The sequence below is a fragment of the Mya arenaria genome, chromosome 3, assembly GCF_026914265.1.
Source record: "Mya arenaria isolate MELC-2E11 chromosome 3, ASM2691426v1".
Lineage (NCBI taxonomy): Eukaryota > Metazoa > Mollusca > Bivalvia > Myida > Myidae > Mya > Mya arenaria.
This window is the reverse complement of record NC_069124.1, coordinates 47933618-48003085: the sequence shown is the minus strand read 5'-3', so window position 1 is coordinate 48003085 and position 69468 is coordinate 47933618. Positions and strand designations below refer to the sequence as shown.

General features: G+C 36.5%; 7 protein-coding genes across 11 annotated transcripts in view; all 7 read left to right on the top strand.

Moving 5' to 3' along the window:
- The first annotated feature begins 13059 nt into the window (after positions 1-13059).
- On the top strand, positions 13060-19381 carry LOC128229324 (uncharacterized). Of its 2 annotated transcripts, XM_052941190.1 has the most exons (9): positions 13060-13494; positions 14839-15140; positions 16397-16595; positions 16957-17061; positions 17227-17262; positions 17380-17430; positions 17523-17633; positions 17720-17803; positions 18078-19381. In XM_052941190.1, the coding sequence occupies exons 1-9, from the start codon at positions 13258-13260 to the stop codon at positions 18372-18374; spliced, it is 1422 nt and encodes a 473-aa protein (XP_052797150.1). In that variant the 5' UTR covers positions 13060-13257; the 3' UTR covers positions 18375-19381. The 2 variants fall into 2 exon arrangements, with proteins under 2 accessions (XP_052797150.1, XP_052797151.1); XM_052941191.1 differs by lacking the exon at positions 17227-17262.
- A 3530-nt stretch (positions 19382-22911) lies between these two features.
- LOC128229331 (uncharacterized) lies at positions 22912-26773 on the top strand. Of its 3 annotated transcripts, none has more exons than XM_052941201.1 (9): positions 22912-23191; positions 23490-23724; positions 23833-24191; positions 24317-24515; positions 24683-24784; positions 24916-24951; positions 25078-25209; positions 25371-25453; positions 25925-26773. In XM_052941201.1, the coding sequence occupies exons 2-9, from the start codon at positions 23497-23499 to the stop codon at positions 25932-25934; spliced, it is 1149 nt and encodes a 382-aa protein (XP_052797161.1). In that variant the 5' UTR covers positions 22912-23191; positions 23490-23496; the 3' UTR covers positions 25935-26773. The 3 variants fall into 3 exon arrangements, with proteins under 3 accessions (XP_052797161.1, XP_052797160.1, XP_052797159.1); XM_052941200.1 differs by having other exon boundaries at positions 22912-23261; positions 23495-23724; XM_052941199.1 differs by having other exon boundaries at positions 22913-23261; positions 25925-26772.
- Positions 26774-31899: 5126 nt separating this feature from the next.
- LOC128229327 (uncharacterized) lies at positions 31900-35166 on the top strand. Its single transcript, XM_052941195.1, has 7 exons — positions 31900-31968; positions 32542-32844; positions 32955-33243; positions 33435-33682; positions 33927-34022; positions 34528-34685; positions 34865-35166. Exons 1-7 carry the CDS (start codon positions 31932-31934, stop codon positions 34997-34999), a joined length of 1266 nt encoding a protein of 421 aa, XP_052797155.1. The 5' UTR covers positions 31900-31931; the 3' UTR covers positions 35000-35166.
- Positions 35167-41563: 6397 nt separating this feature from the next.
- Positions 41564-45804, top strand: LOC128229325 (uncharacterized). Its single transcript, XM_052941192.1, has 7 exons — positions 41564-41846; positions 42410-42871; positions 42986-43105; positions 43228-43266; positions 43553-43672; positions 43884-43970; positions 44166-45804. The coding sequence occupies exons 1-7, from the start codon at positions 41628-41630 to the stop codon at positions 44436-44438; spliced, it is 1320 nt and encodes a 439-aa protein (XP_052797152.1). The 5' UTR covers positions 41564-41627; the 3' UTR covers positions 44439-45804.
- A 945-nt stretch (positions 45805-46749) lies between these two features.
- Positions 46750-52929, top strand: LOC128229326 (uncharacterized). Of its 2 annotated transcripts, none has more exons than XM_052941194.1 (8): positions 46750-47332; positions 49671-49951; positions 50145-50346; positions 50839-50928; positions 51121-51150; positions 51413-51484; positions 51827-51910; positions 52291-52929. In XM_052941194.1, exons 1-8 carry the CDS (start codon positions 47114-47116, stop codon positions 52564-52566), a joined length of 1254 nt encoding a protein of 417 aa, XP_052797154.1. In that variant the 5' UTR covers positions 46750-47113; the 3' UTR covers positions 52567-52929. The 2 variants fall into 2 exon arrangements, with proteins under 2 accessions (XP_052797154.1, XP_052797153.1); XM_052941193.1 differs by having other exon boundaries at positions 46751-47332; positions 51374-51484.
- A 2278-nt stretch (positions 52930-55207) lies between these two features.
- Positions 55208-63007, top strand: LOC128229321 (uncharacterized). The gene is made up of 9 exons (XM_052941183.1): positions 55208-55252; positions 55471-55835; positions 58414-58913; positions 59106-59307; positions 59679-59768; positions 59958-59987; positions 60211-60321; positions 60662-60745; positions 61133-63007. Exons 2-9 carry the CDS (start codon positions 55623-55625, stop codon positions 61406-61408), a joined length of 1506 nt encoding a protein of 501 aa, XP_052797143.1. The 5' UTR covers positions 55208-55252; positions 55471-55622; the 3' UTR covers positions 61409-63007.
- A 4176-nt stretch (positions 63008-67183) lies between these two features.
- The window catches only part of LOC128229318 (uncharacterized), an 8201-nt gene continuing 5916 nt past the window's right edge, over positions 67184-69468 (top strand). Inside the window, exon 1 of the mRNA XM_052941171.1 lies at positions 67184-67610. Coding sequence (XP_052797131.1) covers positions 67392-67610 — 219 coding nt within the window. The 5' untranslated portion in view covers positions 67184-67391. The remainder of the gene's footprint in view (positions 67611-69468) is intronic.

The window sequence follows — 69468 nt, the reverse complement described above, 5'->3', positions numbered from 1 at the left end:
ACTCACCAACAAAATTTACCACAAATAATACAAATGTTTTGATATACCAAAAGGATGAATAACTATTGACAACAAAGGTTCTTATGTAAGATACCGAGTTTAATTTAAAGATGCAGAAACAATGGTTTATCTACCTTATGAGACTATAGTATATCACAGTTAATCTTTTAGCATTCACCAATCATTAATGTATTTGCGTTTTCACCTATTAAATACACAGTTACAATCTTATCATCAGTATTTAATATTTTCCATACATGCATTATTTAGTAAGAAGTTAAAGGTTAATAAATCAAAATTAATTTTTGTTATACATGTGTATATATTGATTTTGAATTAGAGTATCACTCTACTTATACGACTTGCATTTTATGTGTTGAAATGTTTGAATCGTGGGTCGCATTGACTCATTCAAATTTATATGTTGTACATATTGATTCTGAATATAAGTGTGTGTTTTTCTTCTTTTTCTAAAGAGCGGATTTTCTGACAAACAGCGATATTATTAATCTTTCATTTTTCTCACACCAAGTTTATTTGTCGTTAGATGAATTTTATATAACCGACCCTCATATTTTCTCTCATTGTTTTCTTCAGAAGTGACAAAAAATAACACTTTCTTTAATGCGAACAATGCAACATATGTTATACATCCCAGTCAACTCCAGGAAAATAATAACGTTAATCTGAAATGAATACACCATTGAGTATTTGAATAAAGGGAGGGAGCGCAAGCTTGTGCTATAATTATTCCGAATGATAAAATACAGAAGGGAAAATGTTCCTTTGCCCGCTCCTGTTTTATTAGAATAAATGATTTTTTTTTGTATTTGCTCCAGTTTCTTCTGTTTCAAATACCTATAACATTTTTTTTTATTAATATTAAAGTTTATAATGACAAATATTTTTTTAAGTATGTCAGTACAATTTTAAAAAAATGGGAGCATTTCTGCTGCAAGTAATTGCGCATATCTTAGCTTAAATGTCTATTTGAATGTTCTTAAAGTAATAAAGGTTCTAGTGTGAATGAACTCGTCAATTAATGAATACAACCGCATTCACAACGCCATTCTGCATTGAAGGGACACTCAATGTGTAGCGCCCAAAAAGCGGTTGCTAGCAGTTAGTCTTCGGCACTTCAAAGATGTTCTGTTTTCGTGCCTACCTTCTGAGCCTTATTTTAAGCTACGCTTTATTTGGCCGGTTAAAGTGAAAGCAATGCAAACTGTACATGAATTGATGCTTTGCGGGTTATTGAAGTATTTTCATCATAGTGATACGACAAAGGTTACGCCTAATCACTGATTATATTGATGTGGAATGTCAACTTGATATGGAATCCACCTGTCGGATTTGGGAGCACTAATGTATCATATGTCATTATCATTCAATGAATCAACTACTAGAAAATTCATTTGCAAACAGTAGTATGGACGTGTCTTATGGCATGCCATATTTCAGCTATAACCTTCGTCAGTCCTACCATAACAGTGTTATCTACAACCGCCTAACCATTCGTGATAAGATAAAGTAAAACACCTTGCAGTATTAATGAACACAGACAATTAAAGACTACATGTATATCATTTATGCTTAACGTTTAATATTCCTATGATTTATAGATGTTGAGACAATTGCGAGTACTCATAAATAGTTTAAACCCCAAGTGAATTCCTGTTTCGATAACCCTTTGAAGGTCATATTGGGTAAGCCTTGCCAGCCATAATGAGTTAACCATGCAAGCCCTGTGGCGTTAGCACATGTAAGCCCTGTGAAGTTACCCAGTGTAAGCCCTGTAAAGCTACCCTATGTAAGCCCTGTAGAGTTATCCAATGATAGCCTTGTTGGGTTACCCAATGTAAGCTCTGTGCAGTTAGCCGATGGTAGCCTTGTGGAGTTAGCCAATGTCTACATAGCGCAGAAAGCCAATGTCAGCTCTGTGGAAGTAGTCAATCTTACCCTCTGTAATGCCTTGTGGAGTTAGAAAAAGGCAGACCTGTAAAGTAAGACAAGGTCAGCCCTATAAAGAAAGCCAATGTCAACTATGGATAATTACCCATTGTCGGCCCGGTGGCGTAAGCGTATGTCAGCCCTGCGGCGTAAGCGTACGAAAGCCCTGTGGACTTAGCCAATGAAGCCCCTGTGAACTTAGCCAATGTAGGCCCTGTGGGCGTAGCCAATGTAGACCCTGTGGACTTAGCCAATGTAGGCCCTGTGGGCGTAGCCAATGTAGACCCTGTGGACTTAGCCAATGTAAGCCCTGTGGACTTAGCCAATGTAGGCCCTGTGGACTTAGCCAATGTAGGCCCTGTGGACTTAGCCAATGTAGGTCCTGTGTACTTAGCCAATGAAGGCCCTGTGGACTTAGCCAATGTAGGCCCTGTGGACTTAGCTCATGTAGGCCCTGCGGACTTAGCCAATGTAGACCCTGTGGACTTAGCCAATGTAAGCCCTGTGGACTTAGCCAATGTAGGCCCTGTGGGCGTAGCCAATGTAGACCCTGCGGACTTAGCCAATGTAGGCCCTGTGGACTTAGCCAATGTAGACCCTGTGGACTTAGCCAATGTAGGCCCTGTGGACTTAGCCAATGTAGGCCCTGTGGACTTAGCCAATGTAAGCCCTGTGGACTTAGCCAATGTAAGCCCTGTGGACTTAGCCAATGTAGGCCCTGTGGACTTAGCCAATGTAGGCCTTGTGGACTTAGCCAATGTAGGCCCTGTGGACTAAGCCAATGTAAGCCCTGTGGACTTAGCCAATGTAGGCCCTGTGGACTTAGCCAATGTAGGCCCTGTGGACTTAGCCAATGTAGGCCCTGTGGACTTAGCCAATGTAAGCCCTGTGGACTTAGCCAATGTAAGCCCTGTGGACTTAGCCAATGTAGGCCCTGTGGACTTAGCCAATGTAAGCCCTGTGTGCCTAGCCAATGTAGGCCCTGTGGACTTAGCCAATATAAGCCCTGTGGACCTAGCCAATATAAGCCCTGTGGACTTAGCCAATGTAAGCCCTGTGGACTTAGCCAATGTAAGCCCTGTAGACTTAGCCAATATAGGCACTGTGGACTTAGCCAATGTAAGCCCTGTGGACTTAGCCAATGTAGGCCCTGTGGACTTAGCCAATGTAGGCCCTGTGGACTTAGCCAATGTAGGCCCTGTGGACTTAGCCAATGTAGGCCCTGCGGACTAAGCCAATTGAGTCGCTGTGGACCTAGCCAATGTAGGCCCTGTGGACTTAGCCAATGTAGGCCCTGTGGACTTAGCCAATGTAAGCCCTGTGGACTTTGCCAATGTAAGCCCTGTGGACTTAGCCAATGTAGGCCCTGTGGACTTAGCCAATGTAGGCCCTGTGGACTTAGCCAATGTAGACCCTGCGGACTTAGCCAAATGTAGGCCTTGTGGACTTAGCCAATGTAGGCCCTATGGACTAAGCCAATGTAGGCCCTGTGGACTAAGCCAATGTAAGCCCTGTGGACTTAGCCAATGTAGGCCCTGTGGACTTATCCAATGTAGACCCTGTGGACTTAGCCAATGTAGGCCCTGTGGACTTAGCCAATGTAGGCCCTGTGGACTTAGCCAATGTAGACCCTGTGGACTTAGCCAATGTAAGCCTTGTGGACTTAGCCAATGTAGGCCCTGCGGACTTAGCCAATTGAGGCGCTGTGGACCTAGCCAATGTAGGCCCTGTGGACTTAGCCAATGTAGGCCCTGTGGACTTTTCCAATGTAGGCCCTGTGGACTTAGCCAATGTAGACCCTGTGGACTTAGCCAATGTAAGCCCTGTGGACTTAGCCAATGTAGGCCCTGTGGACTAAGCCAATGTAAGCCCTGTGGACTTAGCCAATGTAGGCCCTGTGGACTTAGCCAATGTAGACCCTGTGGACTTAGCCAATGTAAGCCCTGTGGGCTTAGCCAATGTAGGCCCTGCGGACTTAGCCAATTGAGGCGCTGTGGACCTAGCCAATGTAGGCCCTGTGGACTTAGCCAATGTAGGCCCTGTGGACTTTTCCAATGTAGGCCCTGTGGACTTAGCCAATGTAGACCCTGTGGACTTAGCCAATGTAAGCCCTGTGGACTTAGCCAATGTAGGCCCTGTGGACTAAGCCAATGTAAGCCCTGTGGACTTAGCCAATGTAGGCCCTGTGGACTTAGCCAATGTAGACCCTGTGGACTTAGCCAATGTAAGCCCTGTGGGCTTAGCCAATGTAGGCCCTGCGGACTTAGCCAATTGAGGCGCTGTGGACCTAGCCAATGTAGGCCCTGTGGACTTAGCCAATGTAGGCCCTGTGGACTTAGCCAATGTAGGCCCTGTGGACTTAGCCAATGTAGACCCTGTGGACTTAGCCAATGTAAGCCCTGTGGACTTAGCCAATGTAGGCCCTGTGGACTAAGCCAATGTAAGCCCTGTGGACTTAGCCAATGTAGGCCCTGTGGACTTAGCCAATGTAGACCCTGTGGACTTAGCCAATGTAAGCCCTGTGGGCTTAGCCAATGTAGGCCCTGTGGACTTAGCCAATGTAGGCCCTGTGGACTTAGCCAATGTAGACCCTGTGGACTTAGCCAATGTAAGCCCTGTGGACTTAGCCAATGTAGGCCCTGTGGACTAAGCCAATGTAAGCCCTGTGGACTTAGCCAATGTAGGCCCTGTGGACTTAGCCAATGTAGACCCTGTGGACTTAGCCAATGTAAGCCCTATGGACTTAGCCAATGTAGGCCCTGCGGACTTAGCCAATGTAGGCCCTGTGGACTTAGCCAATGTAGGCCCTGTGGACTTAGCCAATGTAGGTCCTGTGTACTTAGCCAATGAAGGCCCTGTGGACTTAGCCAATGTAGGCCCTGTGGACTTAGCTCATGTAGGCCCTGCGGACTTAGCCAATGTAGACCCTGTGGACTTAGCCAATTGAGGCGCTGTGGACCTAGCCAATGTAGGCCCTGTGGACTTAGCCAATGTAGACACTGTGGACTTAGCCAATGTAGGCCCTGTGGACCTAGCCAATGTAGACACTGTGGACCTAGCCAATGTAGACACTGTGGACTTAGCCAATGTAGGCCCTGTGGACTTAGCCAATGTAAGCACTGTGGACTTAGCCAATGTAGGCACTGTGGACTTAGCCAATGTAGGCCCTGTGGACTTAGCCAATGTAAGCCCTGTGGACTTAGCCAATGTAAGCCCTGTGGACTTAGCCAATGTAGGCCCTGTGGACTTAGCCAATGTAGACCCTGTGGACTTAGTCAATGTAAGCCCTGTGGACTTAGCCAATGTAGGCCCTGTGGACTTAGCCAATGTAGGCCCTGTGGACTTAGCCAATGTAAGCCCTGTGGACCTAGCCAATGTAGGCCCTGTGGACTTAGCCAATGTAGACCCTGTGGACTTAGCCAATGTAGACCCTGTGGACTTAGCCAATGTAGACCCTGTGGACTTAGCCAATGTAGACACTGTGGACTTAGCCAATGTAGGCCCTGTGGACTTAGCCAATGTAGACCCTGTGGATTTAGCCAATGTAGGCCTGTGGACTTAGCCAATGTAGACCCTGTGGACTTAGCCAATGTAGGCCCTGTGGACTTAGCCAATGTTAGCCCTGCCGACTTAGCCAATGTAAGCCCTGTGGACTTATCCAATGTAAGCCCTGTGGACTTAGCCAAAGTAAGCCCTGTGGACTTAGCCAATGTAAGCCCTGTGGACTTATCCAATGTAAGCCCTGTGGACTTAGCCAATGTAAGCCCTGTGGACTTAGCCAATGTAAGCCCTGTGGACTTAGCCAATGTAGGCCCTGTGGACTTAGCCAATGTAAGCCCTGTGGACTTAGCCAAAGTAAGCCCTATGGACTTAGCCAATGTAAGCCCTGTGGACTTAGCCAATGTAAGCCCTGTGGACTTAGCCAATGTAAGCCCTGTGGACTTAGCCAATGTAAGCCCTGTGGACTTAGCCAATGTAAGCCCTGTGGACTTAGCCAAAGTAAGCCCTGTGGACTTAGCCAATGTAAGCCCTGTGGACTTAGCCAATGTTAGCCCTGTGGACTTAGCCAATGTAAGCCCTGTGGACTTAGCCAATGTAAGCCCTGTGGACTTAGCCAATATAGGCCCTGTGGACTTAGCCAATGTAGGCCCTGTGGACTTAGCCAATGTAGGCCCTGTGGACTTAGCCAATGTAGACCCTGCGGACTTAGCCAATGTAGGCACTGCGGACTTAGCCAATGTAGGCCCTGTGGACTTAGCCAATGTAGGCCCTGTGGACTTAGCCAATGTAGGCCCTGTGGACTTAGCCAATGTAGGCCCTGTGGACTTAGCCAATGTAAGCCCTGTGGACTTAGCCAATGTAAGCCCTGTGGACTTAGCCAATGTAGGCCCTGTGGGCGTAGCCAATGTAGACCCTGCGGACTTAGCCAATGTAGGCCCTGTGGACTTAGCCAATGTAGACCCTGTGGACTTAGCCAATGTAGGCCCTGTGGACTTAGCCAATGTAGGCCCTGTGGACTTAGCCAATGTAAGCCCTGTGGACTTACCCAATGTAAGCCCTGTGGACTTAGCCAATGTAGGCCCTGTGGACTTAGCCAATGTAGGCCTTGTGGACTTAGCCAATGTAGGCCCTGTGGACTAAGCCAATGTAAGCCCTGTGGACTTAGCCAATGTAGGCCCTGTGGACTTAGCCAATGTAGGCCCTGTGGACTTAGCCAATGTAGGCCCAGTGGACTTAGCCAATGTAAGCCCTGTGGACTTAGCCAATGTAAGCCCTGTGGACTTAGCCAATGTAGGCCCTGTGGACTTAGCCAATGTAAGCCCTGTGTACCTAGCCAATGTAGGCCCTGTGGACTTAGCCAATATAAGCCCTGTGGACCTAGCCAATGTAAGCCCTGTGGACTTAGCCAATGTAAGCCCTGTGGACTTAGCCAATGTAAGCCCTGTAGACTTAGCCAATATAGGCACTGTGGACTTAGCCAATGTAAGCCCTGTGGACTTAGCCAATGTAGGCCCTGTGGACTTAGCCAATGTAGGCCCTGTGGACTTAGCCAATGTAGGCCCTGTGGACTTAGCCAATGTAGGCCCTGCGGACTAAGCCAATTGAGGCGCTGTGGACCTAGCCAATGTAGGCCCTGTGGACTTAGCCAATGTAGGCCCTGTGGACTTAGCCAATGTAAGCCCTGTGGACTTAGCCAATGTAAGCCCTGTGGACTTAGCCAATGTAGGCCCTGTGGACTTAGCCAATGTAGGCCCTGTGGACTTAGCCAATGTAGACCCTGCGGACTTAGCCAAATGTAGGCCCTGTGGACTTAGCCAATGTAGGCCCTGTGGACTAAGCCAATGTAGGCCCTGTGGACTAAGCCAATGTAAGCCCTGTGGACTTAGCCAATGTAGGCCCTGTGGACTTATCCAATGTAGACCCTGTGGACTTAGCCAATGTAGGCCCTGTGGACTTAGCCAATGTAGGCCCTGTGGACTTAGCCAATGTAGACCCTGTGGACTTAGCCAATGTAAGCCTTGTGGACTTAGCCAATGTAGGCCCTGCGGACTTAGCCAATTGAGGCGCTGTGGACCTAGCCAATGTAGGCCCTGTGGACTTAGCCAATGTAGGCCCTGTGGACTTTGCCAATGTAGGCCCTGTGGACTTAGCCAATGTAGACCCTGTGGACTTAGCCAATGTAAGCCCTGTGGACTTAGCCAATGTAGGCCCTGTGGACTAAGCCAATGTAAGCCCTGTGGACTTAGCCAATGTAGGCCCTGTGGACTTAGCCAATGTAGACCCTGTGGACTTAGCCAATGTAAGCCCTGTGGGCTTAGCCAATGTAGGCCCTGCGGACTTAGCCAATTGAGGCGCTGTGGACCTAGCCAATGTAGGCCCTGTGGACTTAGCCAATGTAGGCCCTGTGGACTTAGCCAATATAGGCCCTGTGGACTTAGCCAATGTAGACCCTGTGGACTTAGCCAATGTAAGCCCTGTGGACTTAGCCAATGTAGGCCCTGTGGACTAAGCCAATGTAAGCCCTGTGGACTTAGCCAATGTAGGCCCTGTGGACTTAGCCAATGTAGACCCTGTGGACTTAGCCAATGTAAGCCCTATGGACTTAGCCAATGTAGGCCCTGCGGACTTAGCCAATGTAGGCCCTGTGGACTTAGCCAATGTTAGCCCTGTGGACTTAGCCAATTGAGGCGCTGTGGACCTAGCCAATGTAGGCCCTGTGGACTTAGCCAATGTAGGCCCTGTGGACTAAGCCAATGTAAGCCCTTTGGACTTAGCCAATGTAGCCCCTGTGGACTTAGCCAAAGAAGGTCCTGTGGACTTAGCCAATGTAGGCCTTGTGGACATAGCCAATGTAGGCCCTGCGGACTTAGCCAATGTAGGCCCTGCGGACTTAGCCAAAGGTAGGCCCTGTGGACTTAGCCAATGTAGGCCCTGTGGACTTAGCCAATGTAGGCCCTGTGGATTTAGCCAATGAAGGTGCTGTGGACTTAGCCAATGTAAGCCCTGTTGACTTAGCCAATGTAGTCCCTGTGGACTTAGCCAATGTAGGCCTTGTGGACTTAGCCAATGTAGGCCCTGTGGACTTAGCCAATGTAAGCACTGTGGACTTAGCCAATGTAGGCCCTGTGGACTTAGCCAATGTAGTCCCTGTGGGCTTAGCCAATGTAGGCCCTGTGGACTTAGCCAATGTAGGACCTGTGGACTTAGCCATTATTAGCCCTGTGGAATAAGCAAATGTTAACCATGTGGACTAAGCGTACGTCAGCCTTGTTGAGTTACCAAATGTTAGCCATGTGAAGTTAGCGTATGTCAGCCCTGAGGAGTAAGTTAATGTCAACCCTGTGTAGTTAACAAATTAAAATTTCGTTGAATTTCAAAATGCAAGCCCTGTTAAGTTACATTATATAAGCTCTGTGGAGTTAACTAATGTAAGCCCTGTTAAGTTGCCCAATGTAAGCCATGTGGAATAGACAATGTAAGCCCTATATCATGTAGGTTCAATTGTATTTTTTAATCCTCTATGGTTTGAGCAACTTACTAGCGAGGGCTTTCGATGATTGTTGACTGGTCGAGTTAATTCAACTGCAGCACGCCATGTGCACATCGGAGCCACAGCTGATTTTTCGATAGTAGAAATTCCCCAACGCATCTTCCGCTGTGGGGCCTAGCACCAAAATTTTTTTTTTTCCTTAACGAAACCTTTATTAAACCTGACAAAAACAGTGTATATATCGCTTATGTAATATATTTTTCAGGTGGTATATGGAGATTTATCAGTGAAATATGTTTTTTTGTGTGTGCTACCTTTTATTGTTCCCCGTACATTTATGGTATGGGTGGTTCGGGGCACACCACAGGAACATACCTCACAAAACATTTCATAAATATAGGGAATTTTCTACATACTAGTGTATTAAATTTCAGTTATATCAATAATGATATCATCTAAAACAAAACATCATCTATAATTTGAATTATTATATTACATCGTTGTCTTTTTATTTCTATTTTAGATGTTAAAACAAATATGACATAACTAAAAGGGTGAACACACATCTAAGTATATATATGTAAACAAAGCAAAGAGGTGAAAAAAAAGTAAAGAAAATATAAACAGTATGTTCTTGTACAAAGTGTATTAGTTTTTACTGTTTTTAAAACGTATGTGGTCTAGATAAACAATTTTACAACTGACCAATTTATAAGTTCTGTATCATTAATATTTGATTTTTCATAAATATTCCAAGCAAATTTTAAACTACTCTTCAAACCAATAAAGGACGGTCTTATTTTTCTCCTTTTACAGAGATAAATGTATTTTCAATTTCATAACTAAGTATATTATATTTTATTGAATTTTTACAAGTGGTTTCCAACAAAAATGTTAACAGTGATCTTTCCAATTGGAGTTAACTTCCTTCTTTTCCAATAACTGATACATATCTTCACCTTTTCTAGTTTGCTTGTAAAATTTAATTCTAACATTTTGCTAAGATCTACATCAAAAATTAAACCTAATAATTTAAACTGTGTAGCTCCCCAGATCAATTTATATTTTGTTTTAATTGACCTTGTGCTATATTTTAGGGAACCAATCCGTATTAAATGTGTCTTATCAAAGTTAATTTTCAAGCCAGAATATAGAGAAAAATCATGTAATAAATTTAAGGTAGCATTCAATGATAAATCTGATCTATCAAGTAACAGAGATGTATCATCTGCAAATTGAGATATTTTGTATTCAACACCGTCCACTGAGATGCCCTTGATAGATTTACAATTTCTTATTTTTATTGATAAAATTTCAGCACACAAAATAAAAATATATGGGCTTATCGGGTCTACCTGTCTACACCCTCTCCCAATTTTAAAGAAATTTGACATAAAACCATTCATTTGAACAGCAGTTTCAGTATTATTCAGAAACAAAGAAATCCACTGTATAAACAGTGTTCCAAAATTAAAGAAAGAAAAAGTTTTTTTAATAAAACTAAAAGACAAAGTATCGAACGCTTTCTCAAAATCTATCATCATTAACAGACCAGGTATATTATTGTCCTCAGTGAATTTCATCAAGTCATATAGTAGCCTAGTATTTTCACCAATATGTCTTCCTTTTATAAAACCAGTTTGGTCTTTTGCAACTAAAAAATCTAATACAGTCTTTAATCTGTTTGCAATGGAACCAGATGTAATTTTATAAACTGTATTGAGCAAGGTAATAGGTCTAAGGTTTTTAAGAAACTTCCTTGGTGTATTATCTTTTGGAATACATGTAATGATACCTTGTTTTTGTGTAATAGACATTGATACATTTTCTAAAGCAAAATTTACAGCTCTAACTACAAAATATCCAATACGAGACCAAAAAGCCTTAAAAAAATTTGCAGTGAATCCATCCGAACCCGGGCTTTTATCAATTTTCATATTTTTTAAGGTAGAAGAGGTTTCTTCAAAAGTTATAAGACCTTTTAAAGACTGTGCCTGATCAATTGACAGTTTAGGAACAAAACATTCATTCAAGTCATTTTCAATATTATAGTCAACTTCTGAAGTACTCTTAGAGTATAATTTTTCATAAAACAAGGATGTTTCTTTTAAAATATCATTTTGCTCATATACAAAACAACCATCTTCCTTCTCAATAAAAGGAATGCATTTACTAATAGAGTAATTCTTTTCAAGCCGACAAAAAAAACCTGTTGGCTTTTCACCATTATCAATAAATTCTGCTCTTGATCGGATAATATGTCCTCTTATTTTCTCTGATCTTAATGTACTTAATTCATTTTGTAAAGCATCTAATCTATCCTTATTTTCATCATTCAAATTATTTTCTATATTTCCAATTTTTGTTAAAATATCATTTTCCTGAGTATTTTTACTTTTAGCTTTATAACTTGAATAGGAAATACTTTTACCCCTAATTTCCATTAACAATGTTTCTAAAAAAAGCTGATCATTAATCACAAATTGAATTTCATTATTATTGATTTCGGACAATTTATCCAAGCAATATACAGGTAAACAGTACTGTTGTTTGATTTCATCAATCTTTTGGTTAATACTATTTAAATATTCTATATCACTTAACAACGAATTATTAAATTCCAGAGGCCTTCCCATGCTTAACTTCTTGTAGTTTTAAATCAAGACTAACTATAGAATGATCAGATCTGTAACTTATATGTATATCACAATTTCTAATATTTGGCAATAAAGCATCAGAAACAAGAAAAAAATCCAGTCTGGCCTGCTGTAGAGGGGTAGGTCGTCTCCATGTAAACTGACTAATATCTCCTTTCTAGCACCAGAAAATAGAGGTTATGGGTAAAACTAGTCTTTTGTTTCTCCCTTGTAGATTTTAATACGTATACAAATACACATCGGATAATGAAGTTCTAAACAGGAAATATGTGTTGTTTTAAATGAAAATATCTGAGCAAAAAATCAAAATCTGATCGTCTAAAACTTGCTCAACTTCCTATAAATTAATATTAAAGGCATAATCTTGATACTTGATATTAATGCAGTGTTCTCGTTCTGTATGTTTTAGTGTTTCCATGACACATGTTTAGCTTTGTTATTCACAAAAGATTACATTTTTACAAATTTTAGATCTTCACTTACTATACTTGATAGACTAGGCTCGATTTAGTTATCGTGTGGTGCCAATGAATGTACTTTTTATGGTGCCAATGCATATACTTGTGGTGACAATGCACCGTCTGGGTGACCATGCATTCGATTGTTACTAAGTAGGATAGTATGATAAAATACTTGATTAAAATAACTTAATTAAGAACTGACGTGGTTGGCGTTATTGTTGATTTTTTAAAAGTATTCACCATCACACTGCATTTGCGTCATTTAACGTTAATTTTGTGTTTGTTAAACAATAACGAACATGTTATGTAAACAAATCTTTAAATGCGAAATACTGCATGTCAAGGGGTTTACGGTATCATGAAGAAATTAAATTCACTCAATTAAAGCCAGATGTCCGCCGAAAGATGTGTATAAATGTATGACGCATTCTTTGCAGTATTCATTCTGAAGTATTTAGTTGAAACCCACTTTGCTAAAATATGAATAATGAAATAGTAATTGCGCAATACTCAATAGCATGTGTCGCGTAACGCTCGTAGCTAGTCAGAGTTACCTGGCAAGGTTCGGAAGGCCGAGGTGGTTCGTTCTCTTGCGCAAATCCGTTTAAGCGAGGCACGAAACGGGGTATAAAGTAGCTGTTGACATAAACTTTATCATTACAGTTGTTTTAAATATAAAGCGTTCAGTGTGTGTACAGTTCTTGGTCAAAAGCAAACGTTTATTTTTAAGACGCACACATGTTATGCCCAGTGGCGTAGCTACATTGAGGCCTTGTATGCCTAGGTTTACAACTTCTTTGAAACAAATGAGATATAAAAGTATCCCCAAAATGCAATAAAACCTTATAGCTACACAAACACTTGAAACAAAAGTTTCTGTTTTTTTAATCATCTACGGTATCGCAAACACCGTCATAAAAGTATAATGTATTCTCCACAAGTATAATGTATAGGCCCCACTCCGATGAGGAAGTAAATTACGAATGGTAATTTCCATTTAAGGAACTGTATCGGATATTACTTCCTTGTTATTTTGACAATTGTACGTGTGATCAGATTAAATAAAATTCAGATTCATAATCAGACGCTCAGATTTATTTGCATATATGTCTGAAACAAAATGAAATGAAAATTTATTGGAGATCGTTAAATGACAATATATTTACACATATATATTTAATTTTCATGACATATCAAAATGGGTGTAAGCTCGTCATTTCTGGAGTTTCCGAGTAGACCTTCCGTCGAGGAACGTTCATTATGGTACCAAAATGCCGAGGCGTATCCTATTGAACGTATTTTAAATGACCTTGATACTAAAATCAAAGAATGGAATGATATAATTGATAACTTAAAGAAAGGTCAAATGAGTGGAGAAACGAAAGTGTGGATGTTTTCACAGATGATTCAAACTTCAGATTTTCTAATCAGTATGGTAAGCACATTGTTTCTTTATGTTGTTGTTAAAATGTTGATACATGCGTATATACGATTCCTAAAATATTATGAGTGTATGCGATTACGAGTGTATTATCCGTATACACGATAACGAGTACATACTGGCGATTACGAGTATATTATGGGTATAAACGATTACGAGTATATTGTGGGAATACACGATAACGAGTATATACTGGCGATTACGAGTATATTATGAGTATAAATGATAACGAGTATATACTGGGTATGAGCGATAACGATTGTATTATGAGTATAAATGATAACGAGTATATACTGGGTATGAGCGATAACGAGTGTATTATGAGTATAAATGATAACGAGTATATACTGGGTATGAGCGATAATAAGTGTATTATGAGTATAATCATTAACGAGCATTTACTGGGTATAAGCGATTACGAGTATATTATGGGAATGAACGATTACGGGTATATTGTGGTAATACACGATAACGAGTATATACTGGATATGAGCGATAACGAGTGTATTATGAGTATAAACGATAACGAGCATATACTGGGTATGAGCGATAACGAGTGTATTATAGGTATAAACGATAACGTAATATTATGGGAATACACGATAACGAGTATATTATGGGTAGAAACGACTACGTTATATTATGGGAATACACGAGTATACTTGGAATGAGCGATAACGAGTGTATAATGAGTATAAATGATAACGAGTATATACTGGGTATAAGCGATAACGAGTGTATTATGAGTATACATGATAAAGAGTATATACCGGGTATGAGCGATAACGAGTGTATTATGAGTATAAATGATAACGAGTTTATACTGGGTATGAGCGATAACGAGTGTATTATGAGTATAAATGATAACGAGTATATACTGGGTATGAGCGATAACGAGTGTATTATGAGTATAAATGATAACTAGTATATACTGGATATGAGCGATAACGAGTGTATTATGAGTATAAACGATAACGAGTTTATAACGGGAATACACGATGACGATTATATTATGGGTATAAACGATAACGAATATATTTTGAGCATAAACGTAAAGAGTATACTGGGTGTATATACGCTTTTGAGTAAATTATGGGTATAAACGATTACGAATATATTATATAGATATAGGAGAAATCTTCCGTTGTCGCACGTTATAGGATGCAGTACAATTGCATTACAAATCCCATACGATGTAAATGTTTGCATAAATAAAAATATATATGAGTACACCAATGAGCAACATATCTAATAATTTGTTTTTAGATGGGTCTGGTTAGAAAAACAATACAAACATTGAATACGAAACAATAGTTATCATAATTTCTGTTTTCGTAGGTCCCGCCGGAATATTACACTTCATTCAGAAAACAAGGAGCAGATCAAGATCAACGTATACCATATGAGCACCGACACCAACAGGTACCTCGCCACCAGGAAGGTCATCAGAGTGCACATGAGGGTGAAAGAAGAATAAGGCGAGACAATGCACCACAGCGGCCCCAAACTGCATCTCCAGGTGGCAGGAACAACGAGCTGGAAAAACTAAAGAGAGAAAATAAGGAACTGCAGACAAGTTTGAAAGACGTTCAACTGGTTGGAGAAGACCTACAGAGGGAGAAAGAACTTCTCCTTACCAGGTACTTCAGAACCGACGTTTCAATCCATGGCAAGTAACACGCCTTAATCAATCTTTAAACGTACGGATATGATCAGGAATATAACCTGTGGTGCCAACTATTTTTTCGAAAGAGGAACTTAAACATCTAGTCAAAACACTAGCGGGTAAACTTGTGATCCTTTGATGTCAATGTGGTAGATAATTGTTGCGTGCAAGTTCCATACAACTAAATAAACCCAGTTTGGGTAAATTTTGCGAAAACATTCTAAGGCACAAAACCAAAGTACAACGTCTGACGTTGCGCACACAAGACGCACCCACACCCCGTCACAAGACGTACCCACACCCCGTCACAAGACGCACCAATAGCCCTTCACAAGACGCACCCACACGCAGTCACAAGACGCACCAACATCCCGTCACAAGACGCACGCACACGCTGTCACAAGATGTACAAACACGCAGTCACAAGACGCACCCACACGCAGTCACAAGACGCACCCACACACCGTCACAAGACGAACCCACACGCAGTCACAAGACGTGCCCAAACCCCGTCACAAGACGTACCCACACGCAGTCACAAGACGCACCAACATCCCGTCACAAGACGCATCTACACCCCGTCACAAGACGTACCCACACCCCGTCACAAGACGCACCAACATCCCTTCACAAGACGTTCCCACACGCAGTCACAAGACGCACCAACATCCCGTCACAAGACGCACCCACACGCAGTCACAAGACGTACCAACACGCAGTCACAAGACGCACCCACACGCAGTCACAAGACGCACCCACACACCGTCACAAGACGAACCCACACGCAGTCACAAGACGCACCCACACGCAGTCACAAGACGCACCAACACCCCGTCACAAGACGCACCCACACTCAGTCACAAGACGTACCAATATCCCTTCAAAAGACGCACCCACACGCAGTCACGAGGCGCACCTACACCCTGTCACAAGACGCACCCACACCCCGTCACAAGCCGCTACAATATCCCTTCTCAAGACGCACCCACACACCGTCACACGACGCATCCACACGCAGTCACAAGACGCACCCACACACCGTCACAAGACTCACCAACACGCATTCACAAGACGCACCCACACACCGTCACAAGGCGCACCATCGCAATGAGCCACTGCAGTTAACTTGAGTCAAAAAGAGAAAATATAAACTATAAAAATGAGACTATGTGAGTTCCACTGAAATTAGTTATTTCCATTTTTATACCGTTATTGAATGTCTGTTTTCAGGTTAAGTAGATTTGCAGGCGAGAAACTAACAGCAGACAATCCAAACATAGCTGACCTCAGTGATCCTTGTCGGCCTACCAGACTCGGGGAACAATACAGCGAGATATATGACAACGAATGGACCAACGCGTTTGAAGGCCTTCTCGACTGTGGTTATTCTCAAAGTGAAGCTATTGATACACTTAAGGACACGCTCATGGTTAGTTGACTGTACTGAAGTCATTTTAATCTAAACAATATGTTATATACTAAGTACGTAAATATTCAAATATAAACATAATTATATTAAATGACTCAAAACGCGGACGGAATCCATGCAAATCTAGACATTCCCCGGCGAGATAATATTTACAAAATGTATGTTATCTCAAGAAACTGGAAAACTAAAAAGGAATAATACGATACTTCACTGAATAGTGCCATGTTTGTTCAGATACAAATTGAAATAACCTACAATGACTTTTGAAGTGCATGTTTGCGATATAAATTGAATATTTCAATATGATATGTACAATACCCGTTGAAAAATGGCTGTCTTAAATCTGTTTTTTACATTCCAGAATATTGATACGTTTTGCAATCAAAAGGCTGACATGGTTTTGAAAAAAGCTGAAGACTCTGTAAATCTTTTGTTTGAAGATTACACCAAATCAGTAAACTTCAAGGTGAAAAGAGAATGTTAATATGTTCAATGAGTAAATTCTTACTTCATAAATTTTAGGTTTTTTTGTTTTTGTTACAGAACTGTGTATTTCTCAGTGCCACATACATCGTTGTGTTTCAGAAATGAAATTTAAAACTATTGTGTTGCATTTTTTTTCTAATTTAAGATTGGTATACCTGAAATAACAATACGGAGTGGGCGGGTAAGAACACTTTGCTGACTCGATTTCAATTTGGTTTGAAGAATGCATATAAACAAAATATTTTCACGTTAAATAACCATTTCACGCACATATATTTCGATATTTTTATGATTCTAGGTCAACTTAAACGAACAATCAATAGATGTGTCAGCTAAAAAGAAGCACATGGTAAGTCTTTAAAAAACTTCAATCGATGTATGGTTTACTGGAATTGTCCTTCTATTGTTCGTAATAATTGTAAATCGAAGAGTATGCATTAGTTTTCAGATGTGCTTAATAGCGCTACAATGGGAGCCATGGGCCTGCAGAAAAGGTGGCTACCAAAAGGTGGCAATCAACCAGCATCGCTTTCTGCCATGCAGACAAAACTTGTAAGTGATTTCTTTCATTGTCTATTTAATGTATCGTAAATTGTATGTATATCTATGTTTATCATTATTTTTTGTCTACACTTCAGGACATAAAACCAGTAAATATTGAAGATAAGCTGAAGAAACTGAGAAAAGAAGTTTCATCTTCGATTGTTCCAATCGTACAACGGGTATTCCAAACAAACATTTTCTAAAATTTAGTGTTGATTATTTTTATGGGGATTATTAATAAGTAATGTTTAATACACACAATTATGTTCTTTAAATTCAAACCTGAGACTTGAAACTTGTTTATTTGCTTAAACGCCTATGTATACATATAAATACATATTTAATGGCGATGTAAAGTAATGAATTAGAAGATAATAAAATTGATTGTATAACTTGGTCATATGGAATCCAAATTTAAACTGATAATATTTTAAATGTAATTCTGTTTTTAAGGCATACATCGAGGCTTTTTGGAACAGAGAGTGTATACCAGTCCTCAAACCATTCGTGAAAGCCTGCCTGCATCTTTGTTGGAAAATGGTCGTCCAGAGTCCACCTATGCGCTTTAAACTGGTCACCAAAGGTCAACGTTTTGATGCCAATTTATTTAAGGAGTACACACTTTCTGGAACTACGGTTGATTTCGTCGTTTGGCCTGCGCTACTTTTGCATGATGGTGGCCCTCTTATTGCAAAAGGTATTGCGCAACCTGTGGGGAGGAACAAGATTGGGTCATCAGAACAAAACTAGATATACTCGTCTCTTCATTCTAGCGATGTTTTTTTTTCTGTGAATACACGGGAGGGGTCTCCGAATAATGCTTTTACAATTACATTGTATTGATTGATGTGAGTATTCCAATTGTCCGAGTGCATTTCGGAATCAAAATCAAATTGAATATGTGTTCAATTTTCATATGTAGATTCAGATGAACATCTGTGACAATGTTTTGGTTAAATCATAATGTGGTGTGATCATTTGACAAAATGTTGAGTCAAACTTTCAAGCAATGCCATATATATAATATCACAGTATAGGGAATGCAGTTTAAAGTGTCAAATTTGTGTATTTGCGCCTTTATTTACTATATTATTTCTTTGTTACTACGACACCTCTTCATGCTTCTTCATTTTCAAGTGATTGATATGTTGTTACGTGTTGTTTTTATTGTTTACTAGTGATATCATGTTTTAGTCAAATATTCTGTCTCTGTTGTTTTGAGATCTATAAGAGTCTGTCTGCGCCCATTGGTTGCCTTATGAGTTAACCCTGCTGTACGTCACATTGTCTATTTTAGGCCCAAAATGGACACGAGTTTTAAGTGACTGCAAATACCTGTCACATTATTACTTCCAAAAGTGTTTTTTTTAAATTTTAGTAATAGTCTTGCTGGTCTAAAAATGTATTTCTCTTATAAATACCGTTCATTACATATTATGAAATGCACTTTATTGGAATGGCCTTTGTTAAAATGAAGTATCTGGTTGGGTTACCTATCTATTGGTAACCCCACGGTCGTTTTAAAGACGTTTTGTGTTACTAAGAGTTGCCTATTCCTTCCGGTACAGGTTTTCATACCATTGATACATTTTATTTGTATTCTTTTTAACTGAATTTGTTTTATTTGGTACTATTGTTATCACTTGACATATTAGTGCATACATCGGATGTAATATAGAGAGGGCTAAGTTTAGAAAGTTATATTTATTGTGTTTTGGTCATATGCAAATAAACAGAAATAAAATACATAATTTAACTAAAAACGAAGTTTCGTTTTGTTTCTGTTTTGCTTTTAGATTTATTGCGCATATAAAGCAGATCGAATCATATAATAAGAACACATATGGAGTAATTAAATATGATAAAATATTTTACCGCGTGAACGTTGCAATGCCAGGTTTTGGCGAACACTCGGTGAAATATATTACGAAACAATTATCATCTATTTATTGCACCAGAATATCAGATCACATTTATCTTGAAAGCTATTAAAGAAAAACAGTAACGTACGCCATGATATAAAGCTTGCTATCCAAAATAATGATACATCATAATTATGCGATAAATTTAGTGTTAAGAAACAAATATTTAAAAAATCTCATTGTAGCAAACAAGTTTTAATAGCATGTAAAAGCTGATATCCACAGATTGCCCATTAACATATTCCTGCCTCTGGGTTAATAAAACAAACTTCCAAAATAAGTCTTGGGACGTTCAAGTGTTATTGATAAGATAGTAAGTAGCTCAGTGAACTTCCTTATTTCAAATGATATTTAAAGTAAGAGAGTTGTATTCATTGCAGAAAAGAAAATAATAAAAGATGCGTCAACAAGATGTTTAATGTTGTAGTAAAGACTCATCTTTCTTTCATGAACACATATAAATCATTTAAACTATTTATATATTAGCAAAAAAGCGTGTATCAGAAACAAATCATAATGCAAATCCAAAATTATCATGCGACTGGAAGTTCGCATTGTACCGAATGAGTCTCGGACGGTGTGACTGGAAGTTCGCATTGTACCGAATGAGTCTCGGACGGTGTGACTGGAAGTTCGCATTGTACCGAATGAGTCTCGGACGGTGTGACTGGAAGTTCGCATTGTACCGAATGAGTCTCGGACGGTGTGACTGGAAGTTCGCATTGTACCGAATGAGTCTCGGACGGTGTGACTGGAAGTTCGCATTGTACCGAATGAGTCTCGGACGGTGAGGGCAATCTAGTCATCAAAAGAGTTTCGTTCGAAGCGCGCTATTAATATCCGCAACCAATATAAAAAACGTGTACAAGGATTGTGCATAACATTTAGATTTACCTTCCGCCATTCGTCTTATTGAGCTAATTGGAATGGAGCCGTATTTGCAAAAAACTGCTTGAGACATTTCTTAATTTTAGTCAATTTTTCAAAATGTTCTAAGTCATATTGTAAGAAAATTGTATTTTGAAAATAAAAGTTTGAATATTCAATTGAATCAACGAAATCAAAGGCTTTCATATATGATTAGGTTATCATTTATTATTACTTTGGAGATACTTAACTTAAGAAATGGTTTTAAGATGTTTTATGGATACCGACCATGGTGAACAAAGATTACAAGATTTGTTTTGATGGATGGCATCAATACGGCGTGATAAAATAGTAGATATATAATTATGCATCTAGATCAACAGTGACTGCTGGTGTGTACTTCACAGAAATATACTACGTCAAGAGAATTCGAAAGACATTGTTGATAATATTGTTAAACATTTAAGGGATAAGAGTGGTCTAATGCTATAGGAGTCCGCCCCTCACCTTAGTGATTGTGGTTTAGATCCGTACCTGGGATTCCTATTTATGGCCTCTCATAAAGAATATCGGTCTGGATTCTGCCCTCGCGTGTGATAAGCTATTAACTTCCGCCACAACTGAGCTAAAATATATATCAGTATAAGTCGCTGCTTGTTTAATTCGAACCTTATATAAACATCTTAACAAGGAATACGTAAAACGGGCAACTAGGTCTACAGGCAATTATTGGAAGTCTTAAGCGGATGTGCGATCTGTTTGTTGAGCATTTGCCTTGCATGTCCACATATTCAACATATCTATGAAAGTAACATTAGACGTTTGCATCCATGAGCTCACATGTTCAAATTATCGGCTTTTAGACTACGCCCAAAGCAGGACTTACGTATTGAGAAAACGCGTGTTATAAATCATTTGAATCATATAAGGCCAAAAAAATACCTGTGTTTCTGGTAACATGGCAAAACATGGTCGGTAGGTCGGGTTTTTTTTGTTTTTTTTTACACTTTCCATATCATGCAAGTTTCTGTTGCATCAGATCAATTATGTTATATAATCTTGTTTTTTGCTCTTTTTTTGCTTTTCAATATGAAGTGTTTAAAACCTTAAATGCTTATATAGAAGATAACTATAACACCATTCTCCAATGATGAACATGGCATTCTTATATAAAGCCTAATAAAAAAAAAAAAAAGCCTACTTACCCTACCTATTTTTGAAAAGGATGTAACCCTAACCAAACAATTTTTTTTTAGGCCTTGAGGAAAATTTTCTTGTCAACTATGAGCTCCTTAACTAGGCCTTCAAGTGGAGGTAGGTTAATAAAAGAACAAGTAAACGCGGATATGGATTTATTTTACGTATCTTATTTTCGTACATTACTACAAACAAAGTTTCATTCATATTTATAGTGAATTCAAACATTTCGGTCATTGTTTTAAGATTCCCAGACGACGATTATTGATTATTATTTTTTCGATCGTATGGTATTCTCGTACTAGCCTAAGCGAAATCCAGGCAATCAAATAGGATCATACTGTATTCGACTGACCGAATTAGATACAAACCATAGCCACGCGCCTTTGATCTTATCACCGCTCGTGCTCTGACGTCACAAATCAAATTGTACCGTTTGATCTGCAACCGACACATTCCAATAAATGTAAAAGTGTTATTAACTTTCGCAGGTTTTTGTTTGGATTTCAGTTGATGGGACTTAAATAAGGCGAAATAAATAACCATTTGATAATTGCAGATAAATTAATATAACGATTAATGAAATGTGTATAGGAACCTGGCAGTAAGCCTGCATCAATTCGCAAAGCCTAATCGGAAGAGGCCTGCATGGTATACGCAAAGCCTAATCGTAAAAAAAGTAAGTTTTATTTTGGACATGGATATGGATATTAAAATAACACCACGAACTATAATTCAAAATATTTTCATTATAAAGACAGCAAAATATGTCTCCGGGGATCAACCGCCCTCCGCCATTTTGTTTTCGCGTCTCGGTAATACATAATCAGGAATAAAAGTATATTCTCCGGGGACATTGAAAGACAAACAACTAAAATATAACGATATATTTAAAGAAATAATTTTTTTAGGATATATATTTTTTTTTTTTACTTTTATGTCTAAAAAAAGATTAGTGTCGGCGAGGAAAAAATAGGGTCGGTCGGGTTACCGGAAACACAGGTATTTTTTTGGGGACTAAATATTTGATGTTCGGTGGTGGATATATCAATAAAAACGTTCCAGCCATGTTTGTTATTTTTTTATATTTTACCATTATAACATATTATCTGAAGAAAAAAGTTAAATGTGCTTGGTAATATTCGTCTTAATATTTCCATGAAAAATATCAGTCTGATTTGTATATATGTTTTATCATAAACTGTATTTAACTACAAAAATATTTCATCACAAAGTGTATACTAGTATACATTTTGGGGATATGTATCGGCTCTAATTTAAAGATATCACACTCGAAAGATAATGAAAACACCCGGAAGAAGTTTATGGTTATACGAGTAGTCTCTAAGCGTTTAAATTCAATGAATTTAAGACTACTAATAATTTGTATAATTACGTACCATTTGAAGAATTGTGATATTGTTTCATTAACATAACACTTAAAATAACGGAAATGAGTAACAGTGACAGGAATACAATAGGGCTTTACAATAGCTTATTCGTAGAAGTTGTTAAGAGTTAAGAATACTTTACCTTCGAGAAAGTGGGAGCGACAAGGAAGTTTTAAAGTCTATTGAGCTGGTATGATGATTCTAATTTTGAGGAAATACATTTCTTAATTTCGTTGTTATCTTGCACAAGCCTATTCAAGGTAAGTCGAATTATAAAACAGTATCATACATGTATATATATATATATATATATATATATATATATATATATATATATATATATATATATATATATATATATATATATATATATATTGTTATATTTTTCTTATCGAGTCATTTAAATGCTGTTAATTTAAACACGTTTAAGAATCTAAATTTCAAACGTAAAAGCAATTATAAATTGTAAATGTATTGTAATATTTTAGTACAGAAATGGCAGAGGTTGCGGCAGAAAAGCTAAATAGGGACTCAAACAGATCCTCTCCTTACCAATACTTTGATACGATGCCAACTGAAGAGGTCCTAGATCAGTTAGAGCTGGAAACGAAGGAGTGGAAAGAGTATTTAACGAAATTAAGAAGCCTGGAGAAGATTGACGGTCGAACAAAGTTTGAACTTTTCCGGAAAATAGATCAAACATCCGTATCGTTTTCAAAGATGGTAAATATCTGGATACCTTTCTGGACATTGGATATCTGGACTATATTTATTACATTTTAAGTTTAACAGACTTAGATCTACACTCAATGTAATCGGTATATGTTTCAGATTCCACCCGCTGTGCAATCAAAAATCGGATCAAGGGAGGCTACAGCTCAAGAACCTGCACCAGTCATAGATACAACGGTTCCAGCTAGTGAACATTTGGAGCTGCGTCCTGCATCACCTATTGTTGTGGATGAGGAGAAACTTGATTTACAGGAAGATTTACAGGAAAATGCGAAGAAAATAAACGAACAAAACAAAACTCTTGAAGATAAAGTAAAAGAACTTGAATACGCCATTGAGACTCAAAAGAACGAGGAACACGTGTTGACAGAACAGATTTCAAAGCTGAAACAAGAATTGGACACCACTAAATATTCAATGCAAGAAGTTAGTAAACAAAAGGAGGATATGATGCTCAGGTAGATTATATAAAATGCTTTTATGTTCAACAACTGCGCTTACCCGAAGGATCTTCTTGAAAATAATAAATAAGCTATTTTTTATGTCCATCATTATTTTGCTTAATCAATTTTGATATTTTCAGACTAAGCAAACTTGCTGGGGACAAGCTAACGAAAAATAACCCAGACATTACCGATCTAAGCGACCCGAACCGTCCACTGAAACTTGCTGATAAATACAACGAATTGTACGATAATGAATGGACCAACGCTTTTGAGGTCTTGGTAGACAGTGGTTACACAGAAATGGAAGTTATAGAGACGCTCCAACTAACGCTTCTAGTATTTAAATGTTTTTTTTTCCTTTCATTTCTTATAAATATGACATTCATCGATTGACAAAGAAACTGAGGCACAACCCCAACAGTCAAGCTACTTCCGTTATTTTGTTAAATGTTTTCATTTTCTGGGAACGATAAAACTATCAATTTTATTTTTACTGTATACAGAATGCATATGAGTTCTGCGAAATGAAAGCAACCTTGGTACTGAAAGACACGGAGAGGGCAATGAATCTGCTGCTCGAGGTTGAATATCCACAGGATGAAAAGGTATGGAGAAATACATCAACGTTTACATAATATCACGTTTTAAATACCGAATTGATATTGCGTTCGTGAATGTGGTTGCCTTTTGTCCCTTTAAATATTTCCTTTTCAAAATAAATTTCGTTTGCTTTCAGACCGTTCCTGTAATGGCAACAATGCCGAAGAAACGGGTGCGTAGTTTTGCTTCACATACAATATTAATATGTGCTTTTCAAAACGTTCTCTATGAAACACATTTGTGTTAAATGCATGGACAATCAAAAACATGTACACCTAAAACTATTTGTTCTTTAAAGCTTGCCAAAGAATTAGCCCAGTATATGAGACAAAATTCTTCTTTGGAAGACTATAAGTTACAGCAGAAGTGGCAGGCGAAGCGTACAAGTTTTTCCGACCCAAATACAGATGATTCGACAGCTGTGGATCAAGTATGATTATTCATCATCGCTTTAACATAATATCAAATGGTTAAAAATATGTTTTAAAGTTTTAATCTTCTGCAATTGTATTTTAATATCGCTTTGCCTTTATGAGCATCTTATGTGTGAAATTAACAAAACATAAACATGCCATTGCATCATCATTTAAGGAAGCTAAATCAGTGCATGTTGATGACCAGATGAAGAACCTCCGTAAAGACGTATCCGTTTCCATGATACTGTTGTCCAAAGAGTAAGTTTACACGTATGCAAAAAAATCATCGTATACTCGTTGTATCTTTCTTCATTCAATATACGTGTTCGGCCTTTAAAGCTGCACTCTCACAGATATACCATTTTTACAACTTTAATATTTTTGTCTCGGAAAGAGCAATTTTTGCATAAATATCTGCAAACCAATAATGTAAGATTGCTGACAAAAAATCAGATCGTAGATTATCATACTCCCATTCGAAAATTAATGTTTTATGGTAACGGTTTATGAAAAATACATCATTTTTTTAACTTAAATATAAAAATCTGCGATCTAATTTTTGTAAGCAGTCTTATATAACTGGTTTCCATGGATTTTCGCAGAAATAGGCTCGTTCCAAGACAATCAATAAACAAGTTGTCAAAGCGTTTAATCTGTGAGAGTGCAGCTTTAAGTGGTAATTATTGAGTTACGCATCGCTTATTCCGCAAACTCTCTTTTTACACGTAGGCTTACATGAAAGCCCGCTGGAGCAAGAAGTGTCTGAACGATCTACAGCCATTCATTCGTGGATGCATAGACCTGTGTTGGATGATGGTAGTGCAAAGCCCTCCTATGTGTTTCAAACTTCCAGACAAAGACGAGCGTTTTGACACAAATTGCTACAAGCAGTATACAAAGACAGGCCATCTGGTGGACTTTGTTGTTTGGCCAGCACTACTCTTGCACGAAGGCGGATCCCTAGTAGGAAAAGGTGTTGCTCAGGCGAAGAAAGAATGACCTGAATAGCTCACAGTTTGTACATGGTTCATGTGCAGTTCTTTGCATGTTGATACTGATTTCAAATTATATATACAACGAACGTTCTGCGTATGTTTTATTATCTTGATACTCCACTCATTCTTGACGATTATAAATAATCCAGATTGAAATAACTGAAACACTAGATGATATAAATCTGATGTACAATACATGATTGTCTTAAGCTTATTTTATCTCATTCATTTGTAGAAGACTTAATAATATTATACTTAAGTGGTGATTGAGGAAGGTTTTGATGAACATTTCATTGATTCGAATATGTACAAGATAATTTTTTGTATTTGTAAAAATATGTAAGCTGCATTGTTATTGTTTCGCCTATGTATCGCTTTCAGTGTTATAAAGGAATGCCCCTGTAAAACTAAAATTGCAATATTTCTTATCTTTCAATATGCACATTAACATTTGGACGGTGAAGACATGTGTCTGAACCTTTGAACATATTTAAGACCATAAAAAAACGTAACTACCGTCAGGGATATCAACATGAAGCTTATTTTATTCTAACTCACAAAGTTAATTTCATATAGTTGTGACTTTAAACGGTGTCATTTTCTTCAAAACAACTACAGTTTATGGCCGATTTTCAAAAGAAGTTAAGTCCAAATAAAAAAATAATCTAAAAACCAAGAAAAAATCGACGTCATTGTAAATGTTTTTACTTAATCAGAAACGTCTTTTAAATGGAGTAAACAAATACTGAAATATTAATATATATCAAAATTATATAAACTGTTTTTATAACGAAATAATATTAAGGATGACCATTAACTTGTCATCATCCTTAAATGTCAACATTGGAAGTTACATCGTACATTAGAAGCAAACCGATATTTGATTCAGAATTTAAAAAGGAAACTTTTACTAGGGAACTACTTTTGGAAAACGTGTTTCAATTAAGAACACCGTAAATTAACGTTCTCCACCAACATCTCATGATCTGTTAAATTGATAACCCGAGATTATTTGAAATTTGAGCTATGCAACCAGAATTAATGCCGAAAGTCAAGAACCAAGTATTGTGTCAGAAGATATTTTCAAATTTACGACGATGTTGGAAAAATAACTTATATTAATCTTGATAAAACCATGTCATTTTCACTCAACGATGCATGAAAAAACGGTTTTAAACGGAAAGCTCAACAAAAATAATAAATGTTTTCGCCCCACCAATGAAAAACACTAGATCCAAAGGAGGCAACTGAATTTAAATTTTATATTTGAACGAAATGAGTTGTCGCTGCTCTTTTTGATAAATTGTGTTGATGATAACTCTACTTAAATTATTGTAGTGAAGTGGATGATTATAACCATCAGACATTCAATTAGTTGATTCACACTACAGTTCTTTATTAATCCACGAGGAAAATAATAACTGCTATCTTCTTCACTTTTAACCACATTCTAGTTCAATCCGGAAACACCCAATGTAGGCAAAAAAGAAAGGAAGTGAAGTCGGGGTGTATACTGACAGGCGATAACATATCGAACGAGTTCAAAGTTAAAATTCTATAAATTCATGTATTATATCTACGGTTTAGGATTATAAGAATAAAATAAGACAAAGGCTTGATTGTTCATGCGTATACAAGGAGGTTTCATCGTGGCTCATTTGTACTGATATCGACGCTCTGGCGGGATCAAGTACTAAGATAGTTTTACACATTTATGTACAGATGCCACTTGACTCGACTAATGACCACAAGCAGTTGACGACGTTCAGCAGTTGAACGACAGCTTTCAGCAAGTTCGATAGGCCAGTAATTCTATTCGGTTGATTTTCGTACAAGGAAGGAAGAATAGCCACGTGGCAAAGAGCCGGCCCACCACGTGGCAGGGTCTCGTCAGAACCTGATAGAGCCTTAAGGAATCTGCAGAGGCGATAAAAGTAGGCCCGGGAAATATATAAATATAAGGGAAGATACTGATTTAGCCCTATAGTTAAATCACGCGCAATATCGCTCTCTTGTGAATGTCTTCAGAATAACAAAAATCGCAATTTATTATTACATCTCAACATTCAAATAGTATAGGCTTTACACTTTCTATATAAATTATCATTACATCAACACACTGCAACTAAATACATGTTGTTATAAAGCACAGTATCATTAAATTATGTCACAATAAACATTGATTAATATATTTATGTTTAAATTAAACACTATTAATTGCAACTACAAAGATATTATGCATTAAAGATGGGGCTGTAAGGTTATTCCATCTTTTTTCGATTTCACATCAAATAAATGGGATGTTTGTAGCACCAGACAATATTTTACGAATAAGATTAACATAACGGCATCATTGTTCTCTAAATGTAATATTACCTTCTCCGGAATAGACAATACACCACCTTATCACGATAAGTATTTTAAGCGTCATAAAATAAACTAGAACTTACAACTTAAACATTGAAATTGTTTTAGATTTCCGCACTTGAACTAGATACGCCATTGTTATTCTTTAAATCTCATTTGAACGAAAACTTACAATCAAACTTTCCATCAAATATCATAGTGGAATTTCGGTATATGTTTCACCATCATTTCACAGTACACGACGAACAGAACTAACACGCACGCAATCATATGACGCTAATATTTTAAGCAAATTATATCTCACCACTAGCTACCTAAAAAGGTCATTTTAACTCGCTATTTTAAAACATTAATTTCTGAAGAAATACGTATGCCAGGAACAAAAGCTTCGCAATTGTTTTATGCATGCACAAATTTATCTTTACAAATATGATATTAGAGCGAAGTCGACAGTTTTGTTATTTTGGAAGTTTTTTTTTCTCATGACCAGGCGAATTATCATAATAAAAATATAATAATTTATAATAAATTTGTATTAACGTAACACTTATCTGTATTACATTGTAGTTCGTATGATTGGTACAAGTTAGTTAGGATGATATACACATTAAGATGCCTCGATCCACCATTTAAAGACGGAAAACCTAACTTTGAGGACTCAAATACATAGATAAATACTATACCATCGGATATTTATCTTGTTTTTACCGTTAGTAAATGTATTAAACATTCTGCCCACATCAATATTGCAAAACACGAGTCGATGATTAAACTCATTGCTCACCAATTGTGTTCTTTTCTTAATTTAAGAAGTCATATAGTCCAATGGGAACTTTCTTATTGAATTTTGATTTATCAGTCAGACCACATTGAACATAAGTCGAAGGCTGAGTTCTGCTGAGTGAGAGGTCAGTGGAATGCTGTGAGATCAGATGCGGTCAATATTTCGCGCTTTAAAATAACATTGAAATATTCAAATAATACAAGAACCCGCCAAACTAAAGGCGAAAACACACCAAGTTGAGAGCAAAAACAAGAAATATTAATACATCGACAGGTACAATAACATTAAAAAATGAAGACGGCCGCAGATGCTAAATTGCAATTCAGTTTCTCAATCGAAAGACGAAATGTTAAACATAAGCTTTGATAAACGGAACAAAAACCAATTATCTTAATTAGCTTTAATATCATAGAAATTGACATAACATGTAAGCGGAGCTGACCTACATAACTGGCTAGAGAAGTACAAACTAATTTCGTCTAACCTTATCTTAGATATGAATTTCGCTATTAAATTTAAAGGATCAGTCCGTGAATTTTTCAGCAAACATAACTAAACCTATGGTGGTTGTTTAGTGCCATTCCGTGTTTTCTCCTTTGCGGGGTAAAAATAGTAAAATACTAAATGTAAAATTCACGAATTTCTGTCACCCATTTCGGGGCAAAAGAATAACAAAATTATACAAAACCCGTTAAACATGCCAAATTGACGACTAATACACGTAATAAAAATCTGATGGGTTTTGTCGAAGAGATGAGGATTTTTTGTTTTTCTCACTTGGCACTAAAGTCGCTTTTCGTCGTATTTTCGCTCTTTCAGGAAGTGGGGGGAACACTTGAACATACCAAACCCGCCACAGGTTACCCGTTTCTTGTCGCGAAGAATACGAAACATGAAAACCCATCAACAATACGAAAATGTGAGGGAGAAAAACCGATATCTTATATTTTCGTGTTTTCGCCCTCGATTTGCTGACTTATCGCCTTCAACTTTGCGGGTGGTCATAACTTCCTACTTTCGCCAAAAAAGCAAATCTAATATGGAAGAAATGAATTATCATATAAACCCGTGAACTTTTTTCCCAACTGAATCCAATGTTTTATATATTCATTTCATACGGAATTAGTATTTCCTAAACAAGAATATGAAGTAATTGTTCAACTTATTTGACTTCGTTACTGTCAGTCTAATCGACTTTACGATTGTATTCATGAAGATCTTTGTGCTCCTATATAGAGGAAATGTTAATGATTTGACTAGATAAACCTGTTTATAATGCATATAGGACAGGGTGTAAGAAGAATATCCATGGGCTTCAGCCTTAGTAAGAGAACCAGACTTGAAAGGTTATGGGTCATAGTATACATATAGAATATATCACTGGTTTAAGATGACTTGATTCAATAACGTATGAAAGTGTACACCGAAGACTGTTTTTTTTGGTGAATCGAACCTGCCTGCCCTGGGTCTTCAATCATGTCTTACCGTTAGACAACTCAACTACGCGTCCGCCACCCGCACAGTCAGCTCTGTTATTTACATATATATATGTGATCGCTGTTGATAAGACTTTTCTTTTTATAGAACGCAATTTAGTCTATTTTCAATATAATATTGCAAATTTGGAGTGGCATTTTAATCAGTTATTATTGGAGTGGTAAAATCTACCATATGTTGTTATTCATACTCAGGTCATTCGGGAGCATTGCATTTGACTAGATATACAATCGCGTGTAATGTATGCAGATTTTAGAGTTAATTTCAACCACATCAGGCAATATACCCATGCGTACACAGGCATAGAAATATGTTCTAAAATGTTTTAGTCAAATGTCATGTACAAGCACAAAATGCTAGGTTTGTGAAATTATAAAACCGGATTTATCTTTATTTTGAATTTCTCATTTCAGGTAAATTATGCAATGAAGAGCTATCATACTTCTTAACTTAATATGTTTCTTGTTCAAAACATTTTGTTTTATTTCACCCAAATTGATCCACGTTTTTCTTAAGACAGTCAATATAATATATCCGTTCTTGTAAACCACATTCTGACAACAACACAATACCAATAGAATACGATAACATAAAGACTTGAACACATCTAGATCTAAGCCTGATAAGTCTGTGTCATATAAAAAAAAATATTTAGATACATTGAATACAAAAGCGGAGTCAACGATTCTCTTTGACGAACCCATAACAAACATGTTTAACGACTTCATACAATATAGTCCACTGAAGAATTACAAATCAAATACATCGAACAAAAAAATCTAGCAATTTACCTTTTATTCCAAACTCCATAACATTATACCATATTATTTCCCTTACAACTTTATCAAACACGTTAATAAAGTCCCTAATTGCAGTAGACAACTTGTTGTTTCTATTCAATAAGTTATCAATAGCACTTTGCAAAAACATACCGAAACACCCGTTGGTTTAGTTTATTCTTCCATCCATAGATCTCTCATACAGAAAACTGATCCAAACGTAATGACAGAATGTCCCTTTAATACAGTATATTTATATTAATAGTGCATATGCTTAATATTGTGATTATTAAACCACGTTGCAGCCACTCAACATGTTTCATATACTAGATACAATACGGATTAAGCTGGGTAAGAACTAGATTAATGACCATAAGGATCGCATATGAAATTCATTATATCGCTAACTTTAATTTTGTAGGTGCCTTATTTGTCATGGGATCGGATATTTGATTTTCAGATATCAAGTTTTAAATTCAGTTACCTGCGCTCTCTGCAATCTGTCTGCCTGCCAAAATTGTATAATACGAAACACTTTATGAACAACAAAGAGTCATTTATTTTTTGCTAAACGTACATATTGCAACACAAATGAGGAAATAATTGGATACGATGTTACTCTCGATTAAACATTATGAAGCCATAAGTTGTTTAAAAAACCGTTATATGAAACCAAAGAATAATCTAACAAATGGTAAAAAAGGCACACAATCAGATAGCTGCTAATAAAATCTCTTTCATATACTAGGCTGAGCCAATCATAAACAGAAACAAATTAAAGAATCCAGAGAGTACTCAATGAATCTTCACAATTGTTTCCGTGAAATAAAGAATAAAGGTTATAAATGTAGCACATCGAAGTTGAATGTCAAATCTTTTTTATAACATCAAAATGCGTTTGTTCTTCATTGATTAACAATAAAGCCCTGATGTTGCTACTTGTGAACTGGTTGGTCGCCGCGCAAGCATTCATCACTAGCAACAATGACGAGTACCAAGTATGGCTGACGACAGGCGACGGTTCTAAAAAGCTTCGAAGAGAAGCTCCCTGTCTCCGGACGCCCAACGGCCACGGGTACAGCGTCTGGGTGGATCGAACAAAGCGTCGGCAATCCATGGAGGGCTTTGGCGCATCTTTGACTAATGCGGCCGCCTATGTAATCTATCACAGTCCGAATCGACATTTGATTATGAGGGATCTTTTTGGAAACAGCTTGGATGACCTCGGTAGGTCCATGTTGCATTTCGAATTATTGTTATTCATTGGAATGATTTTCTTGTAGTATTAGGTTCCGATTATTGTGCCGTGTAAAGTTATTCTACTCAAGTTATTGCAGGAGTAAGCTTTCTGCGACTAGTGATGGGGGCATCAGATTTCCAAGGGGTCAATCCATACACTTACGACGATCTGACAAACAACCACGACACCGACTTTGACTTGAATCACTTCAGCATAGACAAAGATCGCGCCTTTGTGTTACCCATTGTAAAAGAGGCTAGATCTATTAATCACAATCTCCGTATTCTCGCTACGCCTTGGACGGCGCCCGCATGGATGAAAACCTCCCACAATATGTTTGGTGGTGAATTGAACGGCGGCGGGCAATACCTAGAAGCATATGCCAAGTAATTTGTTACTGTTCTAACTTTTATCAAACTGCTATTGCTTTTGTTTTATTATCCAATTTGATGTTTGAATCATCAACGGTTTATGTTTGTTTCATGTCGAATTAAACACTACACCTTATATACTAGGCAGATTCTGTTAATACATGTTGTCAATTTTCATCAAAGTTGTCTATGTTTTCGTTTGATAGATATTTCGTCAGATTTATCCAAGCGTACCAAGCTGAGGGTATACACATCGACTACCTTGGCATTCAAAACGAACCCCTGCTTTCTAGAAACGATTACCCAACTATGGTTATCAACGTTGACCTCATGAAGACTTTCATACGTGATCACGTAGGACCCCAGTTTCGGAAAGGCAATATCAATACCAAGCTGATAGTTTATGATCATAACTGGTCTGACAGTTGGTATCCCGAACAGCTTCTCAGCGATAGTAAGATTCGTACAAAATCAATTAAATGTTTTTAAGGTGTTTAACTTCCATCTATAACGCTGCAACTGTATACAATTTGAGCCGCGTACTGTAAAGGAAGTGTGTTGGAATAAAAGTAAATACGGATAAGAACGATTCAAATTTTGTACGCAAATCGTTAGATTTGACTAACCAAACTTAATTCAAATAGACTTATTTGAACAATCAGCTATTAATTAACGAGTTGTTATATTCATTATATAAGGCAGTGTGAAACAATATGTATCTGGTGTGGCATGGCATGGCTATGACGGTAACCATGATGTTCCAGGAGGCTTCCACAACAAACACCCAGACGTCGGTACGGCCTTTAGTTTCAGTCTGTATTTGTTGATATAAAGGGCATGTCTGCCGAAAGGCGAAGGGGATATAATAATAGTATTTTTTGACTTATTGTCCTTTATTAATTTCCATAAAAAAATAATCAGACTACTCACCTAAACACAATAAAGGGGTCAGTTAATGGTTAAATAATTGTAGTATCTATGTCAAAAAGAAATGGATTTAAATTCAAATGATCATGACCTTGACCTTTCAACTACTGACTTCAAAACAATTGGGTTCATTTATTGATTAATTGAAAGAAACCACAGACAAATCATCGCCTATCGACCGAACTAGAAACATATCAACTGATAAATAATACGATGTATAGACATTTGCAAAGCTTTTTTCGAGCCAGTAAGATAAGTTTAAAGATTGTTTTAAGTCCATAGAAGTGCTATATCTTACTGGTAACATGTAGCTGTGTAATGGAAATACCACTTTAACCGGTATTCAGGATATTACACATTTAAAACATACAGGAATATATTTCACGGAGATATCGGGTGGAGGATGGGACACCAATTTTGCCAGCATTCTGACTTGGGATTCCAGAATTATTTTTATTGGTCAGACACTGAACTGGGCAAAGGCTGTTGGCCTCTGGAATCTTGCTCTGGACGAAAACCACGGGCCGAGGGTAAGCCAGGTCTCATTTTATTTAATTTGATAATGAAACACCAAGGATAGAAATATGTTTATTTGTGACAATGTTCTCTACTACTTAATTGAAATAAAACGTATTTAATTTTACTATTTAAATGTTATTGAATACTGAATGTATTGGCGGATGTAATGATTGTCGGGGTGTAATCACAGTTAGTAGCGGGTGGTATACTAAGAACGTTGAATACTACGCTATGGGTCATCTCAGTCGTTTCGTTCGCCCCGGAGCCGTACGCCTTTAGACCAACACCTTTGGCTGGGATGAATTGCAATCGGTCGCCTTTGTAAATACGGACGGTTCAACGGTGATCGTTGTGCAGAACCCTAGCACATCCAATTCAGCAAGTTTTTCGCTAGACTTGGATGCGAAGCATTACCAGTATGATAACCTCCCACCACAGTCCGTAGTTACATTTGTTAAATAGAAACATTTTCCATATATTTATGTATGTGAACATGAGAATAAAAATAAGTTATAAATGTTTCTTAATTGTTGAGAGTATCCATTTTGAAAAACCGGCATACTATAGGCACTTCCTGAACACTGCAATATTTCGTATTACTTTTGTTGAAATATCCTCAGTACGTTTAACAAAGTAAACTTATTATAAACCTATTGACTGAATAATTGTTCAAATCGGTGACCAATACTATTTATGAAAACGACTTTCAAAATAATTCAGTCCTATCTGTGAAGTATGTGAAAAAAGGCCATAAGCAAAAATGATGTTACGCAAGATATCATTTTTTACAAATGTCGTTTTCGCCTGTGGCATGGATTTGCAAGATAGCAACATCAGGAACATTTTTAAAAGAAATGAACACAGCCAATAATAGGGCTTTTATACATTTGAGCAACTTAATGAGATTCTTGTTTTTTTCTGACCTATAACGAGTACTTTAAATTTATGCTGGTGCAATCGCTTTAAGTGCTCAAGGATGAAAGGAAAAAACTTAGTCCGAATTACTGACGATTATCTCACGACGTGAACACGAAAAACAGCGATTTAATTGCGACTACTAACTTCGGCAATGACCCGGATAATTGTACGACAATGGGCGATCAACTACGACTACTGGATGTCCAAAACCGTACAGGTATCCCAACGCTGCAGTAATTGAGCCGTTCTAAGTCGTAACGCCGGCGTTACATATCGTGATGTGAATCTCGTTGCATTCGTTTATATTTGTTGACATTCGTACCCAAATAATCGAGGCCATTTTCGTGACTTTTGCTTCTGTTAATCTCACGAATCGGATATAGATCGGTAGCCTATTAATGAAATCATGATGAAACTCAGCAAATTACGGTCTCATTATCTAACGGGATTTGCATAAGTCTCAGTCTCGCTACTTCTGCCAATGTCGTGGTAAATCTCGCAGGCAACTTCGTAAAGTGTCGTGTATTGTTGGACTAGTCAAGATAATTTTCGTTGTAAATCAGCGGTAAAAAAAGCGTTGAAAATCTAACAAAATGGTCTAAATGCATAGCAAAATGTAAACAGTTCATTTTCAAAACTGTTTTCTAATATACTGCGACAAATCATCAAGTCTTTAGTAAGCATCTCTATTGTTTGCGAGTAGATTGATAACAAATATATGTTCGAAATGTCAACATCATAATTTCAAAACAAAAATCCTATTGAAGTCTTAGATCAGTTTTTTATCATTGAACATACGCATTTTTATATGGTCTAAAATTCTTTCTTATTGCGTTTCAGTATTCTTGTCTTATGTTAGTAGTCACTCACACTACCATGACGAGAAATACACAAATGTTCATCAGACAATAATATTTCTTGATTTACTTTGCGTACATTATACGAACTTCAATAATGGAATTTCCGGTACTTCTGACCGGATGTTATATCAGCATATAGTTTATACCTGTTTTAATGTATTATAAAGACTATTCTATGAAAGCATGAGTATAAGAAATACTAATTATCGTCGGTTTATCTCCGGAATATCACTTCTCGTTTCTCGCGAAAATAAACATTGATATGGATTTTACTATTTATTACGCAGAAAGTTGTGAAACAGCGCAACTCATCTGCTGATTATAAGCAACATAAAGGAGCATTTCTTCCATGGTCGGTTTAAAATATTATATTTAACTCAACACTAATAATCTTGACCTCGAATCATAGATTCCAGAAATGGAACAGGTCATCTAGTGGTCAGGGTATTCTTTTAAAAAAAGGTTTGCTAATCCGCTGTCAAACTGTTGTCGCGATTTTCCACCTTGGATATATGACTTACTGGCGTACACAAATGTATCGGTTATCCTCATATGAATTACAGCCTTATGTTTATGTTTCACATGCCTCGATCCAAACCTTTCTTATGGTTTAGTTCTGACTCAATTTTGAAACATGGTTTGTCTAGACTGACCTCCTGATAACAAAAATGATGTCGTCTTCTAGTCAATGCGAACTACCAGTAAAGTGTCAAGGCCAAAAGCCGAACTGATTAGTTATTATGGTGCTATTCTAGCGCAAACTATTAGTGTTGTTGCTTTGTCCTAGATCAAGCCTTTTTAATGAAAGTGTGTTAAAAAGTCAATTGCTTATGCCGTCTAATCCAAAATATAAGAGGGGCCATTGTGGAAAAATTCAAGCAATAAGTGATGATTCTTTGACCTGTGCTAAAACGTTGTTGTCCATGTCATCTGTACACAAATACACGATGGGCCATCAACCATTCAAGATAAACATCACAAAGAAATTATCCTCGGTCAAACGATTTATTAGTATTGTAGACAACACCCGGTCTACTAACCGACTGATAGACAGACCTATATTTGCCAGATTTTGCAAAGTGGGCATTACATTCTCATTACACAATATTTAGCTTTTTTAAGTACATAAGTGAATGGCTTAACAAGCGAAATAGTCCACCCATCATATCTACCAGCCTTTTGACGGGAGATAAATAACGACCATCTTATATAACCTACTATTTAATACAATACATATTGTACATATAAATATAACGCTGCTTATGGCTGATGCTCAAAGCAGACTGTAGACGGCCAACGCCAAGGAAAACAATTCCAATCTGAAAATAAGTAAAATCACGATTGTATCAATTATTTGTAAACATATTTTCATCAGGTGCACATTTCAAAGGTCACGGTTAAGTGCTTACATGTGAAATGTTGTGGCATAAAGAATTACTAATATCTCTAACCTTGATGCAGCACCGATGCAAACCATGATTCTTCAAAAGGAATTCATCTAAATATCAACATGTTAAGTATTCTGACCAAGAATTTAGAAAAGCAAACATTCCATAAAAAATTGATTGAATGTTTTTAAGATTTAAGATTTTAGATAAAATGCGGCGTGAGAAACAAAGGCTTTTTTTCTTAAATGTTAACTGGGTCTGACCCAATGCAACCCCTTTTCAAACCTGAAGAAATATGTTTAAATTCAAATATATTTGCAACTCCTCACCCGATGTCACACTGTCTGACCTGACGTCATGACAAGCTTTTAAAGATGACACACATTCATTTTATTAATGTTTGGTGAAAATGTAAATAACAAGCCCGGACAACTTTTAGACACTATATGAATTAAACATTAAGTATGTCTATTATATATTCTATAATAAGTATTAAGACCAATCTTCTTTAAAAATAACACTTTTTAAGTGCATTTTTATGTTCCTGAATTAATTGTGGTAAAGTACATACTAGTAGTGAAGGGATTGTGACCGATTGTGTCTCCTGACCAAAAGTCCAACTTTTGAGATCAAGACATATGTCCATGAGGGCTAAGGGTTTATTTTGTGATATTTTCTACATGACAACCAAATTAAATGGTGACATGCTACCTTTTAACAAGGAACTACTTAACTATCATGAGGGATGCGTATACAGTTGGCATATTCAGGTACAATGATTTCACAGAGTTGTAGTCCTTTAAACTTTTTTCTTATTCTAACAAGTTTCTTAACTTTCTCTGCAACATAAAAATTATTTCCTTTGAAAATCAATACTCCTTCATGGAGCTTACATATACATATTGATATTTTACTATTATAAATGTTCCTTAACCCTAACTAGCCAGAATCCCTCAAGATGAAACTAAATTTTCATAAATGGAATTAATGTTCTGTTCCTTATTATGGACTGCTATTATATACACACTAGCTTGCACTTGTGCAAATATATCTTTAATAGTGATTTTCCTCAGGCATTTGTATTCTGATTTCAGGTCAATAATTGTCTATTAAAGGATCTCAAGTTATGCTTTTGAAACGAAATGTAGCTAGAGATACACTGAGACAAGTTAGGCATGCTTTGTCTTCATCATTCAAGGAAATTAATCAAATTAGGAAAGAATCCCTCTTATTTTATATTACTCTCTCCTTCGAAAGCTTTTATTTTCCTTGTCTTACCCATAATCACTTCTAATTAAAGCTTGGACGAAGAGTTTGCCAAGTGTTTGACTCGTAAGTGTAGACAAAAAAATCAAAGACTGAACAAAGGTTAAATACAAAATGGCACAACTGAAGTTTATGGCCAGAGTAACAAACGGGGTCGGGTCAGTGAAAATGCTCGGTAACAAAAGCCCGGACCAGAAAGGCCCACTTTGAAATCAAAGAGATCAACACTTTTGTATCGGCGAATTATATTTATTTTCAAGATTCCCGAATGTCATCACATGACCAACAGTTAAAACGTCTGTAACAGAAACGGTCAAAACGGACCAGGTTACAATTAATTCTGAGCTTAAATCTTGCTAAAATATTGTTTTGATTATAAATTTTTATTGAAAAATATCTCCTTTCTGTATGTTCATCCACTGCACGGATTGTGTCTCACAGACTACTTTGCAGGACAGTTAGCGCTTTTACATCAAGCGTTCATGCATATTAGCTCATATCTCGTTTTTGTAAGACATAAATATATTTTTAGTAGTTTGTAGCACATTTCGTAACACAGGGGCATTACCAGTTACAAAAAGGACAAAAGTATAATATCCAGGTTCATCAACACTCATAATGACTAAATTCAATTATAATAGCTTCTAACATTCCTGATTTAATCAGTAAATCTATACTTAAAGGGAGCCGAATCGCCCCTTGTCGTTCACATATTTCCCCAAAAGTACCATGTTATATAAGCATTTCCTTGGTCAAATCACAAGCAAACGCATTTGGGTTTTAAATTGAACCATACACGATGAGTATTAAAAAGACGTCATGGAAAGTTTATGGACAATTAAGCACTTATTATGCTAATAAACTCCTTTTGTGTTTTCTTGACTGAAGCCTTCATAGATGACAGACTTTGTACATATCTGAATGCTGGTCTCAAACAACAGCATGGTTATTAAAATCAGTCGTAACTCTTTCGAAATCAGACAACACTTTCAAACAATACATTTTTTTTTTATCTCAAATCGGTTTGCTTATTGTGCAAACACTGCTAACACTTATTGCCAAATTTTGAAAGTCGTATATATCATTATTGGATTAAAAATTTACTAGCTTGTGTTACTTACGTTTTGCATACTTCGTTTGAAATTTTGCGAACACGTCCTTTAATGAGCACTTCGTTCAATAAACAAGTTAATATGATTTGCACGTAGCTTGACACATAAACTGTACTCAGATATTTTGAAATATAAAAAACAAGAGCTTCAACAAAAAACGCTTTCTGGAAAAGAAAAGGAACAAAGAAATCGAGCCGAGGAAGAGAATAAAATCACAAGAGAGAAAGAGGCTCAGAAGAAAAAGAAAAGAAAAGGTTGAAGAGAGGAAAAGATGCACCTCGAAATACGAGAAAAGGATTCTCAAGCAAGTAGAGAAAAAGAGCTAGAAAAGAAGACGTCTAATGGCATGTACAATATCCTGATAATGCAATGTATTGCGATGATATATATGTGCGGTGTTTGCGAAGATAGAGGGACATCAAACTATGAAAGTGATGGTACATTGTTGTATGGGTGTGATAGATGAAGTGTGAGGTTCCAAATGTGTTTTGATTGTGAACGAGATGGTAAGAATGTCTGAAAGCTTCAAGTCTGGTTATGTCATAACACAAAAATATGAAAGATCAAGATGAGTGAATGGATTAGTTAGTTAGTTCTTTTGAGTTGCTTTGAACTGTTGTTCAATTTTTGTAGCCAGTAGATGATTGATTAAATGTATAGATGTGTTAGATAGCAAATTAGTGAATGTAAAATACAAAATACATACATCTACGAAATCATGACAATTTAAGCCCAGTTTGGGCTTTAATTAGTGTAAATAATAGGATTCACAATTCATCAGTTTATAATCAATAAACAAATGTCCCGGAACAAATATATAGTACTACATGTAGTAGATCGGGCTTCAAAAAGCGATATTATTGACGAAAATTCAACATTTAAAAAATATAGTAATGCTCACTTTTCAGTGAGAATAACTTTTTTTTCTAAAGAGCCTATCGATCTGTAACTCAAGTTTCATTTATATGTATCTTGTTTGTATAAAACGTAAGATGCAAAAGCAAACAGGTAAAACAGATGACGACAGCTAATCGTATCGCAGTTACTTATAAAGTATGTTAGAATAGTTATTGAAAGTACAAAATAGATAATTTGACGTGTTGACGTCACCATCTCTATAAATATGTATTTGAAATATTCTGACTTTGAACCTAAACAGTGTGCGGATATTGTGTCAAAAAAACATATATTTTGCATTGTAGCGCTTTCAATTGGGTCCAAGTATTTTTACATATATCCCTCATTAGTTTTTTTAAACTATCATGTGCATTAGTCACTGACAAATTATTTATATTATCCATGATGCGTAACCTAAATATTGCAACAAGGAAGTAAATTGAGCTGATAGTAAAGGTTTAGTTTTTTCTTCACCATACAGTTGTTTATATTCAAGACATCAATGTGCTAAAATGGGAAACTACCAATCTCAAAGAACTGCTGTAGGACATAGTATGTACGAAGTTCCATTGGATTCTTTACTTACTTACATTGACCATGAACTAAATCTTTGGCGCGACCTAGTTGATAATGTGAAAAGGGAGAAGAAATACGACCACGAAGGCAGAACGTGTATTGATGATATGATACGGGAAACATGCAGGAAAATGATCGACTATGAGAATGCTGTGGTATTTATTTTATCTATATCATGAATAATGCATTAAAAGTGTGCCTAATTTTATTCTTTCCGGTAGTTTATTGAAAAATTAAATGTAGATCATATCCTGATATATTCACCGTTTGAAACAGTGAGTTAGTCCTCATATAAGTTCACATTTCTCTTATTTCGACCCCTGTTCTTTTCATTAAAACGAACATAGTAAACGCACTCAGTCCTAAGATGAAAATCGGTGATGATATTTCTGTTGTGACGTCGATGGGTTTTAACTTTTCACAATTTGCAGTTCAATATTATTTATGAATTATAAGCATTAAATAAGAAGTATTATTAGTAATTCATTATCAGGATGTAACATATTTTACGTTGCTAACACTAAAAGTAGTTATTTTCACACGTGGCAAAGCCCCTCGTGAAACACAATTTTAAGTGCTTACTCGGTAAAAATATATTGTTTTCCTGTCATTATTGATTAAGACTGTGCAACGTTCTCGCGAAATGTTTAGGCTTTTTTTTAAAATTGTGTCCTTCATCCCTGGTCACTGTTTAACCATGTGTGTGTAAATGTTACAGTCTAATAGAAAACGCCTATATCCATTATTACAACCACGAGACAGTGAGTATTCGACTGATAAGCTGAAAAAAGAAGGCTTTTATAAAACACTGTCGCCGGAAAAAGTAAAAGACATTGTGATACAGAAATCAGATGAGATCGATGAACTTCGCAATGAAGCAAAGAAAATGAGTGATTCGATACATATTTTAAACGAGGAATTGAAACAGAAAATAAAATATGTAGATGACCTGAGACGCGAAAAGTCCGCATTGCTTCAACGATTAAGCAAAATGGCAGGCGAGAAACTGACTAGAGATAACCCCGATATCGCGGACCTAAGCGACCGAAACAGGCCGACCAAACTGGGCGAGATGTTCAACGAGCTTTATGACAACGAGTGGACGGACGCATTCGAGGAACTTGTTGCATCCGGTTACGACGAAAGGGAAGCAGTCGATACCCTTCAGATGACACTTATGGTAAAATAGTAAACACTTGCAGTATTGAATGACATGTGTTACATGTTTAAGTGAACAATCCATTTATTATCTGCCAAATGCTATATCGCATTTCTATATTATATTCATTTTCAGAAAGTTTTTCAATTCTGTGAAAAGAAGGCTTCACTGTTAGTGAAACAAACTGAAACTGCTGCTGATCTTCTATTCGATGAATTTTCAAGAAGTGCTTTACAAGAAACCACAAAAAACATGGTAATAATTAAGAAATATTTATATTACATTCTGGAGTTTAAAGTTTGTTCAGTTATAATTTTGTATTTTTAAAATGTATACCATTATCAATGGTCAGAGTCAAATGTTTTGTTTTATTACAGCCAGCGGGAAAGAAAGCACTCACCATGGACCCTAAACAGGTTTATTGATTATTACTTATTAACACAAAAAGGTCACAAATTTAACATGATGCAAAGTGTTCATAATTATTGCAAGACTTAAGTAAATAAATGTTTTAAAAACTTAAAACAGCAAATTCGATTAGGGATTACTACATTTTTTTGTTAAGCGATTCTTAAAAAACTTAAGACCAAGATACAAAGAAAGTATTTTTGATAAAGCTAAATACTTAACATTCGATTGATATGAGTTAAACGTTTTCATGATGCATTTCTCGGTAACAAATATCTTGTAACGTTAATTTAGTTGGCAGAGATGAGAGGGGGCCTACAAAGAGAGGGGTCATCTATGGAAGACTTACAAATGCAAAGGAAATGGAAACCAAAAATCAAGCCAGATGGAAAACAAACCTACATTCAAACAAAGGTAATTAAGCTGATCATATTTGATGTTGATATGCAAAATAAAACCTCTGAACTCAGGTCTTCACAATACCAATGTCTTATATTTTATTTGCATATTCTGTAAAAATATATTATTTTTAAACAACACTCTTATTAAAGGACTTTTAGATCCAGTTTCATGTTGTTCATATTTTACAAGAACCGAAGATATTTATCCTTAAATAATCCTTTAGATTCAACCGAGAACAATAAATGTTGAAGACAAACTGAAGCAGATGCGAAAAGGGCTCGCTGAGTCCCTTGTGCCATCAGTACAAAAGGTAGAATTGAAGAACTAGTTTTCAACTTACTGGTCCATTGATGTATATATGTAAACTTGTAGATTTTTACCATGTACTTATTATTTCCTTTCATATCATACTTGATATCTCCTTTATCTGATAATTAAACTGCAAAGTCAACTTTGAATTCAACATCTCGGTTTGTTTGTTATCCTACATTATTTTCTATAATAGGCATACATAAAAACATATTGGGACAACGAGTGTCTTCGAGCCATTAAACCCTTCATTAAGCGCTGCATCTTTATAGCCTGGATGATGGTGGTTCAGACGCCACCGATGTGTTTTGACAGGGAGCTCCAAGAAGGGGCGACTTTCGACGCGGCTCGCTACAGACAGTACACGTCTTCTGGGCATATTGTCCACTTCCTAGTGTGGCCGGCGCTCCTCTTGTATCGTGATGGACCGGTCGTCTGCAAAGGCGTTGCACAGGGAAAGAAGAAATAGTGGTGGCTTTAACGTTGCACATTTATAGTTTGTCAAATTGAATTGTCAAACTTGCAAAAAAAAACATTTGTGCGCAACACTAAGAACTACATTTTCGACCAATGACCTGTATTAAGCACTTCGTTTCGCGTTATAAAAGTGTTACTATAGTCGGTTATGTTTTTGTCTTTGACTGTTTCTGACTTTCAAATGACGTTATTAGCATGGTAATTTTGGTGTTTTATTAACATCGAAACAAACGTCAAAATAAAACAGCAGTATTCCTACTTAAATCGATACCTTTGTAATCAATTTATCATTGTTATATATCACATATCATCGGAACATATCTCTTTCATTATTTTTATAATTAAAAAGGGATATACAGAGACAAGGATTGCTTTTCAATATTGGTCTTAATTGGATCTAAGAACGATGTTGCTTATCGGATTACTTGTTATTAATAACTGATCGAAAGAGTGGATAAATTGTATGATGTATGACCCTAAGATTAACTGATATTGCAAATTGTAATGACCCTATCATTAAAAAGGTTACTCACCTGGACATTTACCTGCCTCCTTTTTGTTGAACTAATATACAGTACTAAGATATATTTAAAGACTATGATATGTTTCATAAATTGATCATTTAACGTTACACTTACCTTAGGTCATGTCTGTTTAGATTTCATCCATTCATTTTATTTCTGTTGCAATGTACAAGAGGGGTTCTCCACCAACCTTGCATATACTTTGAACTGATAAAATAACTGTTTCATCATCTTCTTAACTAGATAAACATTATTTATTAATAGTTGTCCTAACATAATCATTTATATTTTGAGACACTTCGCTACTGTCTTTTTTATATTGTAAACAAACTGCCATGGCTGCCGGACCGACCGGTGAGCACTGAGAGTCCTTCTGTTCTGTCAGGGCGGTCCTCCGGTGATTGGTCAGCGTTTTACCGGTCCTCCGATGATTGGTCGAACGTTTCACCGGTCCGGCCGCCATTGTTCAGTTTGGATCACGTGGGCATCTCCTGTTCTCTATATAAACAGCGTTTCTTTCGGGATCGAAAGTCTTTAGCTCAGCTTGATTTCTGATATCGGATTGCTCGTTTGGGTAAGATTACACCAGTATGTTTGAGCTTGACTCTTGACGTCAGATAGCTCGGTTGGGTTTGAGAACACCCGTAAATCAGATTGGTCTAGTAGATTGACCTTACGAAAATAACAAGTTGTTTTAACGATATAAAGTTGAGTGTTACCAAATATAGAAAACGTGAGAGCCCATGCATTTTAAACTGTTATCTGATGACTATACATGTGTTTGATGGTCATGATTCGAAGATATAAGAATACTATAAACCGTTAAACGTTCAACTCGGTGTTCGTTATGTTTCAACAGCTCCCCGATTTTAAGGCGGTTTTGGCATGACTGCGTAGGTCGTTACAATATTGATTTTTTTGCAGAAATACAACAAACTGAAAACAATGAAATTGAAATGCATGAAAATCGATTGTTTAACATTTCAGTTATGAAAGAACCGATGATATTTATAGGATTAATGCATACTCTAATTCTAACCTAATTTATCGAACTTACTGGACGTTTCGGTTAGTCCAATGCCAGGACGCCTTCTATGGATGCAATGCGACATAATCGAATAGAGGCTAAAATATCAGATTTCATACGTTCGATCCATGCGCGCCGTAGCACGAGCCGATGAAAATAGATGGTGTATTCTAAGAGCGTTAGAAGATATTTAGCTTTTGGTTACGAAAGAGCAAGATCTGATTTTCTATTATGAGCAAGATTTTATGATATCTACACTATATTAGTTAAATCGTTCAGGCAACGCATCATTTGGAATATTCAAATATTAATGTCTATTTCTTGTCAGTGCCAAAAGTACTCGTTCTGTATAATTCTATCTTGATTTTTTGACGCAAATGTTCAGACAAGAAAAACAATTTTTATAAAATAATTATGTCCAAATCAAATATACTATAAATTAATATTGATCGCACGAAGGAAGAGAGTGGTTAAACAAAAAACTGAAAGAAGTGTAATAGGTTCGTGAGCTATGACTAATTATCTGTAACACACTACTTTAGCCTTTCGCTTTGTTTAATTGAAGTTTTGATACACAAATTAATGAAGCGAAAAATCTATATGATTATTTATAGATCTAAAAAAAATAGTATGCTATGTGTTCAAGCTGTTTACTTTTTCACTGTGTATATTACAATTCCGATAATGTTTCGTTTTCAGATATCTCTTAGAGTACATAAATAACAGAATAGAAGCAGTTTTATATTTATAATTTATGCACTGCAGTCGAGTATCATTGATCACGACATATACAGTTACGTAGTAGATTATTCTCGCAACAATGTACTCAATATAATTTATTTCATTTATCGACAGCTATCACGGAAGTAAATTTAAGGCCATATGTCTATGTTATGTCGTGAGATTCATGATTCAAGTTAGAATCATACCTGCGTTAAATCTGTATTATTTTGTTCAGGAAATTATTTCAAAGCAGTTTAACCAAGATAATAAATTTATGATAAATTAAACGTCACATAAGTGTCTTACCTTTCTGCAACTTTTGATTTCGATTTTGAAAGCAAAACTACACTCGTTTTATACTAGTACAGTTTGTCAGAAGAATTAGCTCTACTAATGGGAAATAGCAAGTCAAAAGGCGGCCGAGATGCAACGTGTAAAATCGAGGACGAAACTCTTAAAGAAGTTGAAAAAGAAGTAACGGAATGGTCGCGAACGATTCAGAGAATTAAGGGAAACCAAGGTGGAGAAGGGGCAAAGATGGATGAACGTGACTTAATCCATCGGATGAACACCACTGCAAAAAAGATTTCTTATTATATAAGCAATGTAGATGTAAGTGTCATTTCTACTTAAGTCAAGTCAACTGAAAGTGTGTGTTTGCATACTCAGCTACTCACAACTTGCAATTATCTAACAACTTGTGATTTCTCTCTATCTACATATTGTAAATGATATTTTGTAACAAGGAAAATACGGTTATGGGCTAATGGCGACTATTAGTTCATGAGATTTTAACAAGAGATATTTAATCCAGTATTATGCATATTTGATTGGCGGAATACGCATGAATAGTAATTATATCATAATATAAAGCATAAAATGGAAATCTTAAGAAGAAAAAAACATACATGCGCAAACAAGATTGAGTAACAACACAAGCAGTACTGGAATATAGAGTTGTACACTAGATTAATACAGTAGCTGGAATAAAGAGTTGTACACAATATTAATACAGAAGCTGGAATAATCAAAGCACTGAATTTGCTGACGAACGGTGGCTCTGAAAGATGGGCACTAAATCAGGATTAGATATTGTGATTAAGGGTATTTCAGTCGAAATAGTTTATATGGTAAAAAAACAGGAAAGAGTTTTGTAATCATTTTTTTAGTTTACATATCTTGATAGTTTTGTAGATTGTCCTTAAATTAAATATGAACTATCCATTTTTCTATATTATGACACATGACGGAAATGAATCGATACATACTTGCGAAAGGGAATGGTAAGTTATCAATATAATTCGACAAGCATTCATATCTGTTCAAGGAAATAAACTTAGACTTCCATTATGACTATTGCTTTTTTATTGATGGGTAAGGTCATCATTATTTAAATATCTATTAAGGGTAAATGGTCAATTTCATCGGTGGCACTTTTGTTGAAGTCGGCTTACTAATACTGAAAGACAAAATACAATGATTTTGAACATTTGGCAATAACATGATGCCATACTAGTATTTACTAGAAATGATATTTACACAGAACTAAGTAGATGCAATGTTTCCAATGGTAAAATGTAATGATTTGAAAGATTCGTAAGATTTTGGATTTTAAATGAATTTATATAAACTGTATATGTTTTTGCATATTTTCAGTAAGCAAACGGTGGTTATCTACTCAAACAAACAAGGAAACTTTTACACTATAATATGTAACATATAGGTTATTACTTCAGTTAGGAAATGGAAATAAATATATGTTGAAGTAGTGAAATTGATATGAAAATGACATAAGCTTGAATGCAGAACATACTAATAAACAATATTGTACATGAGTTGATTGATAAGGTAATTTGTTTTGTTCCAAATCAAAATCAATTATGTGAGCATTAATGTTGTTCTAATGAAAAAGGTAAAACACTATTTCATGGAGATGACATTGAATATCAAATTTCTTTGTTAAATTTTCAACGTATATGGTTCTAAAAAGGCATCCTTAAAAGTATGAATAAAGTATTCAGTTGTAATGTGTAAAAACTGTTAAGTTTGTGTACCTTTGTTCCATCACAACAACTATAGTTGAACAATATAAACACAACAGTGATTCACAATATCTATTGGCAGAATGAGTTGAGCAAAATGTACACTTGATAATGAAGTAAGAAATGGCGTGTAATGTTGGTAAAATGGATATGTACCATTAAAAATTCACCGTAAATGTTTATGTTTCAACAAAGGCGAATTTCCATGGCATTTATTTCAATTGCAACAAAAACATCTGCACAAATTTGCTGTTAGAGATATACTGTTGATGGCACAGTTCGAATGTATAAATGCTATCTTCTGAAGCAATCAGTTGAACACAAATATTTATTGCTAAATTGTACCTATTTGGATGGCCCTTTGTCGTCATGACGTGCATTGAGATTTTTCTATCGTTCCAATTTTGCTATTTATAGCAATATCAGTTATGCCATCGTTATGTTATTGTTGTTTTTCATTCAACTTGTAAATATAAACATTCTAGTGAACTATCTAGCTATTTGCAGAAGTAGATGGACCTTCTTATGTGGTAACAAACTTTCATACTTTCATATACATGAATGCTGAACTCAATCTGACCGTAGGACTGGATCTTGCGCGCCTTATGTGACCGTTTGATAATTTCGGACTGGATGTTTATCAGATTGTTAAATTAAAAGAGATCAAAAGTAAACACACTGTACATAATGTAAGACATCAGTCAACTATTATAATGTGTACGTTTCGCTGCAAAACGTTCTGTGATTCGTTTTAATTAAGTTGGTTATGAACTAGTACTTCTATGCAGTATTCAAGTCTAGAAATGTTCGGACTGTTATTAAACAGTTTCATACATGAAGCATATATGTATAAGTTATCAAAAGTTTACCTACACTGCTAATCCTCATGTATGTTATCTGTGTTACAGGAAGATCAGACAGGCCAAGCTGGCTTGCATTCAAACGTAAATGTAAATGGGTCAATGAATCCGACCTCATCTAGTAAACGAACACAAAACGAAGATGGAACTTTCTCTGGTCAAGACCGAGAAGTAAACATTAATCCAAGTGATTTGGTTGCGCAAATTGGGTTCCTTAAAGCAGACAGAGAAAAAATGAAGAAATATATTGAACGTCTGCAGGAGGAAATTTCAAGAAAGAGTGAGAACATTCAGGATCTCGATGCAGAGAACGACCAATTAAAGATACGGTAAAAGATACCATCGTTATGTGTATCATGTATAGCCAGCTACTTCAACTTGAATACTTGATCATGTCCGTACAATTTTATTCATACATGTATTTTTTCTCTGCCTGTCTGTTTGACAAATTTCACCGGAGTACATTTTGATATAATATGTGTGGGTTATGTTATTGAAAGGTGTAACAACATTTCTCTGTAGTTTAAGCAAATTGGCATGTGATAAGCTGACAAAAGACAACCCGAACATAGCTGACCTGAGCGATAGGAACCGGCCGACGAAGCTTGGCGAGATTTACAGTGAGCTGTATGACAACGAGTGGACGGATGCGTTTGAAGGTCTGACAAAAGGTGGCGGCTACAAAGATGATGAAGCAATTAAAGCTCTGCGTAAAACATTGGATGTAAGAATAAAATACAGTTATTTTGAGTTTAAAACAAATGCAATCAGTCGATTCATTTTGGTCCTTTTTACTGTATACATCGTGCATGTACATGCAAAGAATACAGTGGGGTATTTACCAGACTATTGACTTCTCTTAATTTATTTCCAAGTATCTTGCAAACAATTGTGTGTCCAATTGTCAGGTGTTTAATACCTCATGACATCAAATTTGTATGTAAAATTAGATTAAATAATACAATGGAAACGTCAGGGACAAGCCAAGTAGCCTGACAATTAATGAAAACCTGATCTGATTAAAATCCAAAGGCTAGGGCATTGCATGCACTAAATGAGATACAGACAACCTACAAAACAACAGAATTCATGTTTGAGTTATTGCCTCAGAACACTTACGAAACATGGTTTAATATGGGGTTTAAACGAGTTATATGGGTATGCAACCTTACAACTATTTATAATTTCTTTAATTATGTACATCCTTTATTTTAAGAGCTCCTACACGTTTTGTGTGAGAAATTCCAACGAGTTGGTTACCAAAATGAAAGCGGTCGCAGAGGAGTTGTTTAAAGACATAAGAAGAGTAAAAATAATCATTGATAACCAATTCTAGTCTCTGTTGTTGTTGTTAAAGTTAACATTGTTGATATATAAAACAAAAAGTTTGATATTGAAAATTAGTTTAACGATTAACTAAAGAGACAATATATTAACGTTTACGAATGATTGTAATGCACGTATGTTCTGGTGATTACCAAAGAATTCTTTCTTTCAGCGAGAGCATAGTCTTACACTTCCACAATCTGTAAGTATAGAAGCAATCTAAGCGTCGGACACTTACAAATGACCGTAACAATCCATTCACATGGAGAGTAACGGAAGAAGTCTCACGTGGATATCCGACTATGTATCAATACCTGTTTACATATATTTTATTGTGCAAACCAAAATTACAATACATTTAGTTTAAGATAAAGTATATAGTTCAGCAATATTACTACTTATTGTTGATTGATTTGGAAATTTAGCCACTTGGTCGTGTAACAAATCCACTGCTTGCATTTGAGGATCATTTCATCGAGAGACACTGGAAACCTAAACAACGCAAGGAAGCAAAGAAGGACTGGAACAATAAAACGGTAGGGAAAGGCGTTATACAGGACATTGTTCATTAAAAGAGTTGGTAACTTGAATAACGTAATAATGTACTGATGAATTTGCCAAGTAATGCATTGAACATACTCTAAGGTTGTCAATAAATTAACATTGTGAATGCAAAACGATTTAGAGTACAATCTTAAAAATGAATTATGTAATTCATTAATCGACATTGGTTAATCGAGACACACTCAAGAACTAAAAATAATAAGGACATTTCGCAGAACCACTCAACTCAATAATAACGGCATAATGTTTTAAACACTTGCTTTTATTAAATACAAGATATTGACGTTTTGTTTTTGTTTTGTTTTATAACACAGTTTGTTCCACCTACACACATGGGACAAGAATTGATTAAAATGCGGAAAGATGTCGCCGTCTCAATGGTTCCTGTTGTGCAACAAGTTAATGGCTTTTTTCATCTTGGCATTAAGTTTGATCGCTAAAAGATTTGAAGTTGGAAACAATCCGTTCGAATTCCATTTGTAATATGAACTTAAAAGAAATAATATTGCACTGTTTCTGTGTCTCTGATAATGTGTAAAGATATAGTCACATCATAAAAAGTTTGACTTAAAAAGAATAAGGAAATTAGTCGTCTCCATTTCAAAAACGTTTAATATTGATAAAACAAATATGCTATTTAAATCACTCTGTACGAGCGTTTTACGGAAAGGTCACATTTTAGGAGTGTGTTGCTGTTGTTTTTCTTTTATTGATGTTATAAAGAAAGTAAAATATAAAGTATCTAACACAAGTTTCTATCAAACATTCTAATTTACAGGCATATTTACGACACAGATGGGACAAGGAATGCATTGAATCACTGAAACCTTTCATTAAGAAATCTCTCTTCATCTGCTGGATGATGGTTGTCCAAACTCCTCCAATGGTTTTTGACAGTACAACCAAACCCGATTCGCGTTTTGACTCATTGTTGTACAGACAATACACAGCGAGTGGAGACACCATAGAGTACGTGGTTTGGCCTGCGATGTTTCTTCATGAAAAAGGACCCCTTGTTCTGAAAGGTGTTGCGCAGCCAAAGAAGCGTGTGTAGTTGATATTTTCTACGTACTTTCAAAGTGTCGTTGGAGTATCCAAGACATCGTTCACCTTTGTTGCTATGTATTGATTAAGAAACGACAGGATAACATAAACAGTAAATGTTGTGTTTTATTATTGCGTAATGTGTCACTCATTGAGTGTCTCTCAGGCTTTGATTCTATCTGACGCCTTTAAACAATATCATACGTGTGCCTGTAGGCTTCATTGTATTATAATCATTGTATCAAAGACAAGTAACTTGTCGCTAACCATGAAAGCATAATTATATGATATGCATACGTACGCAATATTGCCAATTTTCATTTCTGCGAAATGTTTTTAATCTCTGTTTTAGTTTTAAATGGATGGGAATCTGTTTTGTTGTTGTTGTTGTTGTTTGGTCGGCATGGTGATATGCTGCGGTTTGCTGTTTTTTAGTTTGAAACAGTCCAGGACCAATCGTCTACTGCTGTTTTGTGACATGATAGCACATTGGTAACTCTTTCATTAGTAACTTGCAAAGTGTACGTTGCAATTACCAATGTTGTCATCAGCGCGAAAATTGCTGGTTCAACTTTGGCAGTGCCGGCAGTATAGCAATAATAGGCAATAACTTAAATAAATGACAATATAAAAGATGGCTACAACGTTACGACGGGGTACACGATGGCTTCAATGTAACGACGGGATAAACGATGGCTGCAACGATACGACGGGATAAACGATGGCTGCAACTTATCGACGGGATAAACGATGGCTACAGCGTATCGACGGGATACACGATGGCTGCAACGTAACGACGAGATAAACGATGGCTGCAACGTAACGACGGGATAAACGATGGCTGCAACGTTACGACGGGATAAACGATGGCTGAAACGTAACGATGGGATAAACGATGGCAACAGCGTAACGATGGGATAAACGATGGCTGCAACGTTATGATGGGATATACGATGGCTGCAACGTAAAGATGGGATAAACGATGGCTGCAGCGTAACGACGGGATACACGATGGCTGCAACGTAACGACGGGACAAACGATGGCTACAGTGTAACGACGGGATACACGATGGCTGCAACGCAACGAAATGGATAAACAATGGCAACACAGATTTACGACGGAATAATCAACGTACCGACGAGATAAAAGATGATATAGCGTACAGATGTGATAAACGTTGGCTACAGCGTAGCGATCGGATGAACGGTGTCTACAACGTGATGATGGGATAAACGATGCCTACAGCGTAACGACGGGATAATCGATACATACAGCGTAACGATTGGATTAACGATGGCTAAATCATAAATGCAAATACTATCAAAAATGAAATACAATAAAGCAAACACAACTCAACAGATTCCATGTACAGGTCAATCAAAATAGAGCAAATCGGACCTCCAGCACCTAATGTGGTCTTGATCAATTCTCTTTCAAATGAAATATTTCAGCTGCAACAATCGGTTTGAATGATGTTTCTGAGTCTGTTTGTTATCCTACATTATTTTCTATAAAGGCATACCTAAAACTATATTGGGGCAACGAATGTTTTCGAGCCATGAAACCCTTTATGAAGCGCTTAATCTGTATCGCCTGGATCATGGTGGTTCAGGCGCCATCGATGTGTTTTAAAAAAGGAACTTAAAAAGAGGCTACTCTCGACGCGGCTTGTCATTTGTTACAGACAGTACACATTTCCTGGGCATGTTGTCCATTTCTAATGTAGTATTTTTATTTAAACGATTCAAAGTTACTAGATCCTCTAAAACGTTGCACACATAAACGTATTATCTGAGGGGGAGAAAAAAGAAATGCATTTAAATCGGTTTTTGACAATTTCAGTCATAAATGAAAGATTTGTGCATGTTCTTGGACTTGCATGAATTCTATATTTCTTGCAAATCTATTGCAATTATCAAATTATGATTAATACTTATGTAAAAAAACTGCAGAAACAAGCTCAGTAGCAAAAACTTAAGCATAAACCCGGTTTTATGGCACTGGGTACACAAAAATAAAAAATCACAAACAAGAAACATGGAAGAACAGCACAAAACATTACAGTGCATACATACTATATAAAAAGAACTAGGTATGTTTATCAAATCGAACGAAGCGACTTTGCTCTCCTTAGAAACTTTCCTCTCGAAAATCACTAGTCAATGTAAGAAAACGATGATTTGTGCTTAGCTACGGTTGCGTACTGAGCAACGCGACATAAATCTAAAGGCGCTAAGATTCATCATGTGACTCGTTTTATGCATGTAAGCTGAATACACTAGCCAATGGGAAAACATGTTATATTATAACTCGGTTATTTAATATTCAGTAAAGGGTTATGGGTTAAGAAAGGACGGGCTCCGCCAGTTCCTAATCGTTGTTTCACTCGCAACATTCTTTATTTGGGGCAGATATCAAATAAAAAGCACCACTGTTCTTGTTTTTAAACAAAGTAATACTAAAATGAGTCCATTACTTATTTGTTTTGTTTTTTACTTCCTGCATATGAAGTTCTGATACACAAATAAATTTAGAGTGGAATCTATATGCTTATTTATAGATTTACAAAAAACAGTATGCTTTGTTTTCAAGCTACTTCCTGATATATTTAGTTACTGTGTATATCAAATTTCCGTTTATTTTTCGTTTTCAGATATCGCTTAGTCTACATAAATTTTGGCGTAGCAGATTAGAGGTACTTTAACATTTCTAACTTGTGCTTTGCAGCAAAATATTGATTATCACGACACTACCATACATAGTTATTTACTTTATTAATCAACGAGGAAACTCCATGTACGTCATTTATCGGCACGGAAGTTAATATTCAAGGCCGTGATTCTATTTTAAGTTGTGAGATTTATAACTCAAGTCAGAGTTTTGCTTGCATTTCACCACTATCTTTTTTTGCAGCCTGTGAATTGATCATGATTGGTTTAAAAGAAGGATTTATTATATAATATTTACATCACATGAGTGTATTTCCTATTGGCAACTTTCGATTTCAAAAACAAAAATAAACTCGTTTTACGCTTGCACGGTATGTAAGCAGAGTAATCTCGATAATGGGAAATAACAAGTCAAAAGGCGGCCGAGGTGAAACCTCAAAGGTCGAAGACGAAACTCTAAAAGAAGTTGAAAAAGAAGTAAACGACTGGTCGCAAACGATTAAGAGTATTAAGAAAAACCAAGGTGGCGAAGGGACTAACATATGTGAAGGTGACTTATATCGTCGGATGACCAACACTGCAAGGAAGATAAATGATTATATGAGCAATGTAGGTATAAGCGGCATTTTCTACCCAACTCAAAATTGTTTGAATTCTCAAAGCTTACATTTAATTAACAAATTGTGAATGTTCTCTATATGTGTGCTGTTATCAATATCATGTAACAAGGAAAATAATGTAATGGATGAATGACGACTATATTAGTGTATAAGATTTCAAAAACCGGTAATTATTAGCTTTATTAATCATTTACTAAGCGAATGTAAATACATTGTAATACTCTCATACTTGGCTCTTCATGTGTATTTTCCTTAATCGAATGCTGTAGCTTCGATAAAAAGAGTTTTGCACTAGATCGATTCAGTACCTGGAAAAAACCCTCAGTTAAACACTATTTTAAGACAATAAATGGAGTAAGAATGGCTGTGCACCAGGTCAGTAGAGTAGCTATAATACAAATAATCGTTCACTAGATCAATGCAGTTGCTCTCATAAAAAAATAAAACTAGATAAAAGAATTAGCTGGAATAAAAAGAGCTGTGCACTACAAAATTACAGTGACTGTATATAAAAATAATTGTACACTAGATCAATGCAGTAATTGTAATAAAAATAGTTCTTCATTAGATCAATGCAGTAGCTGGAAAAAAAGAGTTGTACACTGAAAAACGAAGTAGCTGAAATACATTAAATTGTACACTTAGTCTAGATCGATATCATTACAGTAGCGCTGAAATATATGAAGTCGCACGGCAGATCAATGCAGTAGCTGGCCACAAAGGCTTGTGCTCTTGACCAATGCATCAGGTCGAATAAACTAAGTTGTTCACTGGACCAATACCGTAACTGGAATAAACAGAGTTATACACTAGATAAATACATAAGCTGGTTACAAAGAGTTGTATACTAGATCAATACCGTAGCTGGAATAAACAGAGGTATACACTTGATAAATACATAAGCGGATTACAAAGATTGGATATGAATTAAGCGCACATTTAAATTCTTAAAGAAAACGGGTTCTAACAGTTAAAAATTTAAGACTCCGAACATCAGGACATTAGATCTTGTGTGGGAAATATGTATTTCTATTTAGGCTGAAAAATAGAACAAAAAGTAAATAGGATTTTTCCTCACCAAATTCATTCAGAGGACAGAGAATATACTTTTTTATTGGCATGTGATACAGCTTTTTATCTCCATCAAACAACTTCTATTTGTGGTTACAGGTAAGGAAATGTAAAAGAGGGATTCGCAAGGATGTTGGGAATATATGGAGGTTTTTTCAAATCAAACATGTTGAATAAAGAATATTTATGAGTACTCTCTTAAAAGTATGAGTTGAGTTAATTTGTTTCGAGTAACTGACAAACCAGGATGGAAATTGACAAATGTCATTTATTCAAATTAAATTACGTAAATCGTTACAAACGAACAATATACATGGCCGAAACAAAGTTGGAGGTAAATTAAACGCCCTCCAATAGCACATATCAAATAATACAAAATGCATTATGTAAGACAGATGATAATATAACTGTATAGCAAAGGAAAGACAACAGTATACCAAAAGTAGAAAAGCATGACTGATAGTGTGAACAATAAAATATATACAACATAAAAAGGAATAAAAATAATATGAACACAAACAGGCATGGCTTATAAGCGAACATTTAAAGAACCTTCTTAGGTATAATACGGCAAAAACGCACTGGCCTATATATTAGGTGAGGTAGGGTGGGAATAAAAGCTTGTAAAATTACTGCGTAATCCGGGCTATTATAAATTATCTGTGAAATTATTACTTTGTGAGATTAGCGAGATGAGACGGTTAAATAATACTATAAAATCGGAAACTCGGTACTCATAATTTACTGCATAATGAGTTATATCCCTTGAAAGTATCATAAATAAGTTTATTTCTGAGGCAATAAATTAAATTTTATGAGTACTCTCTTAAAAGTATGAGTTGAGTTCAGTTGTTTAGAGTAACTGACAAACCAGGATGGAAATTGAAAATGTCATTTATTCAAATTAAATGACGTTCCGTTACAAACAAACAATATACATGGCCGTAACAAAGTTGAAGGTATATCAAACGCCATAAGAAACCCCAACCTCAACTCATACGCGATAAGAGAGTGATTATGAGATTGTTTAGACGAGTGCTATTTATAGCAATAGCAGTACTGATATCGTTATGTTGTTGTTGTTGTTGTTGTTGTTGCCGCTGTTTTCAGCAGGATAGTTAACTTTTTAGCTATGGGTGTAGTATTTCTGTTGGATCTTATAAAAACTTTTTAGATAAATGAACGCTGAACTGAATATGACTAAAGAACTTGACCTGCCTGGCTTGCGTGTTTATGGAGTATTTAATAATTTCGGATGTAATTTAATCAAATAACGTTGAAATTAAAAGCCATCTAAAGAAAAACTGTACTAGAGGCGAGAAGTCAAACAATGAGACTTATGGTCATATGTGTGTATTTTGCTGCAAATGTAACACGTTTCGAGAAGTTAATTAAACGTATTTGGAATGTGATTATATAGTTTACTGCATACCTGTATTGATTATAACTTTATCGCAAGCACTGTTAATTCGATGTATAATGATTTTATTATACAGGAGGTTAAGACAGGCGAGGCTGGCTTGCATTCAAGCGAACATGTTAAATTGAAACATGAAATAGGGCCATGGAATCCGACCTCATCTTTTAAAAGAACACTTAGCGAAGATGGAGCTTGTTCTAGTCAAGATCGAGAAGAAAACGTGAATCCAAGGTATTTGATTGCGCAAATTGAGTTTCTTAAAGCAGACAGAGATAAAATGAGGAACAGTATTAAACGTCTTAAGGAGGATATTTCAAAACAAAATATTTCAGACGTAAATGAGAAACAAGTAAACGCAAGTCCCATTGACAATAAAAACAAGACAAAGCAGCAGCTCAAACAGACTGAAGAAGGACTTCGGCAAGAAAATGCAAGACTGAGTGATGAACTGGAATCCCAATATACTATAATTCAAACATTACAACAAGACGTAAGGAAACGCCTGGATGAACAAGCGCACACACACAGAGCGAACATTCGGGATCTCCAGGCAGAGAACGACCAATTAAGGATGCGGTAAATGATACCATCGTTGTTTGTATTGAGTATAGCCAGCTAGTTCTACTTGAATAAGTGATGTCCGTACATTTTTTTTTTAAGAGTAGTTATTTTTCTCTTCCTTTCTGTTTGAAAAATGCCGCCGGGGTACAATTGAATATGTTTTGTGTGTGTTATGTTATTGAAAGGTGTAACTACTTGTCGATATAGGCTAAGCAAATTGGCAGGTGATAAGCTGACAAAAGACAACCCGAACATAGCTGACCTGAGCGATCGGAACCGGCCGACGAAGCTTGGCGAGATGTACAGTGAGCTGTATGACAACGAGTGGACGGATGCGTTTGAGGGTCTGACAAAAGGTGGCGGCTACAAAGATGAGGAAGCAATCAAGGCTCTGCGTAAAACATTGGATGTAAGAATAACATATAGTTATTTCGGTTTTAAACAAATGTAATCAGTCGAATCATGTTGGTCCTTTGTACTGTATACATCGTATATGTACATGCAAGGAATAAAGTGGGCTATGTACTTGATTATTGACTTATCTTTATTTATTTCCAAGTACCTTGTAGATGATTGTTTAGGCAATTGCCAAGTGTTTGATACCTCGTGACGTCATTTTGGATGCTAAATACAATGGAACATTGAGGAAAAGCCAAGTAGCCAGCCAATTAACGAAAACCTGATTAAAATGGGGTCATTTGGGGTTTAAACGAGTTTTATGGGTAAGTTATCCCACACTTATTTAGTATTTCTATTAGTATATACATTCTTTATTTTAAGAGCGCCTACACGTTTTGTGTGAGAAATTCAAACGAGTTGGTTGCCAAGATGGAAGCGGTCGCAGAGGAGTTGTTTGAAGACATAACAAGAGTAAGAATAATCATTGACAACCAAATTTAATCTCTGCTGTTGGAAAAGTTGACATTGTTGATATATAAAACAAAAAGTTTGATACTGAAAAGTAGTTTAACGATGAACTAAAGAAACAGTATATTAACGTTTATGAATGTTTGTAATGCATGTATGTTCTGGTGATTACCAAAAAATTCTTTCTTTCAGCGATGGCATAGTCTTACACTTCCACAGTCTGTAAGTATAGCAGCAATCTAAGCGTCGGACACTTACAAATGACCGTAACAATCCATTCACATGGAGAGTAACGGAAGAAGTCTCACGTGGGTATCCGACTATGTATCAATACCTGTTTACATATATATTATTGTGCAAACCAAAATTACAATACATTTAGTTTAAGATAAAGTATATAGTTCAACAATATTACTACTTATTGTTGATTGTTTTGGAAATCTAGCCACTTGGTCGTGTAACAAATCCACTGCTTGCACTTGAGGATCATTTCATCGAGAGACACTGGAAACCTAAACAACGCAAGGAAGCACAGACGGACTGGAACAGGCAAACGGTAGGGAAAGGCGATATACAGGACATTGTTCATTAAAGGAGTTGGTAACTTGAATAACGTTATAATGTACTTATGAATTTGCCAAGTAAGCATTGGACATAATTTAAGATGTCAATAAATTAACATTGTAAATTCTAAAAGATTTAGAGTACAATCTTGAAAATAAATTATGTAATTCATTAATTGACATTCGTTAATCGAGACACACTCAAGAATAAAAAAGAATAAGAGCGTTTCGCAGAACCACTCAGCTCCATAATGACGGTATAATGTTTTAAACACTTGCTTTTATTAAATACAAGATATTGACGTTTTGTTTTTGTTTTGTTTTATAACACAGTTGGTTCCACCTACACACATGGGACAAGAATTGATTAAAATGCGGAAAGGTGTCGCCGTCTCAATGGTTCCTGTCGTGCAACATGTAAATACCTTTTTTATTTGTGCATTATGTTTGATAGCTAAAAGATATGAAGATGGAAACAATCCGATTAAATTTCATTTTCAATAATAACTTAAAAGACATAATATTGCACTGTTTTTGTGTATCTGATAATGTGTAAAGATATAGTCATATCATAAAAAGCGTGACTTAAAACAGGATAAGGAAATAAGACGTCACTATTTCAAAAACGTTTGATATTGATTAAACAAAAATTTAAACCACTTTTTACAAGCGTTTTACGGAAAGGTCACATTTCAGGAGTGTGTTGTTATTGCTGCTGTTGTTGTGTTTCATTTTTGATGTTATAAAGAAAAGAAAAGAAAAAAATATCTAACCCAATTTTCTATCAAACATTCTATCTTACAGGCATATTTACGAGACAGATGGGACAAGGAATGCATTAAATCACTTAAACCTTTCATTAAGAAGTCCCTCTTCATCTGCTGGATGATGGTGGTTCAAACTCCTCCAATGGTTTTTGACAGTACAACCAAACCCGATTTGCGTTTTGATGCATTGTTGTACAGGCAATACACAGCGAGTGGAGACACCATAGAGTACGTGGTTTGGCCTGCGATGCTTCTTCATGAAAAAGGACCCCTTGTTCTGAAAGGTGTTGCGCAGCCAAAGAAGCGTGTGTAGTTGATATTTTCTACGTTCAAGTACTTTCGTTGGAGTATCCAAGACATCGTTTACCTTTGATGTTATGTATTGATTAAGAAACGATAGGATTATATAAACAGAAGGTGTTGTGTCTCAGGCTTTGATTCTATCTGACGCCTTTAAACAATATCATACGTGTCCCTTTAGGCTTCATTGTATTATAATCATTGTATCAAAGACAAGTAACTTGTCGCTTACCATGAAAGCATACTAATATGATATAGAGGATATTTGTTGAATTAAGTGTAAGATCGTATTTTATTTCACTCGTGGTCACAGAAAAATAATATTTTCACGAGTGGCGTATGAATTCAACAAAAACAATTCAACAAATTTTCTTTTTATTTTATGCATATATCGTGTGTTTTTTTCAATTTATTTCCCCGCTAGGGTAAATTTCTGAGGCCTCTTTGCGAAGGGAAGTAACTGCGGCATAATCGCTATGTGAAAGTTACCTCCTCTTCGCGCGAACAGTCCGTCAACTAAAAATAATTCCACACTTTATGGAAATGGTTGTTGATATCGAAATTATTTTAGATAAAACCCTACTTCCATCAACGAAACCTATCATTTTTAACATTTATTAAGGCACAAAACAAGTATTTAAACAAAAGCATTTCGGAAATAAATAAAAACAATCTATCGCGTAGAAATACAATTCAATGAAACTTGGGTATGTGACATTTTTGTACATTCAAAAACAATTTCAACAGATTTAAATTAACAATGATGGACTTTTACAAGTGTGTTTTCGTGAAAGCAACGGAAGTCTTTGTTTAGTGTTTTTCGTAGTGTGTATCTTGTCACTGTCGCTCTCAGACTCTGGATCTTACGGTATTTTTTCGGGGTGAATTCATGCTCAGTCAGTGCAGCCGAAGAATGTTTTGTTGTTGAGACAGCGAATTAATTTCATAGCTATTAAAATTGAATGCCACGTTCCCGTGTGTTTACGAAGACCCCAGAGGAAATGTCAAGGATGTGCCCGAAGATGCTTCTGAGAGGGATGCAGCGCAGACTTTGAAAGTTTTTAAAAAGAAAAATGAATTGTTGAACTGATGAATGTAAACTGGAAATTGCACGTGGCCAAGTAAATATTCAACCGATACCTACCAAGCAGGTTAATTGTAACAGTATGTTCCATGAAAAAGTTCATACATAAATTGGTAAGCTTGTTCTTTTTTAATAGAATTTTACAATCAATCGCAAAAAAAATGTTTGTTTTATTAAAACTATTGCATAATTTGATTTTGACAATTTAATAAGATTCGGTCAATGTGTATAGTACAGCAATAAAGACAACAAACATGTACTTGTGACATACATGTATTTTTTCAAAGTCAAGGGAAGCAAATATTATAAAAGATGGAAAAAATAGTCCCGAGTTGTCTGTATAGAGTGGAATGAGCAAGGGTTATCATTTCACTCGAGCCAGAGTGAAATGATCAAGTTATCAATCACTAATATTTTTCACTCTTTCACCGGTTTGCGTGAAATAAACGCATTATACGCAATATTGCCAATTTCATTTCTGCGAAATGTTTTTAATCTGTGTTTTAGTTTTAAAGAAATGGGAATCTGTTTTGTTGTTGTTGTTTTTTCGACATGATCATATGCTGCGGTTTGCTATTATTTTAGTTGGAAACAGTCCACTGCTGTTTTGTGACATGATAGCACATTGGTAAACTCTTCATAAGTAACTTGCAAAGTGTACGTTGCAATTACCACTGTTGTTAGCAGCGCGAAAATCGCTGGTTCAACTATGGCAGTGACGGCAGTATAGCAATATTAGCCAATAACTTAAATACAACGTAACGACGGGATAAACGATGGCTGCAAAGTAACGACGGGATACACGATGACTGCAACGTAACGACGGGATCAACGATGGCTGCAACATTACGACGGAATATACGATGGCTGCAACGTAACGATGGGATACACGATGGCTGCAACGTTACGACGGGATAAACGATGGCTGCAAAGTAACGACGGGATACACGATGACTGCAACGTAACGACAGGATCAACGTTGGCTGCAACATCACGACGGGATACACGATGGCTGCAACGTAACGATGGGATACACGATGGCTGCAACGTTACGACGGGATAAACGATTGGATACAAAGTTACGACGGGATACACGATGGCTGCAACGTAACGACGGGAGACATGATGGCTGCAACGTAACGACGGGATACACGATGGCTGCATCGTTACGACGGGAAACACGATGGCTGCAACGTAACGACGGGATATACGATGGCTGCAACGTGACGACGGGATAAACGATGGCTGCACGTAACGACGGGCTAAACGATGGCTGCAAAGTAATGACGGGCTAAACGATGGCTGCAACGTAACGACGGGCTAAACGATGGCTGCATCGTAACGACGGGATACACGATGGCTGCAACGTAACGACGGGCTAAACGATGGCTGCATCGTTACGACGGGATACACGATGGCTGCAACGTAACGACGGGATACACGATGGCTGCATCGTAATGACGGGATACACGATGGCTGCATCGTTACGACGGGATACACGATGGCTGCAACGTAACGACGGGATACACGATGGCTGCAACGTAACGACGGGATAAACGATGGCTGCATCGTTACGACGGGATACACGATGGCTGCAACGTAACGACGGGATACACGATGGCTGCATCGTAACGACGGGATAAACGATGGCTGCATCGTAACGACGGGATACACGATGGCTGCATCGTAACGACGGGATACACGATGGCTGCATCGTTACGACGGGATACACGATGGCTGCAACGTAACGACGGGATACACGATGGCTGCATCGTTACGACGGGATACACGATGGCTGCATCGTTACGACGGGATACACGATGGCTGCAACGTAACGACGGGATAAACGATGGCTGCATCGTAACGACGGGATACACGATGGCTGCATCGTAACGACGGGATACACGATGGCTGCATCGTAACGACGGGATAAACGATGGCTGCATCATAACGACGGGATACACGATGGCTGCATCGTTACGACGGGATACACGATGGCTGCAACGTAACGACGGGATAAACGATGGCTGCAACGTAACGAAATGGATAAACAATGGCAACACAGATTTGCGACGGAATAATCAACGTACCGACGGGATAAACGATGATACAGATAATATGTGATAAACGTTGGCTACAGCGTAGCGATCGGATGAACGGTGTCTACAACGTGATGATGGGATAAACGATGCCTACAGCAAAGTGTACGTTGCAATTACCACTGTTGTTAGCAGCGCGAAAATCGCTGGTTCAACTATGGCAGTGACGGCAGTATAGTAATATTAGCCAATAACTTAAATACAACGTAACGACGGGATAAACGATGGCTGCAAAGTAACGACGGGATACACGATGACTGCAACGTAACGACGGGATCAACAATGGCTGCAACATTACGACGGGATACACGATGGCTGTAACGTAACGACGGGATAAACGATGGCTGCAACGTAACGAAATGGATAAACGATGGCAACACAGATTTGCGACGGAATAATCAACGTACCGACGGGATGAACGATGATACATATAAGATGTGATAAACGTTGGCTACAGCGTAGCGATCGGATGAACGGTGTCTACAACGTGATGATGGGATAAACGATGCCTACAGCGTAACGACGGGATAATCGATGTCTGCAGCGTAACGATTGGATTAACGATGGCTAAATCATAAAGACTGGATAAATGATGACACAGCCTGGTGACATGATAAACGATGGCTATATCGTACCGATGGGAAAGCGATGTCTAAAGCGTAACGATTGGATAATATATGGTACAACGAAACGTGGAGATAAACGATGGCTATAATGTAACGATTGGATAAACGATTGGTTCAACGTCACTATGGTATGAACTTTGATACAGCGTAACGAGAGAAGAGAAGAACGTACCGAAAATATGTTCGATTGGTACTACTTCAAACACAATTTGTTTAATTTCATTATGTCTTAAAGATAGATGCAAATACTATCGAAAATGAAATAAACAATAAAGCAAACACAACTCAACATATTCCATGTACAGGTCAAATCAAAATAGGACAAATCGGGCCTCCAGCACCTAAAGTAGTTCAGATCAATTCTCCTTTAAATTCATATTTAAGCTGCAACAACTGTTTGAAATGATATTTCTCAGTCTGTTTGTTATCCTACATTATTTTCTATAAAGGCATACTTAAAACTATATTGGGGCAACGAATGTCTTCGAGCCATGAAACCCTTATCAAGCACTTGATCTGTATCGCCTGGATGATGGTTGTTCAGACGGCAACAATGTGTTTTAACATGGAGCTAAAAAAAAAAGGCTACTCTCAAATCGAACTAAGCGACTCCTTAGAAAATTTCCTCTCGAAAATCACTGGTAAATGTAAGAAAACGATGATTTGTGCTTAGCTACGGTTGCGTACTGAGCAACGCGACATAATTATAAAGGCGCTAAGATTCACCATTTGACACGTTCTATGCATGTAAGCTGAACACACTAGCCAATGGGAATACATGTTATATTCTAACTCAGTTATTTAATATTCAGTAAAGGGTTTTGGGTTAAAAACGGGCTCCGCCAGTTCCTAATCAATAAGATTCTAATTAAATTATTGAAAAAACTATTTCAATTGTGCTTGCAGCACATCGTTCGAAATACGTCCAGTTCAAATGCTGACGTCTTGTTTCTTGTCAGTGGCGAAGTGATGACACTGTACCCAAACTGTATAATTATATATTGAGTCTCATTACGCAAATTATCATAATCTTATCAAGTACAATAACGAATAGGACACTGTTGAAAACATTGTTATAATTTAGACTTAATGGCACAAATAAAGCTAATGGTAAAACAGAACACACAAAGTAAAGACGTGTAAGTGAATCATATACAATGGCGGACGAACGTTTCAACTCATTTCTACAATAACACCTTATTTTATACAGTATTACCGTAATAGTCTTTATTGAACCACTAGAGACGTCTAAGCCAGTGATTTCCCTTGCGCATGTTGTAGTATGTATAGAATCCCTTTAATTGAATCAAGAAAGGTTTACTTAGGTACAAGTAGAAGGATTTGGTGTTAGAGAGGGCCGCGTCTAAGAAAACCGAAAAAGATATTTCCCATGGCCAATGTAGTATTTCGAATCCTTGCAAATCAACGCCTAGGCAGTAAACTTTAAATAAAAGCTCTCAAAATATGGATAAAAGGGTCTATTTTATCGTTTGACCGAAGCAGTATTTGGATCACTTTCGGGAGTATATTGTATGCAAAATGCAATAATATGCACTAATATACCCATAATAACAATATAAAAAAGATGAGTACATTACTTTTTTGTGTTTGCTTTGATAACATAAAGTTCTGAAACAAACATAAATAAAAAGTAGAATATATATAGGATCACTTATAGGTTATCAATAATATATGTGTTTTCAAACCGTTTTCTTTTATTTGATTAGTTTTTCGTTTCAAAGTTTGTTCCGTTTTCAGATATTTCTTAGATTATTATCGGTCTAGCGAAATAGATGTACTACATAAAATTATACATGTCTTACTTGTGTACTTCGCTCGAGTATTAATTATCTTGACACTATCATAAACAATTATGTTAGTAAGTGTTGCCATTGTTCTCACAACAATGTTTATAAATTTTACATATCGACAGCTATCACGGAAGTTAATCCTAGGCCATCGGACCATTTTAGGTCGTGAGTAAGAAATGATTGAAGTATCTGAAGAAATGAAATATCACCAATGTAGTATCATTTTTGTTCAGTCAGTCAATGCAATCGAATTGCGTGAAAGTAAGGAATTTTGATAAGTTTAACATTGCATTAGTGTGAGTTTTTCGGCAACTTCCAATTTCAAAAACAAACCTAAACGCGTTTATATAGTATGTAAAGACGAATAAACTCTATAATGGGAAATAGCAAGTCAAAAGGTGGCCGAGGTGCAACGTCAAAAGTCGGAGACGAAGTCATTAAAGAAATTAAAAAGGAAGTAAAGAAATGGTCGGAAACGATTCTTGAAATTGAGAAAAACCAAAATGGCGAAGGGGCAAACATATGTGTAGGTGACTTATCTCGCCGAATGCGCAAAACTTCGCAGAAGATTACTGATTATGTGAGCAGTTTAGATGTAAGTGACTTTTACTTCTCAACTCAACTCAACTGAATATTTCACAAAATTTATATTCAAAGCTTAAATTGAATTAACAAAATATGAATTCTTTTTCATTACATATTGTAATCAATATTATGTTACAAAGAAAATAGTTAATGAATGATTGGCGACTATATATTAAGTGTATTACATTTTAACAAGCACTGTGAATTATTTATTGGGGGAATGTTTATTATTAAGTATACTTCTTATTCAAAACCACAAAATGGAAATATTCAGAAAAATACACATATGTACACATAAGTATGAATTACAACACAGTCAATAGAGTTGTTGGAATAAAAAGGGCTGTACACTTGAACAAAACAGTAGATTAACTAAACCTAGTTTTATGCTTGATCAATACAGTAGCTGGACTAAACCTAATTGTATACTTGATCAATACAGTAGCTGGCCTAAACCTAGTTTTATGATTGATCAATACAGTAGCTGGCCTAAACCTAGTTTTATGATTGATCAATACAGTAGCTGGCCTAAACCTAGTTTTATGATTGATCAATACAGTAGCTGGCCTAAACCTAGTTTTATGATTGATCAATACAGTAGCTGGCCTAAACCTAGTTTTATGATTGATCAATACAGTAGCTGGCCTAAACCTAGTTTTATGATTGATCAATACAGTAGCTGGACTAAACCTAGTCTTATGATTGATCAATACAGTAGCTGGACTAAACCTAGTTGTATGCTTGACCAATACAGTAGCTGGACTAAACCTAATTGTATGCTTGATCAATACAGTAGCTGGACTAAACCTAATTGTATTCTTGATCAATACAGTAGCTGGACTAAACCTAGTTGTATGCTTGATCAATACAGTAGCTGGACTAAACCTAATTGTATGCTTGATCAATACAGTAGCTGGACTAAACCTAATTGAATGCTTGATCAATACAGTAGCTGGACTAAACCTAATTGTATGCTTGATCAATACAGTAGCTGGACTAAACCTAGTTGTATGCTTGATCAATACAGTAGCTGGACTAAACCTAATTGTATGCTTGATCAATACAGTAGCTGGACTAAACCTAATTGTATGCTTGATCAATACAGTAGCTGGACTAAACCTAATTGTATGCTTGATCAATACAGTAGCTGGACTAAACCTAGTTGTATGCTTGATCAATACAGTAGCTCGACTAAACCTAATTGTATGCTTGATCAATACAGTAGCTGGACTAAACCTAATTGTATGCTTGATCAATACAGTAGCTGGACTAAACCTAATAGTATGCTTGAACAATACAGTAGCTGGACTAAACCTAATTGTATGCTTGATCAATACAGTAGATGGACTAAACCTAGTTGTTATGCTTGATCAATACAGTAGATGGACTAAACCTATTTGTATGCTAGATTAATTCATTAGCTAAGGTATAATAGATGTAGAAAATATTAATACAGTAGCTGGAATACAAAGAGTTGTACATTAGATCAATACAGTAGTTGGAATACGAAGAGTTGTAAACTAGACCAATACAAGTGTTGAAATACAAAGATTTGTATACTAGAATAGTACAGTAGTTGGAATACAAAGAGTTGTACATTAGACCAATACAGTATATGTAGCTGGAAAACAAAGACGTGCACACTAGACCAAAACAGTAGTTGGAATACAAAGAATTGTACACTAGACCAATACAGTAGCTGGAAAACAATGAGTTGTACACTAGATCAATACCGTAGCTGGAATAAAAAGAGCTATACACTAGACCAATTCCGTCTAAAGTAATAAAGCAAACTTTATTTTACAAGTACACCGGTTCTTACAATTTAAAATTCCTACAAACATTAACACCAGTGTGTGTATACCACG

What these genes read in the sequence shown, in the direction of transcription:
- LOC128229324 (XM_052941190.1), top strand. Translation starts at nt 13,258, where the DNA reads ATGGGTGTAAGCTCGTCATTTCTGGAGTTTCCGAGTAGACCTTCCGTC. An exon ending in CAGATTTTCTAATCAGTATG is followed by an intron (nt 13,495 to 14,838) that starts GTAAGCACATTG and finishes CTGTTTTCGTAG; the next exon opens with GTCCCGCCGGAATATTACAC. An exon ending in CAGCTAAAAAGAAGCACATG is followed by an intron (nt 17,431 to 17,522) that starts GTAAGTCTTTAA and finishes AGTATGCATTAG; the next exon opens with TTTTCAGATGTGCTTAATAG.
- LOC128229331 (XM_052941201.1), top strand. Translation starts at nt 23,497, where the DNA reads ATGGCAGAGGTTGCGGCAGAAAAGCTAAATAGGGACTCAAACAGATCC. An exon ending in CCGTATCGTTTTCAAAGATG is followed by an intron (nt 23,725 to 23,832) that starts GTAAATATCTGG and finishes TATATGTTTCAG; the next exon opens with ATTCCACCCGCTGTGCAATC. An exon ending in CGCTCCAACTAACGCTTCTA is followed by an intron (nt 24,516 to 24,682) that starts GTATTTAAATGT and finishes TACTGTATACAG; the next exon opens with AATGCATATGAGTTCTGCGA.
- LOC128229327 (XM_052941195.1), top strand. Translation starts at nt 31,932, where the DNA reads ATGTTTCATATACTAGATACAATACGGATTAAGCTGG. An exon ending in CAACAAACACCCAGACGTCG is followed by an intron (nt 34,023 to 34,527) that starts GTACGGCCTTTA and finishes TAAAACATACAG; the next exon opens with GAATATATTTCACGGAGATA. An exon ending in ACGAAAACCACGGGCCGAGG is followed by an intron (nt 34,686 to 34,864) that starts GTAAGCCAGGTC and finishes GTGTAATCACAG; the next exon opens with TTAGTAGCGGGTGGTATACT.
- LOC128229325 (XM_052941192.1), top strand. Translation starts at nt 41,628, where the DNA reads ATGGGAAACTACCAATCTCAAAGAACTGCTGTAGGACATAGTATGTAC. An exon ending in TCGACTATGAGAATGCTGTG is followed by an intron (nt 41,847 to 42,409) that starts GTATTTATTTTA and finishes TAAATGTTACAG; the next exon opens with TCTAATAGAAAACGCCTATA. An exon ending in CCCTTCAGATGACACTTATG is followed by an intron (nt 42,872 to 42,985) that starts GTAAAATAGTAA and finishes ATTCATTTTCAG; the next exon opens with AAAGTTTTTCAATTCTGTGA.
- LOC128229326 (XM_052941193.1), top strand. Translation starts at nt 47,114, where the DNA reads ATGGGAAATAGCAAGTCAAAAGGCGGCCGAGATGCAACGTGTAAAATC. An exon ending in CTCTGCGTAAAACATTGGAT is followed by an intron (nt 50,347 to 50,838) that starts GTAAGAATAAAA and finishes CTTTATTTTAAG; the next exon opens with AGCTCCTACACGTTTTGTGT. An exon ending in GTCTTACACTTCCACAATCT is followed by an intron (nt 51,151 to 51,373) that starts GTAAGTATAGAA and finishes TTGGAAATTTAG; the next exon opens with CCACTTGGTCGTGTAACAAA.
- LOC128229321 (XM_052941183.1), top strand. Translation starts at nt 55,623, where the DNA reads ATGGGAAATAACAAGTCAAAAGGCGGCCGAGGTGAAACCTCAAAGGTC. An exon ending in TAAATGATTATATGAGCAAT is followed by an intron (nt 55,836 to 58,413) that starts GTAGGTATAAGC and finishes TTTATTATACAG; the next exon opens with GAGGTTAAGACAGGCGAGGC. An exon ending in TGTTTGAAGACATAACAAGA is followed by an intron (nt 59,769 to 59,957) that starts GTAAGAATAATC and finishes TCTTTCTTTCAG; the next exon opens with CGATGGCATAGTCTTACACT.